Source organism: Vigna radiata, chromosome 11 (assembly GCF_000741045.1).
Source record: "Vigna radiata var. radiata cultivar VC1973A chromosome 11, Vradiata_ver6, whole genome shotgun sequence".
NCBI lineage: Eukaryota > Viridiplantae > Streptophyta > Magnoliopsida > Fabales > Fabaceae > Vigna > Vigna radiata.
In genome coordinates this window covers 15,897,160-15,969,248 of record NC_028361.1, presented here as the reverse complement: position 1 = coordinate 15,969,248, position 72,089 = coordinate 15,897,160, and the positions used below count along the sequence as shown (strand labels likewise).

General features: G+C 33.6%; 6 protein-coding genes and 1 non-coding gene across 8 annotated transcripts; 4 read left to right on the top strand and 3 right to left on the bottom strand.

The window, feature by feature from the left end:
- The first annotated feature begins 3,164 nt into the window (after positions 1–3,164).
- Positions 3,165–5,829, top strand: LOC106776815 (probable L-cysteine desulfhydrase, chloroplastic). Its single transcript, XM_014664282.1, has 3 exons — positions 3,165–3,238; positions 3,742–3,943; positions 5,242–5,829. Exons 1-3 carry the CDS (start codon positions 3,165–3,167, stop codon positions 5,827–5,829), a joined length of 864 nt encoding a protein of 287 aa, XP_014519768.1.
- A 1,454-nt stretch (positions 5,830–7,283) lies between these two features.
- LOC106777053 (LRR receptor-like serine/threonine-protein kinase FLS2) lies at positions 7,284–9,853 on the bottom strand. The gene has a single exon (XM_014664560.2). The coding sequence runs from the start codon at positions 9,446–9,448 to the stop codon at positions 7,517–7,519; it is 1,932 nt and encodes a 643-aa protein (XP_014520046.1). The 5' UTR covers positions 9,449–9,853; the 3' UTR covers positions 7,284–7,516.
- A 6,953-nt stretch (positions 9,854–16,806) lies between these two features.
- Positions 16,807–22,827, bottom strand: LOC106776814 (exocyst complex component EXO84A). Its single transcript, XM_014664281.2, has 7 exons — positions 22,657–22,827; positions 21,750–21,847; positions 19,894–20,941; positions 19,211–19,690; positions 18,514–18,702; positions 17,559–17,695; positions 16,807–17,321 (listed from the first exon to the last, which is right to left on the bottom strand). Exons 1-7 carry the CDS (start codon positions 22,825–22,827, stop codon positions 17,195–17,197), a joined length of 2,250 nt encoding a protein of 749 aa, XP_014519767.1. The 3' UTR covers positions 16,807–17,194.
- Positions 22,828–40,526: 17,699 nt separating this feature from the next.
- Positions 40,527–45,432, top strand: LOC106776463 (hydroxyproline O-galactosyltransferase GALT6). 2 transcript variants are annotated; one of them, XM_014663928.2, is made up of 8 exons: positions 40,527–40,632; positions 40,783–41,707; positions 42,583–42,815; positions 42,897–43,187; positions 43,287–43,415; positions 43,529–43,702; positions 44,548–44,655; positions 44,855–45,432. In XM_014663928.2, the coding sequence occupies exons 2-8, from the start codon at positions 40,921–40,923 to the stop codon at positions 45,062–45,064; spliced, it is 1,932 nt and encodes a 643-aa protein (XP_014519414.1). In that variant the 5' UTR covers positions 40,527–40,632; positions 40,783–40,920; the 3' UTR covers positions 45,065–45,432. The 2 variants fall into 2 exon arrangements, with proteins under 2 accessions (XP_014519414.1, XP_014519412.1); XM_014663926.2 differs by lacking the exon at positions 40,527–40,632 and having other exon boundaries at positions 40,670–41,707.
- Positions 45,433–46,612: 1,180 nt separating this feature from the next.
- On the bottom strand, positions 46,613–48,022 carry LOC106777232 (wall-associated receptor kinase-like 20). The gene is made up of 2 exons (XM_014664790.2): positions 46,982–48,022; positions 46,613–46,893 (listed from the first exon to the last, which is right to left on the bottom strand). Exons 1-2 carry the CDS (start codon positions 47,865–47,867, stop codon positions 46,838–46,840), a joined length of 942 nt encoding a protein of 313 aa, XP_014520276.1. The 5' UTR covers positions 47,868–48,022; the 3' UTR covers positions 46,613–46,837.
- A 1,914-nt stretch (positions 48,023–49,936) lies between these two features.
- Positions 49,937–50,007, top strand: TRNAG-GCC. The gene has a single exon. It is a non-coding gene; the product is annotated as a tRNA-Gly (tRNA).
- An 8,110-nt stretch (positions 50,008–58,117) lies between these two features.
- Positions 58,118–59,327, top strand: LOC106777047 (glutathione S-transferase U17). The gene is made up of 2 exons (XM_014664553.2): positions 58,118–58,518; positions 58,660–59,327. Exons 1-2 carry the CDS (start codon positions 58,201–58,203, stop codon positions 59,038–59,040), a joined length of 699 nt encoding a protein of 232 aa, XP_014520039.1. The 5' UTR covers positions 58,118–58,200; the 3' UTR covers positions 59,041–59,327.
- Positions 59,328–72,089: the final 12,762 nt, after the last annotated feature.

The window sequence follows — 72,089 nt, the reverse complement described above, 5'->3', positions numbered from 1 at the left end:
GACCTATGTTAGAGGTTTATCAATCATAATACATCCTCACAATCTTTGTTCTTATCGTGGTGTTGCGCTTATTAGGCTATGCATGTGTCTGATATTCATGAGTGCTCTTGAGATCATGTCAATATCTCATGCAAGCGACCCTACTTGACACTCATATAGGTGATTTCATCAAATGTATGCTAGAAATCATACATCACCCATAAGAGATATGAAAATCATTAAAAACTTTGTTTAAACTAAAATTCTTACATTATATATAATTTTAATTACAAAGTTTAACCTCCCATAATGTTGTCTCTAACACTTTACACACACCATAGGAATGAACATAATTGATTGAAATCAATTATGTGCTATCATAATTACAAAGATTAACATGTTGTCTACATACAAACATATAATGACACAACCACCATTTTTAGATTTAGAGTACACACATTTATCAATATCATTAGTGAAAAACCTTAACAAAACAACACATTATTAAGTTTGTCATGCCAATGTTTTGGTGCTTGTTTCAATCCATACAAAGATTTTAAAAGTTTCCATACTTTATTCTCTTGACCAAGTACAACAACCCTTCAGGTTGAGTCATATAGATTTCCTCCTCCAAATCACCATTCAAAAAGGAAATTTTAACATCCATTTGGTGTATCACTAGCTTATGGATAACTGTTAAGGCTAATAACACTTGAATATAGAAAATCCTAGTCACAAGGGCAAAGGTATCAAAATATTCTATGTTGGGTTTTTAAGTAAAGCCTTTTGCTACAAATCTTGCCTTATACTTCTCTATACATCCATCACGGTGATACTTTTTCTTAAAGATCCACCTACAACCAATGAGTTTTGGATTGAATCAATTTCAGTCCTAATGGTCTTATCCCATTGTTTTGCATCAGAAGTACTAGTAGTGTTTACTAAGCTAGTTGGATCATTATTAACGAGATAAGTATAAAAATCATTAGCACATGAAGTTTCCCTCCTATGTCTTCTCAAACCCTCACACAAGGCATCATTATTATTATTATCAACAGGTTCAGACATCTCATTAACCTTTAATGGAAAAACATGTTAAAAAAACTCAGCATTTTTCCACTTTAGAATTACACTACAGTACATCACTTTTAAGAACAATAAACCTATTGGCAGTACTATGTTCAAATTACCCTGAGAACATGTAATAAGAGGTTTTAGAGCATATTTTCCTTTTCTTAGGATCGAGTAACATCACCTTACTTAGGAACCCCCACACTCTTAAATATTTAAAGTTAGGTTCATAACCTCGCCACAACTCATAAAGAGTTTTACTAGTTTTATTATGAGGTATCCTATTTTCTAAAAAAAACATGTAGAGAGAAGGGTTTCTCTCCAAAGGTTATCAGGGGCACTAGAATAATAAACATGACATTCATAATTTCCTTAAGAGTTTTTATTTTTTCTCTCGGTTACTCCATTAGACTCAGGTAAATATGGTGATGTTAGTTCATAGACAATACATTCTCTAACACAGAGCATATTCACCATCTCTATCTGATCTAATCCTCTTAATTTTCTTACTCAATTGATTTTTTACTTCTGCTTTATAAGTTTAAAACACATCAAAAGTTTCATTTTTATGTTTGCTTAAGTACACTTTGATGTAAATAAAATAATCATCTATAAAATATATTTTACCACCTCTTTAGACATGGTTTGTCTTAAATAAGCTAGACCAATCTGAATTAACCTTAACAATTCATTTTGACGATTTACAAGATAACATGTTTTCTTTGTTATTTTAGATTCTACACATATATCACATTTACTACTTTGTTTATCATGCGTATTAATTAATCCAAGTCATTGTAATTTTATAACATATGAAGAATTCACATGCCTCTCAATCTAGCATGCCACATATCATATGAATAAACATTATATGTAGAATAATAAGATTCATTAATATTTTCAGAAATATTGAGTATATAGAGAGACCTTGATCACAATATCCCTTCCCCAGAAAACATTATTTTTTGTCACTATGATATTGTCAGACTTCAATGAAATTTTAACCCCTCACTTTTTCAGTAGTGCTACAGAGATTAAATCAACTTTGATTGATGACATGTGTAGTACATCACTTAAAGGCAGAGTCTTTTTAGATGTGATCTTAAGAAGAACTTTCCATTTTCTCAAAATAGAAGTTATCCTAGAATTATCGAGGTAAACATGTTCTTTTCCATCCCCTACACTAGTGTAGTAGGTAAAGGCACTTTTGTTTGCACAGATTTGCCTAGTAGCACCAAAATCTACCACCCACTTGCTTACATTGGTCATCAAATTTACTTGTGAAACGACCGCAACAATAATATCATCTCTTTCGACTATATTTTACCTAAGAGGATTATCGTTTCTTGCTCTATGCCTGCATTGTGGTGTATCATGGTCTGACTTTTCACATACGAAAAATCTCCTTTCTTCTTAAAGCTGGGGTTAGATCCATTGGGACGAGAGTTTCAAAAATTATTTTTCTTTTTATGATCAGGTTTGTGTTCGTACCTTTTTGGAATAGGTTTGACTACTACCAATTTGCTTTTACAGACAAAGCTTTAGCCCTTGTAGTAGCACACTCTTTCTTGTTGGTATCTTCAATAATTATGTGTGTGATGAGATTTGGAAGTGACATCTGCTTGCGTCTGTGTTTCAACTGTTATTTGTAATTAGTCAAGGATGGCGACAATGTGTTTCAACTCATCGGGTAGAAGAATGTTCTCCGCTTTGATATCTTAAAACAGCTTGTGGTGATCATTGATTTGAGCTTTTATGTCCTTCTCTTCAATCATCTCCTAGCGGTAGTAGTTCCCTGTGATGAAACTTTGTTTAACAACATCTTCAATAATGTATTTGAGAATCAACCAATCAAATCCAAAATGTCTTTCGCTTCCTTATAGGAATAATACACATTGAACAAATCATTAAAAAATGCACTAAGTAAATTATGTCGGCATACCTTGCATGAATTCAATTTTCAACTTGTTTTGAATTTGAAGGGAAACTAGGGTCGAGTTTTGGAGATGAAAATGTAGTAGCAACTTTATACATGTTTAAGAGGGTAGACACATGTTCTTGCTAGTGCTGAAAGTTCTGACCAAAGAAGACCTCTATTTTTGACACATCCAGGAATGGTTTTGCGAAACAATGTTTTAATTCTTCGAGATTGGGTTGTTGATGTCAGCCATAAGTCTTTAAGATTGTTGTAAGATACTGATAATAATCACGAACAATAATTTCTTAAGGCATGTAGATCTATTGTCCTTAAAAACTTATCCCAGTGTGTTGTAGAAGTCTTCTAAGATATAACAGGAACTTCCCGAAAAATCTGAGAATAACAAGATTAGCAAGTAAAACTCCTTCTGAAACACTAAAAGTACCTAGAATATTATAAAAAAGGTTTAATGTCTCAATAGGTCCCTATTTTCGTCCAGAATCTCAAATAGGTCCTTGGCTTTTTTAGCGTCTCAATTGGGTTCTTATTTTTTTAAATTGATGCAAATAAATCCTTTCCGTCAAATTCATCAAACGGTGTTAATGAGTGTGTCACGTGACATGGTGACAACCTAATTTTAATACACGTGTCATTAAAAACATGTATCAATTTTATTTTTTTAAATTTTGAATTAAAAAATGAAGTAAACAGAGTGAAAATATAATTAAAGAAAGGGCAAAGTTGGAAAATCGTATTTGAGTTTCAACTGAAAGGCCATCTCTACAATTGCGATATGGAATTGAAATTGGGGAAATTAGAGTTTTAGGGTTCGACAACATTGCCTCCATCATCGCGGCGCAGCACCGCTGGCAGCTCCGATTCTTCCGCCAGCCCGACCACTTCTACTTCAATGACCTCAAAACCGGCATCCTCCAATCGCGAACCCTAATCAAGGACCTCGTCAACACCGACCACGTCGATTGATAACGGTTGATTTCACGTGTTTTTATGTATATATTTTGGTGAATAAATCAAATCCTTCATAGTTTTTACCTTCTTTTATCCTCAAGTTTAGTGTGTTTTCTAGTTTTCTTGTATTTTATCTAGTATATATTTGTTTTTACCTCTAACCTCTTTGTTTGAGTTGTGAAATAAATGAATAGGAAGCACTTCTAGCAGAAGAAAACAAGCAAGAATTCAAGGGAACATGTTTTGGGACAATAAAAGATCAATTTGAAGCAAATACCCATGTTGGATGCATTTGGAATCGCACAAGAGCTTGAATTTTAGAATGCTGTCAAAATTGTTGTCGCTGAGCTACTGCTGGGCTATGGCTTGAGCGCTCTACTCACTGGAATGTTGTCGCTGGGCCACCGCTTCAGCGGTTGCTCTCTGGAATGCTACCACTAGGCTGCCACTGGGATACCGCTTGAGCGGTGACGACGCTGATTTGGCAAAATGAGTTATTTAAACATGGGTCTCGCGACTTTTTGGGCATTCTTCTCCTCCTACACTTCATTCTTCACCTAGAGAGATTGGGAGAGGCCCTTGGAGGCTGTTTGGGGTGCTGGGAAGTTCTCCCACTCCTCCTTGGGTCTTCAAGCTTCATCAATGGTGATTTTGCACCTTTTGGGTTGAGGAAGAAGATGAATCACGAATTGAAGATGGAATTGCGAAGGGGAGGCACACATGGAGCATGGAGCAGCTGCCAAGAACCTTGGGAAAGGCTTTGCATCTCCTCTTTGGTTCCAATTTCTTCCCTATCTCTTTAATTTTGTGAACCCTAAGTTCTCCACCATGGAAGGTTTTTCCTATTTGTTGAGATTAGTTGTAAAACATGGAATTCTTATGTATTTTGTGATGTTAANGATATATGCTTTTCCAATTCATGTTAGTATTCAATTTCTATGCTTAATGCTTGCTTTGGATTGATCACCCATGCATGAATTTTGGTTCTTGATGTATTGAGAAATATGATTGAACCTAGAAGTGAAATTGAATACCTATTGGATGGAATTGAGATGTTTGTGAATGCATGAGAATGAAATGGATGAATTCTAGTCTTGACAAATTGTAAATACATTATGTTAACTTCCTTGCACACCAACTGTTTGATAAAAATACTAAAAAGAGTTTCTTGTGTTTTTGTTCACTTTGATGTCTAATTGAGTTATGAAAGTAAGATTTGTCATGTGTTGCACAAGTCCCTTGGGAGAAAACGATATTTATCACTTGCTACGCTGCGACCGGTGCACTTGCCGTTGGTTTTGCAGCCAACAAGTTTTTGTGTCATCGATGAGATCTCCGTTGTCGACAATGCCACCACCAATGCCGCCATCATCCTCCAGCACACCGCATGGAACTTCTGCGAAGGAAGATTCCAGAAAGGTGATATCGTCCTCATGCTTCACTACGCTTACGGTGCCGTCAAGAAATCCATGGAAGCGTACGTCAATCGCGCTAGAGGCAATGTTGTCGAGGTTCCCCTCCCTTTCCTTGTTAACTCCAACAACGAGATCGTTTCTGAGTTTAGGAAGGCCTTGGAGAGAGGAAAAAGTAACGGAAATAGGGTTAGATTAGCGGTGATTGATCACGTGACTTCCATGCTGTGTTTGGTTATTCCTATCAAGGATTTGATTCAAATTTGCAGGGAGGAGGGGGTGGACCAGGTTTTTGTTGACGCTGCTCATTCCATTGGATGCACTGATGTTGACATGAAGGAAATTGATGCTAATTTTTACACTAGCAATTTGCATAAGTGGTTCTTTTGTCCACCTTCAATTGCGTTTTTGTATACTCGTAGGAACCCTAAGGGTTCTAGTTCTGATTTGCATCACCCTGTGGTGTCTCATGAGGGATGAATCCTAAAACTCAAATTCTCCTAATTTCATTTCGATTTCGCAATTACAGAGAGAATGGAGGCTTTCAACAGAAAGTAGAATACGATTTTCCAACTTTGCCTTTTCTTTAATTATATTTTCAATATGTTTACTTAATTTTTTAATTCAAAATTTAAAAAAATAGAATTTGGACACGTTTTTAATGACACATATATTAAAATTATACTGTCACCATGCAACGTGGCACACTCATTAACACCGTTGATGAATTTGATGGAAAGGATTTATTTGCATCAATTTAACGAAAATAAGGATTCAATTGAAATGTCAAAAAAACCAAGGACCTATTTGAGAGTTTAGACGGATATAGAGACCTGTTGAGATATTAAACTTAAAAAAAATATAAGATAGTTAAAAGACTGATAAAAAAAATATAATATGAAAATATATTTTCAAAAGTGAGCCTAAACCTCTATTTGTAGACGGTGAAAAACGGATTAAAGACCCGTTGAGAAAAACAAATCATATGAATCCTGTGACTTGCGAAGGTGAATGTCGTGCGCTGGATGCGGATCTTGCTTTTAAAGCCTCCAACTAACGTGCAAAAAAAAGAATGTGGCTTCCTAAACTCAATCTCACTAGAACGAAGACCGAGATCTTCAACAACCATATCTAAAGTTGAAGAGAAAAGGAACCAATCCTCTAGGGTTTTTTATTAAAGGAAGGAATCACAAGTATCTTTTGTGATACTCTCTATTCCAACAGTGTTTAATTTTGCAAGAAATATTTTAAATTTATAAAACGAAAAGTAAAGATAAAAAGTTTTAATTATATATTAATGTTAATTATTTTTTAATAACAATTATTAAAAGTGTGAAACAATGGTTTAATTATTTTAAATATTAACGAGTTTAAATAAAATTAACAGAATTAAAACTTTTGTACTACTTATATTTTTTTATATGAATTATTACTCTTCTCAAATGTAATCTTTTAATTTTAATATTTTACACTTAATGTAAAAATTAAAAAATAGCAAACTGACATGGACTAAAACAAATTAGGTGAAAATGTCAATCCTGCCAAATTATATTGAACTAGCGTACAAGTCCATTGAGCCCAATTTAGTGTCATTCCTACTTAAAATTGTTCATGTAATTTTAATTTGAAATTTAAGAAATCATTAAATAACTCTTGTTAAATAAGGATGCCACTTACTTCAACTTTTGCTGCCAATTCAACCAAATTAATGCAACCGTGGAATCTAATAGAGTTTGTTAAATATTGTTTTAGCATTGTTAAGTTGAAACTTGACAGAAAAATTGAATGGAACAAGAATGTCAGTTATTTTTAATTTTGATGATTCAAGATTGTCATTTAGTTAATAGAAAATTTGGGAACTTTCTATTATATGGCTTCTAAGCACCCAATGATTATAGAGAATCTAAATTTTGTTCACAGTAGCTTCACAAGGAAAATGCAACATTTGCAACATGTTTCTGCTATAAGAGGGATACAAGAATGTTAAGGAACACCAGAGATTCTCTATTTTTTTCAGAAGTGAAATGAAACAAGTGAATCTCTGTGTTTTTACACCCAAAAGAAGAAGCAAACATTTTCACAATGAAATGTAGCCAAGACGACTTGGTCTTGAGCAAATCTTACAACTCAATTGATTTCACGAGTTTCCATTCATATCTTACAATTGTCAAAGTTTACAGGGACTGAGAGGCTTTCCACACAAACCTTTATTTCCAGAATAAGTACTCCCAGGAAAATCAATTAGAGGCTTACCCTTTGGAATTTCCCCTTCAAGTACATTATCTGATAAGTCCAATTCCTTCAGCTTTCTCAGCTTGAGAAATCCATTGGGTATGTTTCCACTGAAATGATTACTTTGCAGCTTCAGACTCTCCAACAAGGTCAACTTTGCCAGGACTTCAGGTAAGTTGGAAGCTAATTCATTGAAGCTCAAATCCAAACTGTGAATGGAGTTCAGCCTCCCAAGGGAACCTGGCAATGTGCCCTTCAGAAGGTTATGAGACAAATTAAGATGTTGAATGTTTAACTGTTCTCCCACACCAATTGCCTCAACTCCACTTGAGAAGTTGTTATCAGAAAGATCAATGTATGTTAGTGATCCCCCAGAAGTACCTTGTTGAGCAGTGTTAAATACTCCAGTTATGGAGCCTGTTAACTTGTTTGAGTGAAGATCAAGAACACCAAGATCAGGCAAGTTTGTGAGGGAATCAGGTATGTGTAACTCAAGTGAATTACTTGAGAGGTTTAGCAGGTAGAGCTGACTGAAGGATCCTAACCATGATGGTATTGGTCCACTGAGAAGGTTCCCTGATAAATCCAGTTCCTGTATTGGACTCTGTGTTGTTTGCAGTGAGTCTGGAATTTGGCCTTTGATGCCACAGGCTGCCAGGTAAAGACGGGAAAGAGAAGACATACTTGTAAGCCATGGTGGAATGGAAGAGAGGTTCAAAGGGTTGAAAGATAGATCAAGTGTCTGAAGGTTTTGAAGGGAAGACATCTCCTGAGGCAATGGCCATTGAATCAAATTGTTGGAAATGTTCAACATAATGAGCTGAGAGAGCTGGCCTATTGATTTTGGTATCTGGCCAGAGAAGGAGTTGTCACTGAGGTATAGCTCTGTCAAAGAATGCAAATTGCCCAAACTAGAAGGCAATGCTCCTTCAAGTTTGTTGTTTGATAATGAAACTCTTTGAAGAGAAACCAGGTAGCCAAAACTGGGAGATATGTTTCCACTAAGGTGGTTATTGTGGAGTCTTAGGAAGCTCAGTGAAGGCATTTCACCAGGTCTTGAGGGAAAGGGGATGGTTCCCTCAAGATAGTTGGTGTCAAAATACAAAACTGAAATGGCAGTTAAATTGGTTATTGAAGAAGGTATGCTTCCACTTAACATATTGCTTGAAAGATCAAGCTTCTCTAAAGACAGCATCTGACCAATGCTGTTGGGTATATGACCCATAAGAGCATTGTCATGAACATCCAGTTCTACCAAATTGGTCAAACTCCCAAGTGAGAAGGGTATTGTACCTGAAATTTGGTTTGAGTAAAGCAGCAGCCTTTTGAGTTTTCTTAAACTTCCAAGGCTAGAAGGGATTGACCCAGATATCCTATTTTCATGCAGTGCCAGTTCCTGGAGGTTTGGAAAATCACCAATGCTTTCTGGTACTGGGCCAGTTAAATTGTTACCATAAAGGTAAAGCTTTTGGAGCTTTGGCATTTGCAACCCAATTGTTTGGGGAATTGCTCCACTGAGGCCTACTAAGCCACCGAGATCAAGGATTTCAAGAGAGGTGAGGAGTGTCATGGAAGGAGAAAGCTGGCCCACCATCTGTGTTTGAACAAAATCCTTTTCATTGAGGCCTGGGAGAAGGATCTGTGTCACTCTGGTGGTTGCATTGTCACAGACAACACCTTCCCATTCACAGCAGTTCCTACCAACCCACTTTGCCAACCGGCCAGATGTATCCATCTGAATGCCATTCTTGAATGCCATCAAACCTTCCAAATCATCTGAACTGCATTCTCCTATTACTTTCCTTAATGCTCCTCCAAATGCCATCACTGTCAGCAGTGTAACTATCTGAACCAGCTGATAGCCCATGTTGCTCAACCCAATGGAAGTGGCTCTTACTTATCTCAAGCAATTTTTTCTTGCAACTGAAAAAGCCCTTCAAAATTTTGGCTAAGATATTTGGGCAAATAGTCCAGTCTTCACGGGATGCAGATACAAACAAGTAGCATTACTTTCCAGATCTATCTTTTTTCTTTCCTTTAGGCCACTTTTCCCTTTTAAATTGCAAAGCTGGAAAGCACATTTCTCTGAATCATGATTTCCTTAATAGTACTCAGAGAGTGATAGATTATATAGACAGACCCATTTGATTTTCTGGATTAGTGCCATAATTCTCGGAGGCGTAAACTATAATGGATTAAACCAAACCTTCGTGACAGATTCCTGTATGATTTTTAACTAAATATAGGAGTTCTCTATTTCGAAGTTCCAACTGTGATGTTGTGATGTAATAGTTAAAAATCAAACTTCTATGTTTGAATCATGACAGATAGCCAAGCACATGGTAAGTTTTAGCATTATAATGTTGAGAGTTTGGTGTTTGGAAGTTTCTTCTTTGGGAGTTTGTCAAATTCCATTTTCTGACTAAACTCTTCCTTTATGATTTACATGTTGAGAAATCGAGGAGATGCTTTTGTTATTGTTATTTTTTCTATCACTTCAAGGAATAATCTGTGTCATGATTTGAAATTTCAAGTGAAAATCACCATTGCACACTTCATTATTTTAATGGTGTGATTATCCCAATTTCTAGTATCAATAATTTATCATAGGCAGTAGCAGTCAGAAAGCAACACTTTTGCGAAAAGAACATAAATCTATACCGTACAGAAGTCTTAGTTTTTCAAAAAAGAAAAATAAGATCAAATTAGGTGCTTCTTTTGAAGATTGATAGAACACCCATATGTTTCAAACATGTCTTTCAAGAGATTCTAAACTCTCCCAACCTTTTTCCTCCTAAATTCTAGAAAACTGAAGCTAACAACAACCTACACACAGACTACTTATAATAGTCTGTTTTACAAGGTTATAAACTTAGGAGGTTATGCTTTCTGATCAGCTCGACATTCCAGTTCGGCAACCCAACTTGGCAGTCGAGTTCGACAACATGGTTTGGAAACACGGCTTGGCAACAGAGCTCAACAACACACCGATAAAATATTAATACCTCGTCCTTGAAGTTTCACCTTGTTCTCAAGGTGAAAGCTTGGAAATTCTATTGTGATGACGTCTGCAGATTCCCAACTATTTTCACTCTCGGGAAGTTGTTTCCATTTTAGTAAGACTTCCATTTCGCTCGTTGCATTCTGACAGATATCCAACAACTTTTCTAGAGTAACTTCTACCATATATTTTGCAAACATGTGAAAATATATAGCATAGGGGGTACAAGTTGAGGGGATGGCACCAAACTCATGGCTGGTTTGAGTAAAGACATGTGAAAGATAAGGTGGATGCATGTGTGTTTTGGTAGGAGCAATTTGTAACCAACCTTCCCAACTCGTTCCATCACTTGATAAGGGCCACAATAGCGTGGACTTAATTTTTCATTTGGATTTTGTGATAAGGATTCAAGTCTGTATGGTTGAATCCTCAAAACAACCCAATCACCTTCATTATAAACCACCTCCATTGCTGAATAAGGACGAGATAAAGCAAAAATATAGCATACTTCATGAGTCTGTCCACGACCACAAAATAGCTTCCATTTATGCATTTCCTGCACAACGACCATTAATTTCCTTTCAAAAATTGATTTGTTTTGGGCTATTTTGACAAAGCTTGACTCTAAAAGGCTAAGAGCAAACTGTCTTGAAGAAGAATTACAATCAATCCCTTGCTTGAGGCATTTGTCTCAAACATAAAGGGCTTGGAAAAATATGGAATAACCAAGGTAGGTAAACATGACAATGCCTTCTTTAAGATAGTAAAAGCTTGTTGATTCTCCTTAGTCCACTGAAATGCATCCTTCCTCAATAATTGTGTCAAAGGTTTGACAATTTTCCTATAACCTTGCATAATCCGTCTAAAATAACCCATGAGGCCTAAAAATCCACGAAAGACAGTCACATCTTTTGGAGTTGGCCACTTCAACATGGCTTCTATCTTCTTAGGATCAGCTAACACCCCTGCACCCAAAATCACACGGTCCAAATATACAATGGCATCTTTGGCAAAGCTACACTTCTTTTTATTCACCTTCAAATGATGCTCATGTAGCTACTATAAAGTTGAAGGTTCAGTTCCAATGACAAACTATAGATCAAAATTTCATTAAGTATACCAGAACAATTTTTTGTAGAAAAGGCTTTATAACATCATTCATTAAAGATTGAAAAGTACTTAGAGCATTTGTCAACCTAAAAGGCATGACAAGAGCTAATAATGACATTCATGGAAAGTACTTAGAGCATTTAATCAACTAGTGTTGTACACGAAGAAAGAGAAGACATAACATTCAAAACTAAAAGCTCGGTCTTACAAAATATTTCTCCAAGAGCTTTTAAATAGAAGAACTCTCAAAGGAAGAATCAAGAGGATAACATACTGTTGGAAAACAGGTAGGCTTCTTTTTACACCAAGAGGGGGGTGTATTGGTGATGTTTTAAAAACAAGTTCTTTTCGCAATCTTGAAAACAAAGTATAAAGTTTTTTGAACTTTCTTGAAATGCAAACAATCAGAAATTGTATGCAGCGGAAAAAACGTAGTTGACTGCGTAAAAAATAGAGTCGACTGGAATGTAAAAGATAAGGGATAGAGAAAATCAAATACAGGTTTTTATACTGGTTCGGCCAACAATGCCTACATCCAGTGTCCTTCCACCCGGAAGCAAATGCACTATAATGGTTGCGGTTTTTACAACAAGGAATTTATAGAAGACCTCCACGTCAAAAATATAAATCTCCTCTCTAACCCAAAACCAAAATATAGTTGAAGAACAAAACCAGAATTGCAGCAAGAATCCCCTCTTCTGCAATCTGCAACACCACTTTTAACAATCCTCAAAGTGAATTATCCCCCTGTATCACAACAGGTACAATTCCAGCAGTCTTCACAGGATGCCAAGCCTTCAACACAATTCAGCAGTCTTCACAGGATGTCAAGCTTTCAACACGATCACACAGAAGCACCTTTCTTGTGCAGATAATGATCAGCAAATGTAAGCGCAAAAAGTCTCCTCTATGAATCTCGTTCAAGAAAGATCACCACTGTCTTCTTGGAGCTAAGAAAAATTTGAAACAGAAATGAAAATTATCAGTTCATCAAAAGTCTTCTGAACAAACCTGTGTTCAGCCTATTTATAGATTTCTATTATACAGTCAGATTCTTAGTCGAATACGCTACTAATTCAGTCGACAGTATTATGACAGTTATAACAATTCAGTCAATATAGTAGCTTACGGTCAACAAACTGTTGAGATTGTTAACAACACAAACTCTATATCAATCTAGTTTTTTATGATGACAACACGATGCTTAATAATAGTACACATGTTGCTGCATTACATGTTCTTATTCTAAATTGATTGTCATATCTGTTGAACATGTTTTGATGTACTGTAATGTATGTTCCTATGTTAATTGTGTGATATATTTGTGGAACATGCTTGTATCATAATGTGCAGTAAAATAGCTTTGATAATAGTACATATTTTATGGCACATTTTGGAAAGAGAAAAATCACAAGCACGTTTACAAACTTATAATTGTGTAACAAAGTTCTAGTCCAGTCGAATACACTTGTAATGGATTTGACTATTCTAAAACCTTTGTACATATTTTGAGAACCAGTGCTCTGTGATGTTTTGGATTGAAAAGAATTTCAAAATATTTTTACATGTGTCAGTTGACTTTGTCCAGTGTACATTCGACTGTATTATTGATCTGTTTTGGAATTCTATTATGCTTACATGCTTCAACGACTATATTTTTAAAAGTTAGTTAAGCATTAATGACTTGGTTAATTGTATTGAATGTGTGTTGATTTTCGTTGACTGAGAGCCTCTATGTTGACTGTCTGTTATAACTGTATTAATATAGTCGATTGGATTAGTAGGCTATTCGACTGAGAAACAATTTGTCTAACAGAAAACTATAAATTGGCTGAACACAAGTTGCTCAAAGACTTTTGTGAATCTAACATTTTCATTTCTTGTTTCAGATTGAATTCTCTGTTTTAACAGCTCAAAGAATTCTCCAAGAAGACGGTGGTGATCTATCTTGAGAGAGATTCAAAGGGAGAAGGCTTATGCGCTGACTGTGTGATCAGAATTGCACGAAGAAGGTGCTTCTTGATTGATCTTTGAAGGCTTGGCATCCTGTGAAGACTGCTGCATTGTTTGAAGGCTTGGCATCCTGTGAAGACTGATGTGTTAAGGCTTGGCATCCTGTGAAGAGTGCTAGAATTTACACGTTAAGGATTGTTCGACGTGTGCTCAGATTGCAGAAGAGGGGATTCTTGCTACAAGTCTAGTTTTGGTTATTGCAACTATATTTTGGTTTTGGGTTAGAGAGGAGATTTATATTTTTGACGTGAGGTCTTCTATAAATTCCTTGTTGTAAAAACCGCAACCATAATAATGCATTTGCTTCCTGGGTTGGAAGGACACTGGATGTAGGCATTGTTGGCTGAACCAGTATAAAAGCTAGTGTTTGATTTTCTCTATCCCTGCATTCTTTATTTTAGTCGGCTATACTTGTTAAGCAGTCAACTACACTTTTCCATTGCATAGAAATTTTCATTACTTGCATTTCAAGAAAGATCAAAAACTTTATACTTTGGTATAAAGATTGCGAAAAGATTTTGTTTTTGAAACAACACCAATTCACCCCCCTTCCCCTCTTGGTGTAAAGAAGCCCACCTGTTTTCTCAACAATTGGCACCAGAGCTGGTTTTCATAAGATATTTGAAAATTTAGTCGACTCTGTTTTTATCTTATTCGACTATAAAACCTGGGGATGACTTCCTATTTTCAAACTTTTGGTGAAGGTGCTTCAACAAACAGACCACCTCTGTTTGCTGGTGAAAATTACCCTTTTTGGAAAATTTGAATGCAAATCTTTCTTGAATCGCAAGATAAGGGAATTTTGGATGCCACTTTGAATGGTCCATATGTGCCTACAAAAACTGTTGATAAAGAAACTGTTTTAAAACCTTTTACTGAGTAGACTGCTGATGAAAATAGAAAAGCTCAGTATGATGTTAAAGCTAGAAATATAGTTGCCTCTGCACTGACAATTGATGAATTTTTCAGGATATCTCAATGCAAATTTGCGAAGGAAATGTGGGATGTCTTAGAGGTAACTCATGAAGGCACGGACAAGGTTAAGAGAGCCAAAAAGAACTCATTGATACAAGAGTATGAATTGTTCAGAATGAAGGCTGGAGAAAACATCTATGATGTGCATAAACGATTCACTCACATTGTAAATCATCTAATGGCTCTTGGCAAGGTGTTTGATAAAGAGGAGATCAACATCAAGATTTTGAAAAGTATGAACAAGAATTGGCAATTGAAAGTCACAGCAATCTCTGAATCCAAAGATCTTACAACGATGAACATGGCAACCTTGTTTAACAAGTTACGGGATCATGAGTTGGAACTTGGTAGATTGAAGGATGAAGAGGAGATTTTAGAAAAGAAGTTCATTGCTCTGAAAGCCTCAAGCAAGAATAGCTCAGAAACAGAGATAGACGAAAAAGAATTGATGACCTTGATGGTAAGAAAGTTTAGTCGACTTATGCAAAATGATAGTCAACTGTCTAACCATGCAAGTCAAAGCAAAAAGAAGAGCTTCAATACAATGTTGTTTAGTGCTATGAATGTGGAAAAGAAGGTCACATCAAGCCTGATTGTCTTGACTTACAGCCGAAGCAAAAAGGAAAGAAAAGATTCCCTCACGGCAGAAATATGAAAAGAAAAGGAGCCTACATTGCTTGGGAGAACTCAGATTCTGAGAAATCAAGTGATGAAGATTCTCTGGCCCAGAAGTGATTGAAGAAGGTGAAGCATACAATGGCGAGGATGATTTCACGGAGGCCAAGCACTTACAAGAGGTTGGATTGCAGGAGCCAGGTGCCAAAGTCGACAAACGGCTCTATGGTGGTAGCATGGAGGAAAGCGACGAAGCGGAGGAGTGCAGGGCTATGGACATGGGAGAAGAGTTTCTCGACGTCGTGAAAGTTAAGATCAGCAGTGGCGGCTGGGCGGAGCACGGCAGAGGTCGGGGGTGGGAGGCAGGGAGAAGGAGAGAGAGTCGGGGAGAGAGGAGACATAAATTGCAAAGAAAGGGCTGCACTTAATTTTATTTGTTTATCTCACTTTGCCCTTAATTAAATTTGATTTTTCCTCTTTGCACTTCATTTTTAATACAAAATACATTTCACACACGTTTTTAATGACACATCATATTAAACAATACCCTTAGCATGCCATGTAATGCCATTTTAAACGTCATTTGTCCAATTTGACGGAATGCCTCTAATTGTTTCAATTTTACAAAAATAAGGACCCAATTGAGACACCAAACAAGAACGAGACCTATTTGAGATTCTGGACGAAAATAGAGACCTAAAGAGACATTAAACCAATAATATGTAAAAGAGAAACTGAAAAGTGTTATAAAAATATTGAAAAAGTTTTTTTAACAACTTTTTTTTGACAACTTTTTTACAACGCATACGTGGTGATTTGCGATTAGTCCGTTTCAAATATATTTTTGAAAATAAATTCAAGTAGACCAATAAAGTGATGACATGTGTCTTATTGTCAAAAAGTCTTTAAAAAAGTTGTTAGAGTGTTTTACAATTTTGTCAAAAAAAAATTGAATGAAAAAGATTTAGAATTTTATCCACACAAAATTGTATAAGAAGAGTTTGCACTTTTATCCTAAAAAATTGTACCAGAAGGATTTATAATTTTGTCTTAAATTATACGAAAAGAATGTGTAGCTTTGTCCAAAAATTAATTATATGATATAAGAAAAAATTGTACGATGTATGAAAGTTTGAAGTTTTTGCTAAGAAATTAAATACTTGCTTTCAAGATATCCATGGGAAAAAGTTACTAATGTAATATTATTTATTATTGACCTTTGATACATTTTATACAAACCTGTTTTTGGTTTGTGATTTTCTCCTAGTAAAAAAGGTTAAACCTATTAATTTGAATGGGATTATAATTTATTGAATAATAAAACTAATGTATTAATTTAATGCAGAATGAGTCTATAAAAAGAACAGGCATAATGCTTAATATAACAGATGAAATTTGGATAGGGACAAAATACACACACAAGGAATCATGGTTTGTGTTCCCTTTTTAACGACAAGATAAGTGATAAAAGTAAATTATTAAAGAGAAAAGCAATTACCAGAATTCTTAAGACTAATCAATTGGCTATAAAGAGTAATGTACAAATAGTTACAATGAATCCAAAACCTGAAGGCCTATAGCATTTTTGGGTTCTAGAAATTGTCGTGATTTATCAACCAAAGTTCACAAAATGGTGGCCGAACTTAACATTAGATCTTGATCTCCTCCTTCATCTTTTAGCATTACTGCAATGTATGACAAATGTAGATGTAATGCAATTCACCCTTTGAAGTGAGACACATTCCTTGAACACTCAAAAGCCTCATTTATATCAGTAATGTGTTCATGTAGAGGTATACTTCAATGTCTTATTTCCCTTCTGTTCTCTACAGTGTACCATGATTGAGAAGTGGATGACCTATTATCATTTCCATGGGAATATAGTGTTGGTGAAATTGACTATGTTTGAACGGATGAAGTGGGGCTAGGAATATCTTCCTCTACACTATCAAAGGCAGCTCTACCAGTTAACATCTTTATAGCAATTTCACTCACTTCAACAAACCATTCATCCTCAGGCAAGACACTGTCATTCAAAGGTTATTGATTAGTATAAAGCAGTGTATAACAAAAATGGTTGATTCCATCATAAGTGTACTTAAATGATGCAGACATATTTTCCATTTATCTGCATTTTTCCTTTGATAATTTTTTTAATACACTTTGCATGTTATTTTTCAGTAAAAGCTTTATTCTTTTACTTCTTTAACCGATGTCCTAATGACACTATTAAGCTAAATGCAAAATAACCAAATAGATGTACCTGTTGGGATCTAGACCTGTAGCAGCAAGAGCATTAATAGCCCTTTCAATAATGTTTTTAATAGCTTGATGCAGATGACGAGATAAGTAACGACCTTGGGATGAAAATATCATCACAAATTGCATATCCAAATACAGCTGCATGAATGATCCAACAATTAGTCTCATATTAATTTTGGTATGTGATCCTAAATCCTCAGCATTAAATTAATGGTAAGTGATCCTACTTCCTGAGCATTAAATATTATTTTGGTTAAAATCATTTAGACGTCCCTATTTTCGTAAGGTATTTCCAATTTAGTCCTCTTCTTTTAAACCTTCCCAATTGAGTCTTTATAAGTGTTAATTTGAAAGAAATTAGCCACTGCTGTTAAAAATTGTTAACCGTGTTAAAATTGTGCAGAGGTGAGTAGATGACATGGTTAAAATTCTCCTTTTGAAGTGTTAAAATTGTGCAGAGGAGAATGGGAAAAATTTGAACACATCTGCACAATTTTAACACCTATGCACAATTTTAACACTTCAAAAGGAGAATTTTAACCACGTCATCTACCCACCTCTGCAAAATTTTAACACCGTTGACGATTTTTAACGGCAAGGGCTAATTTGTTTGAAATTAGCACTTATAAGGACTCAATTGGAAAGATTTAAAAGAAGGAGACCAAATTGGAAATATCTTATAAAAATAGAGACGCCTAAATAGTTTTAACCTATTATTTTTCACAAACTACCTTCCAGGACCAGGTTTCAAAAGCAACTTTTTTAAAGTTTGTGGCAGACAGGTTTTCACAGGTTTTATGATAATATTAATTAATTTTTGACAGCCTTAATATATTTTAAAATTGAATCATTACTATAAATATAGAAAAAACAAATGTTATTATATTGTAGCAGCTTTCTATGTTTAAGTTGAAGTGACCCTTCAGAAATAACTACATCTATGTTTGAGTGACTACCTGTTGAAGGCCTATGGGACCCAAAGGTGTTGATCCTGTCTCAACCTCTTCCCAGAAGGCTTGGTCATCAGAAAGCCACAGCACCACTGTTTCTGCTAGTCTCATCAATAAAACAGTCACAAATCTTTCCCTTCCTACAAACATTTCTGCTGCAAGGCTTGCCACTTCGGTAAGCTTAGCAAAAATTTCCTGAACAATAATGTACTAAATGACAAACCTTATAATTAAACAAAAATACTGTTACTATGTTTCTATTGTGAATGTATCTGAATACTAAAGAGAAAGCATGCTATGATAAAATCTTGCATGTGGAAGAAGGTATATGACATAACTGAAAAGCAGAATCAGACTGAATCAAAAAGGATACATAAAATGATAATGCGTTTCAGACTCTGCATACCGCTCACAACTCTAGACTTAACTTTCACATGGTAAGAAAAGGAGAACAAAGGAAATGTACAACAGAAATCAACAACCTTAGACAAAGGGATAGCAAAACTTCTTTATATACTTCAGTGTTGCATTGCATTAATTGTAAAGTGATAGAACTAAGCAAAAAGAAAACAAGCATTAATTACCCCAGGAGCTGCAACTTTTACTGAATAAGAATCCTTAACCTAAAACTATAAGCAATCTGAGTCTAATCACACCGTTAATGCTAAAGATAAACAATTTAATACTCCAACACACATGTTACCTGAAAGATTGGAGAAGGAAACCATTCAGGCTGCTCTACGTTACCATCCATTCCCAAATATATTAATGCATTTAGACGAGCTTCTCCTTCTTCTGTGAATATAAGTTCAAGAGCATGTTGCCGGCAAAAGCTGTCACGCAGGCGATCAACTTCACGTTGGAGCCTTTTCTTGAGTTCACGCTGTTTGTCTGATCCTTTTTTCTGAGATTCATCACCTCTGGTGCTATTAGAAAGCTTGACAACAGCACGTGGAAGCAGTTCATCTGCCAGTAATATTGCATTTGCCATCAATGCTATCTGCTGTGCTTCAGTCTCAGCAAGCTTAACAATTCTGTGTCCTTCAATGTTCTCAGTTACCACTGATCCTGGCAACGCATTTATCAGCAAGTGGACATAGAAGTTGAACACTTGTATAAGGCCTTCAACTGCAAGAACATCCAATTGCAGTATTTCAAGAGGTCCAACATCTTCAAATAGTTCCTATTCAGATAACAGAAAACTTTATTAAGCATCTAAAGCAATGAGACATAAAGGAAGGAGTGAAACAAAGAAGCTTCATGATAATATTATACTTTCTCGGTCAATTTCCTAGTATCATATCCATACTTTCAAAATAGGATACTGAGCACTGGTTTTCTGAGGAAAAAATATTCAAAATGGAAGCAATTCTGAATTTTTGTTACCTGAACCATTGAGTTGAATTTGTGAGCACTGCCTGAAAGCTTTGGTTGGAGCAAACCTAAGTTACTGTGAGAAGATGGAGGTTGGCCAGAAGCCCTGTTACTGGTTGGTGCATAAGCAAGTACCCAATCCTCTGCAGCAGCCAGTGCAGAACTACTTTGTTCAATTCTTTTCAAATTTGTTTTCAGTGCTTGCTCAACAAACGGCCTAAAAAATTTTATTAGGACAGGGGAAAGGGCTAGCCCAGTAGTCTCTAGCAGATAGCAGTGACTCATGCAAACATGAACACATTCAGATGCAACTCTCAAACCTCCTGCTGCAGCTGTAGAGGCAAGAATGCATTTCTTAAGGAGAGCAGAATATTTCGCAGCCTCTGCAACTGCCCAAGTTACTAACTCAGACGTATATGCAGGTTCTTCAGAAAACACTGAGAGAGAATCTGATGCTGCTTGTGAAATGGTGGAAAAAACAAGCTGTGAAAGGGCAGCAGTAAATGGCCCAACCCCACCATAATTGCTGGATTGAAGGATTTTCATGGTACGTTGTAATGTTCCTTGGCGAGAACTTAGTAGTAATGTGTGAGCACGAGGACCATCCCCAAGTTTTTTCAATGACAACGCTGTTGATCGAATCTCTGCACTGCTAGTTGATGGCTGGCAGATAGTATCTGCTAGTTGATCTGCTAGTTTTTGTCTGTGTTCAGCAATAGCATCTTGCAATGCCTCAAATAAATTTGGACTTAAAGTTCCCACTTCAGTAATTTCTTGTACCATTTTTTCTCCTTCTTCCAAAGCAGCCATTGCTTCATCCACTCTTTTCTCCGCTAATAGAACCTCAAGGGTTTCTAAATATCCTATTAGCCATTTTTCTGTCTTGGATAGTTCTGTTTTTTCATCTAGTATGTCATCCATGTCTGAATCTTCATTTCCACTAATCATGGGACTAAGCTCACACCCATCTGCTAAACCATGAACCAAAGCAGCCTGGGTGGATAGAAGATTTCTCATGGAAACCAACTCTCCCTCAAGATCAGATATCTCTTTGGACGTACTGCATAAAATGTTGCAGAGATAGTAAACAGCACCATAATAATCATACTTACAGATAAAAGATATCCTTTTTTTTTCAGGCAACCATGTATTTGTCAAATTCTGTTAAAATCACAAACCATCTTGTCCCCTTCATAAAATATTTGAATGTCTTAAATGGATCCTTGAATCAAGTTTAGATATTGCTACAAGAAGTCTAAAGTTTAAACATTGACTTCCACAGTATAATGAATGGATTGGACCCTTACCTAAAAGCTGAAGTTACAATGCTTATACCAAAAAAACACACAGCAGAAATATTAGAAATTTTGTCTTTCAAAACTAACAGAAGAATGAAAACTAAACATACCATATTATGTCCTCACAGAATCATGCTGCAATTTTACACTCACCAATCCAACAGAATCCGTTTTCCTTTTTCCTTTTTTCACTCTATTAACTTCCCCATCTCATTTTTAGTGACAGAACAAAAAACATTTATTTAGTAAAAGAATCGAAAGTCAAATGAACTTTTTACTTCCTCTTATCCATGTACGAAAACTTTAATGGGGACAAGACTTTTGGAATAAACAGTTGTTGCAAAATTTCATACAACCACTTTGACATTTTAATAAATGTAATCTGTAAACAAAGGAACTTCTGAAAGGAAGGCACTGAAACAGGTCTCGTCATAATGAAAAATTCATGAAAGTAATGCTTAAATCCCTTCACAAGTTCAGATATGGTGCATAAGAATTCGAAAGTATAGCCCAAAATATTCTTCAACAAATATATGCAACTAGTTAACAAATTTTAGGATGTGTAATCACCGTATGAAGGCTGAGTAGTTAGCAAGAACACTTTTACGCATTTCTTCTGCTGAAGCCTTCTTCAGGTCAATAAGATAAGAGCACAAGTGTCTTATCTCCTGCAAAACAGTACAAAAACCTTCATTAAATTTGAAGACAGAAGCATCCTCTATCATATGGATAAAAAAGCAGTGTGATTTTATTTTCCCATATCCCAACTTCATTCACCTAGAACCATTTTCTTTCCTGGCATACAAAATATAATTATAATCACATTATAAAAACCTTGCTGATTCTAATTGAGGATTACTGAACCAACCTGTTATTAAACCTTTTCCTATGAATAGAATGAATTTTACATCATAAAATTGTAAAGGCAATAGTCTAAAAAGTAGAAGTTGCAAGTTGCAACATGAATTCCTAATAAATGGGAAAATTAGTATTACCTCTGATAGAAAATCTAACATGGTACAGACATGAAACCTCCTTTCTTCTTGCCTAAATGCAGTATACTACTTGTAAGCAAAATTCAAGCTACTAAAAACTCAGCTTTTATACACTTTCTGACATATTCTTTTTTAGCCAACTATATACTACTAATTAAAATTATTAGAAACTACAAAATCACACGACAAGTTAAAGGAGTAAGACCTACAAAATGTTATAGTTTCAAACAAATTTCAATGAATAACAAAGGTGTATTTAAAAGAGTGGTTCCCTACATATACTAATGTGTGTGTGTGTGTATAGAGGCACACTTTTGACATGCACCTAGGGAACTGGTGGCTATTGTGTTTGATACACTTACCCTAAAGGTATAATTTTTGGTTCATTGCAGGCATGATCACTCATCAGCAAACAGACCCATTAAGCAATTTGACAATGAAAAGTGGTTTAACATGAAATCTATGCGAGAGAGAGAGAAAACCTTTTCGTTCATGGTGCGGGATTTGGAGGCGACATAGTTATTGGGATCAAAGGAGGAGCTTTTGAAAACCTTGAGCCTATCACTGAGTGAGAGATTGGCCTCAAGCTCTGAAGCGTCTCCAATGCTGGATGACAAAGATCCTCTCGGAGTCGTGAATGGTGACTGATCCATTGTAAGTTGTTGTTGTGTTTATCTACGTTGCATGCATGCAATTCCGGAGCAGAAGGTTGAATCGAAATGGCAATGGAGATTTAAGAAATGAAAGTGCAGAAAATGTAATCAGATTGATACATGTGATGTAACGAACGAAGATGCATGCGAGAGAAGAGAGCCTCGGCAAACATGCACTGCATCCATTCCAAACACGGATTGAAATGTGTTTTTCAAGGAAAAACATACTATTTTCACATCTTAAAAAAAACATGTTACATTTAATATGAAATATTAAGGTAAGATATTTTATTAAAACATATATTATATTATTTATGAAAAAAATATAAAATAATATGATGATATCAGTTCTTTTTAGCAAATAAGATGATAACTTAACCTGAAAAAAAATTAGTCCAAGATATAATCATCAATTAAATCTTTTTAATGGTGAGTGATAAATTTAGGTTTAATTACTCATTCGATATTTTTTTGATATAAAATTTATTTTTAAACAAATATTTATTAGGTTTAAATTAGTTATTTCGTTGATTAAAGTAGTTCAAATATATAAAAAATATAGACAAATAAAAGTTTACATATATAACTATTAATTAAACAACTTTAGGTAAATAATTGTTTTTGTAAAAATGTTAGAGTTTGTTTAAATATAATTCAAGAATTATTTAAAAAAGATAATAATTTTTTATAAAAGTATGAGCATAAAATTTATATAAAAAAATTGTCATAATTTGAAAAAAGACATCATTTTATTTTAATAAAAATTAAATTAAATTGAATAAAAAAAACAAATATAAAATTGAGACTTTTCCACATGTGACACAATTTGATCTTACACTTAATTATTTTTCCAAAAAAATAAAAAATAAAAATAAATTCAAAAATAAATAAAAAATAAAAAACTATGAATTGACATGTGATACTATTTTTAAAATCATTTGTATAATACTAATGGAAATGACTAAATTGTATCAATTTTTTTACAAATTAGAACTAAATTAAGAAAAATAAATAAACAACTTGATATTTTTGGACCAGAAACCAAATAACTACATATTATTTCTACAACTTATAATTAAGTAAAAAGACATAAATTTATTAGTCAAAGTATTACATGAATTCTATAAAGTGAAGCAATTTTACAAATGATTCACCATAATTAATAGATGGTTAGATTAATTTGAGGACATGTTACATCTAATTTTTTTTTTTTGAAAAATATTATTTCACACTCTCATTCTTTAGTCTTCCATTTTTCTCCTTTTAATAATAAAATATGATAATTAATTAATAAAAAATTTAGAATAAAATAATACTTTTTAAAAGTGTCAAATGAAATTATTAAAAAAAAAATAGTGTTAATACTTTTTTCTTTTAGTTTCACTTATCACTAGTGCAGTAATGAAATAAGATTATGATTATCTTTTACGTTAACTTACAATTAATAAAGTATAAAAAAAATAACTATAGCTTAAAATGCAATTAAAAGTATAATTATAGCTTAAAATGCAATTAAAAGTATAAAAAAACCAAAAGGGATACTACAAGCTTAAGGAGAAAAAAGAAACTAAGTATATGCTACGGTTTAAATTGTAGCTTATACTAGACTATAGGCTACGAATTTGGATAGTTTTGATTATGATAGGCTACAATTTTATTTTATTTTGTTTGTTTTGGGTTTCTATTTACATAATTTTGAAACCTAGACAATAATAGTTACACAAAATAAAGTCAAAATCCGTAACATAATAGATAACAATTATAATTGAGCAAATACTTTAAAATACAAAGTATTTTACATATAATGTTTACAAAATATACTAGCTATTAAAACTATTGTATTGAATTATACATTTGATACAATTTTTCCTTACATATGTTATTGAATCTGGAATCAATGGTTAATGATTGTTGAAATGTTAGACAATATAATTTCAATTAGTTCAACATTTTCAAGTATTTTGAATAAAATAAATTATTACCATAGTTTCCAATCGAATTGTCTATTACACTACAAATATATCAATATAATTATAAGTAATTAAGGAATAAAAAAAACGATTATAATTTGACCAAAATAACTATTCTTGAATGACATTCATGTCAACTTTTTTTTTTTATTAGCATTTGATTTATCTTTGACCATATTATGTCTAAGAAATGCACTATAAAAAAAGGCATTACTTGCATACACTTACATAAAAAAAAAGTTCATAAAATTGAATATCTTACCAATATATTACTTGTTTTATATGTGTAGAAAAAGATTTGTGTAATAAGCAAAATCATACAACAATGTCAACAATATATCTGAATTGAAAATATAATTATTGTTAAAAATGAAAATGATGGATTATAATTAATACAACAAAGTAAACTTACTCATTATTATAAAGGAAGAAATATATTTGTTTCACCTGTCCCGAATAATTAGTGATGTATGTTGGATAACACTTATTTAATATAAATAATTAAAAATAAAGAAAGGGTTAGAGATTTACATATTCCAAAACTCAATAATTGTAATATTTAGATATTGGTCGTCTTTCATGAGTTATAACACATCTTTCATGTATAAGTACGGTGAGATCTCTCTATTTCTCCAAAATACAAGAGAATATTGCAACACCACCGTTGGATCTTCATGTATAATGTTAACAAATTCTTCTAACGCATTGATATATAATCATCTATTAATAAAGAATGCTTATTTGTGGATATAGGATTACTAGATTATAGGATACAGTTTAATCTGAACTGTAATTTATACATTTTCATTAATTTAAAACATACTACCGGATTTTTATAAATTACTATTAAAATTTGTTATTTGCACTAATGAATTCCTTAGATTTAATTTTATTTCTTAAATACTTATACTCATCCATTTTATTATTAACTTGTTTCTTTTATCTCTACGAGTTTATGATAATATCTTTCTACATCTTTACATTACTCTAAAATATAAATTTCACAATTTTTCGTTTAGTTATAAATTATGTAGTGTAGAGAAAAACACGCTAATAAACTTTTAATAATTTATAAATTATTTATTGATTCAGAACACCCAACATAAGAAACAGTATAAAAACCTTCATTCCTCCAAACTCTTTCTTTCTTATATGCCTTCTCCTTTTGCACCTTACTCAAATTTTGTTTGCTTTGTTTTGTATCGAATACTAATAATAACTTTGAAATACGGATTTAGTTGGTTAGTTTAGAATATTGACTTGAATATTAGTTCACAATTAGTTTGATTAGCATGAAATTATTATTATCTTGAATTAGTTTGAAAATCGTTAAGTTTTCTTACTCATTTTTTGGAATTATTATTAGCTTAAAATATTAACAATCGGGGTTTGGTTAGTTTGATGCTTAAAAGTGTTAACCTTTTTTGGTTAAGAAAAAAAAGGTTAAACCATTTTAGGGACAGGTAATATTAAAAAAAATTCATCAAATAGTAATATTAAACATACCATATGTAAAAAACCTATGGTGCATATGCATTTTAAGTTGCACAAGTAGGCAACAAAACAAAAATTATCTCTCATGGTAATATGATATTTGGTCACCTAAAGGCTATAGTTTTAGTAATCATATATATGAATTGATATTGAAATATTGTGTTTCACAAGTTAAAAATTCTCAAAAATATGAAAACAAGAACAAACTTGATTATGTTGTAATTTTTTGTTTTTCAAGATTTAGTTTTCAGTTGTGTATACATGTGACAAAATATTCAAAGAATGTATCAATATTGGGATTTAGACCCATTTTAGACATTAAAATTTATTATATATTCTGAAAATTATTTTACTATATTTATGTGTATAGTTCCTTTATATTGAATTTATGAGTAAACTTTAGTTTTCCACTTAAGATTTAATAATAATTAATCTTAAATTTGTTAAATTTTGAATTATAGTTTAAAAATATTCATGTGTAATTTACTTCCTTAAAATGCATATTAAGTCTCATTTTCAATTTTGACCAAATTTTGGTATAGCTAACCACTCTCATGTTATGAAAAATAAAAAGATTTAATAAAGTTCTTACTCTACTAAATTTGAAATTTTCAATTAAGTTTTTTTAATAAATCTTTATAATACATTAATTACTAAAAAAATTATTTTTAATTATTCTTTTGTTGATTAATTTTTCTATTCTAAATAGTTTGTTACGATTAACGGGTATAATTTTATAATAATCTAATAAATTATAAAATTTTAAGATTTACTAAAACAAGACTAAGGATATTACATTTTATAAGATTTAGTATTTAAAATTTGACGATTATATACAAAAAAATAAATAAATAAATAAATAAATAAATAAATATATATATATATATATATTAAAAAATAAGTAGCTTTTTAAGATGCAAAATATTGAAATTTCTTATTCAAACATCTATTTTAACTTTAGACAATATAGCGATTAGATAGGATTTCCTTCTACACAATTTATATTTGGGTTAAATATGCTTTTAGTACCTTTAGTGATTTTTGGTTTTAGTCCCTACTCAAAACATTGATGGCATTTAATTCTCTTAGTATTAAAACATGTAAAATTAGTCCTTAAAAATGGACGGCATCAAGTTTTGGTTGATCTGACTGACGGTCCTGTCACGTCTTGTGCCAGTTTGACTGTTCTCTATCTGCCACGTTGCTTCATTCCAATAACCATGGCCAAGGCTTCAAAGAAACAGATATACTAAAACTCGTGGACCTATGATAAAAAAAAAACACTTTCTCCTCCATTACATTCATCCATAACTCTCACACTACTCCTCTGGATTCACTCCTCTCACTCAATAGAGACTCCCCTTTTGCTCTGAACTTTCTCTGCTCCTCTCACCCGTGACCACCCCAACCACATTTCCCTTTCACTCACAATTCTTCACCTCCAACAGATCCATGATAAACCTGACCATTCTCCATTGCCTCCAACACCCATATCTTCATCCCTTTCTTCTTAATTTTTTAGTTCAACACCGTAACATAGCCTCAGACTACCTTCTTCACCCAATCAAAGCAACCATAATTCTTCCTAAACACCTGACCCTTCATCCTCCATCATCCCCGTTCATCCACACCATTTTAAGAATAAGAAACAAAACAGTGAGCAAGTGAGCGCACATCACACTACACCCCACACCACGAAACATACTATCACCACTTTTCTTCCAAGCACCGATCCATCACCAAAACCATACAAAATCAAATTCAAAAACCAATAAGGAAACTAAGATCGAAAGGGGAAATGAAGCAATAGACTTAGCGACTTTATCAACAGTGGTTCCTAGTGATGTTTCCAGTTACAGACTTGGTGGTGGCCATGGGTGGCGACTAGGGGCACCAACGGAGGCGCTGACAGAAACTCTGGCAGCAGCGTCGGCGGTGGCTGAACGACGGGAGAAGAGGAAACTCCACGCGCTCCAGTAGAGGGGAAGACATCGGCGGCGGCGCGATGGTGTTGGAGAGAACTCGACGGAGGGCGACAACCTTGACTTGGTGGCAGCGGCATCGTCACGACGACGAACGACCGACGTCGTTCACAAACAAGAGGGTTTCCCTCGCGCGAATAAAAGGAGAAGAGGATTATTACGGTGGCTGGTGATGGGTCTGACGACGGGCGGTAGCGCAGGTGATACCTTTGGCTGATCGGCAACTCGCGGTGGCTGGCTCGTGGCGAAGGGGAGATCACGCACACCTGAGAGGAAACTGTTGCCCCTTTGTTTCAGTTTGTGCAAGTGAGAAGCTTCTCTAGATTGGGTGGAGTTGCAAAAACCAACGTGGCAGAGAGAGAACAATGAAGCTGACAGAAGACGTGGCAGGGCTGTTAGCCAGATCGACCAAAACTTGACGCCGTCCATTTTTAAAGACTAACTTTACATGTTTTAATACTAAGAGGATTAAATGTCATCAATGTTTTGAGTAGGCACTAAAACAAAAAATCACTAATATTTGAGGGACTAAAAACATATTTAACCCTTTATATTTCGATTTTGTCTTTTGTAATGTAATTATTATTAACTGATTTTTTAAGAGTAATTATGATTTTGAAATTTTTTTGATAGAATTGGCACATATTTTATTTTTTCTCTCTTTTGTTTCTTCGACGTATTTGTAGTTTCTACAACTAACGATGAGATGTTTATTACTACTACTTCCAATTCAACGTCTTTTTCTTCTTTTATTTTATAGGGATATTCTTTACTACTTTAAGCGTTGAGATTTTATTCTTAACATTAAATTATTCATGTTCGGAGATTTTTGAGAATTTGATTGGCTTACGTCAATAAATAATTAATGGTTACATCTTAAACTTGTTCATGTTGTATTCTTCAACATCTTCCACTTTTGAGCATCATAAATCTAACAACAAATTCAAACCTCATCATTAAAAAATGAACATTTAAAATAGAACAATGAGATGCAGAATAAGAGTACTATGTTGTTGAGAATGCTTTGGTCACTGTTTGTGACGAAGTCAAGAACGTAAAACAGAGTTGGCAAAGACTCAACTCTTATATTGACCCAAATTCTCTTTTTGCGTCCATCACTCCGACAAATCAAAGTTTTTTACTGTCTTCAAAAAAGAAATAAAAAAACAAACTTTATCACAAAAGTCTATAGAATAATTTATCTTTATTTATTTTTTTCCATTATACCAAACAAAATCTCTATATTTTTATTTATTTCTTTCCAGGGGAAACAACAAAATTCATTATCAATTCACACATGCTATAACAAGTATTTGTATACTTGTGGCATAAATAAGTCATAATATTAAATTTTTATTTGTAGATTTTTTAAACTCAACAAATTATGGATTATGTATTCTAAAAAAATTAAGAAGTCTTCTAGAAAGGTAAATTGTGATTTTTATTTATATATCTACTTCCACTAAATTGCTACATATTATTTCTTTTATTTGCATATATTTTAACAAAAAGTATATACTTCTTATAAATGACAGCAAGCTGCAATACATACTGAAAATTAATACTTATTTAATTTGCCAATTAAAGAAAATTTTAATGATATAAATTTATGATGCTTTCAGTTACTACTTATATATATATATATATATATATATATATATATATATATATATATATATATATATATATATATATATATATAACTTTGTTAACAAATAAAAATTTATTTTACATATCACCTCAATCAATTTACAAATTGTAATAAGTTACGTTTTAATATAAATACTTAAAAAATTGAACATGTAAATGCTACAACACCTGTATTTTTGTTAGTAACAGTAAAGTATATATCAACAATTACATCAAGAAACTTTTATATACATTTTTAAATATGTACATAACATTACTTAAACTATACATATATGCATATTGAGGAAAAATATAGTAAAGTCAAAGTGTTATAGTAAAATTATATATGTACTCAAAATTATAGAGAGATGATGATGTGTACTTTAATTTTTATTAATTTTCATTTAAAGAAAGATATTTTTTACGTATGTAAAAGCAAATAATAAGTTCACAACTAAGAAAATAATTTAGTCTTTACATAACGTACTAGAATACAATTTTAATTTCAATTTCTATATTGGATGTTGACTATGTTGCATGTTGGTGAGAACTTAGGAAATAGTCTAAATGCTATATTGTTTTAATAATAAAAAGTTTAGACTATAAATAAATTGTTTATTAATAAAATTTTATTTTATAAAAATTATTATTTTTTAGACTTTTTTTTTTCTTTCTAAACTTCTCCTTTATTTTCTCTTTAGGTTCTTTTATCTTAATCTTTGTCATTTTAAAGATCAAAGATGGTAGTGTTCTTGATGAAAAACTCTAGACATTCACCCAATCAAAATGCATAACAGAGTAAGTTTCATTTTTATTTTTTGAGGTATTTGTTCTTTTGATTGCATGTAGGTCTATATGGTTATGTATGTGATTTAAAGGTACTATACTGAATATTTGTTGTTCTATTATTATGGTGGTTATGTTTAGATTTCTAATTGAAGTCTTTTTTGTCTAGTTAGATCATTTTATGTTAGATTTTTAAGGAGCACATGTGAAAAAAATATTAGTTTAACCAAGATTAGAGGAACTAATCATAATCTTTGCATGTTTGATTTTTATTGTATGAATAAATGAATTTGAACTATGTTATGATCTTTTTTTTTAAATGTTGAGTTATTTGATTTTGTTTTGAATGAAGTTATTTGTTTGATGTTTTACTTATGTGACTGATTTGATTATGTTAGAATCATCCAATTTATCCTATCTAAGGTCTATTTTGAACTAAAGAATGAATTTTCCACTAAAGAGAAGCTAAAATGACCTAGATTGGAATATTGGGTGTCCTGACGCAATTGAATTAAGGTAGTTCGCTAATACAATGTCAAGCGACACCATAGGACCTTCGAGTGCCATTTGTGGATTAACAAACGCTTTCAAGTTAGTGAGCTTTAGGGGGTTTTAGTGTTGTGTACCACTTTCCAACGTTAGACACCATCCTACTTTTCTTGTCCAAGTCATTTAAAAAAGTTAGGCTTCGTGATGGAGGACCATCTAAGATTCACATAGGTCCTCTTACGAGAGCCATGTTAAAGAAGATTCAAGAAGAAGAAGGATTACCCCATACTTTACTTCTGTGAAAGATTACTTACTAAAATCCTTCTTCTCTTTTTTCTAAACATTTGTATTATCATTTGATATGGTCTAATAAAGGTTGGAGATCATAGAGGAATAACCCAAGAAGCTTGATAAGCCAAGGGAAGCAAAGGAGCCAAAAGAAGGAAGAAAAAGAAGGCTTTTCGGAATATGAAGATTACCTTCCGGATTGGAGCTTTGAAGGAAATTACCTTTCGGATTGGAAAAAACGCCCAACCAATTATCTCCGCTATTGAGTTTTGGCACGTTTTGCATATGTTCTTGGGTGGAAAGCATGACCCAACTACCTAGCTTCTCCAGCACGAATTGTTTTTGAAGTTTGGAGGGAGAACAAGTCGGATTAGAAGGTCCCTCTCCACCTATAAATAAGAGGGCCTCCCCTTTGTAAAATTCACCTTTGAAGTATATTGAAATGTTGCTGAATTGTTTCCAGCCTTTATACTCTTGGGTCAGACCTTGTGTCACTCTTCATTTACTCTCATCTAGCTTCCTTCCCTGATAGGAAAGCCCACTAAGCTTAGAAATTCCAAACACTCACCATTTCACTCATTCAAGCATTCATCACAAACTTTCAATGCACCTTCATCCAACTCTCTTAACTTCATTCTATTGCTGCTTGTTTTTTAAAGGATTTGCTTTAGCATGAAGCTGGAACGTGCTTCCATCACTTCGTCAACCATTGGATCAAGTTGAAATTTTGATAGTTGGTCCTAGACACGTGAGTCTTCATTTTGACCATTTAGATTGTAAGTTAGAGGTATATGGTTAAAGAAAAATATTTCACCGTTTTGTTATACTTAGTGAAAATATTGTAATAGAATGTTATGTTAAAACAATAGAAAATAAATGATGAATTATTAACATGAAATTTGGAATAAATAATAAGTGACTTATGTTATGAGATGAGTATGGATTTAGGTAAAATACATGTGTATGACTTGGTGTGATGACTTAAGATTTTACAAGAAGGTGATAAATGAGTTATGTATGATATGTTGTTCTTTGATTATTTTCTTGTGATGGTGTTTAACCATTAGGTATTGTTTTTTGAGAATTAAGATGAATGTAGTTTCCATGATGGTGTAAAGAAATGTATTGGAATAATTGGTGCTAAGAGATGTGTTCTATGGAACTGTGATGTTGTTATAAGTATGAAAGTGGAGAAATGGAATGGAAAGATGGAAATCATTGAATTGTATATTTGTACGAGGTTTATGTTTCTAAAGAAGAAGTGCAAGTCCTTGTTAGTTTAGTGTTATACATTGACTAGGGATACGTGTTGGACAAAAGTCATAATGTATTATTCTAGACTTATAAACTCACATAAAGTGTCGTAACTTAGGTTGTGATAGTTGAAGGAGGTTCTTATGGTGGGATTAAAGGTGAGACTCCTCATCTGCCAATGCCATAAGTAACTTACCATATCCGAAGAATACATAAATTCAGATATTGAGTCTAGAATATTACATCATGTATCTGACTGATTTGTTCTCGAGAAGAATGCACGGTTTTGTGTTGCAAGTAATAAGGACTCCTTTTTTCTTTTGTAAATTTTGAATATGTGTATGTCAAAAATTATAATTAGCTTACCCTTCTTTGCTTTGTTGGTATGTTTTCTTGTGTTTCTCGTTTTGCAATAAAATTACAATATTGGTGTGATGTTAACCCCTAGTCAAAGATGTAAATTATCTAGCAAGTGCACTAGTTCAATTGTAGTACAACATGGTCGTATCCATAAAGATTTTGTTTGATAAAATAATAATATATAATCTATTTAAGTTTGTAGTAACACAATGATAAAGGTTTGACAATTTTGAATATAAGATTGAGTAAAGATAAAGATAAGTGATGTTGGGATTGAACTTGACTTCTTTCACTCACCTGCACAACCCTTGATTCTCTATAAATTATGTCTTTTATTTTAGTGTTCTTAGAAGTACTTTTAAATGTAATTCTAACCTCATTCATGTAGTATTGGAGCCTAAGGTTATTAGACCCAATGTGATTCCTCAATGATTGGTTGAATGACTCCTTGCATTAATGAACAAGACTCATTAAACCAACTAAAGTCATAGATACATCCTTGATATCTATCAAGCATTAAGAAATTTGATTGGATCTAATAAATATTGAATCAAGTGCAGTATAAAGAGTTTAGAGAAGTGACATTCAATCCCAATTAGAAAAAAGTGGGGTTGACTGCAAACCACCAAGTGCACCGGTAGCAGCGTAGCAAGTGATAAATATCGTTCTCTCCCATGGGACTTGTGCAACACATGAAAATTCTTCCTTTTAGAACTCAATTAGACATCAAAATACACAAAACAACATAAGAAACTCTTTTTGGTATTTTATCAAACATTTGGTGTACCAGGATTTTATATTTAAAAAAAGAAATTTCTTTGGAATTGGGTTTCATAAATCACATGAATATAAAACTTTGGTCAATATTTCATTATTTCATTCAAACATTCACATCAAGGCATACTAGTCCTAATCCCTTAGCAACTAGTTCTAAATTAATATATTAAATTGCTAATCCCTTAGTCAATTTAACATACAATTTGCATTAAGTCCGATGCTAAGAATGACCAAGTTATTGAGTCTATCCCTAGATCCCAAATCACTTAGGTGCTCTATCTATGTTCATGTTCAAAATAACTTTCTAATAATCAGAGACATTCAAATAACCTTATATTTTCATACAATGATAGTAAATTCAAGAAAGAGCATATGAACGAACAACGATGTATTGAATAGGAAAATTACATCACAGTGAGTTCATTACATCCAATTCCAACGAAGGAAAAACTACTCCTAGTCATCTAAACGTACACATTTGAAGCAATCCCTTGCAAAAATGGTGTCTTGATGCCTTGAAGTAGTCTCCTGAAGTTCCTGAGATGTTTTCGTTTCCTTCCTTTGTCCGGAACTTCCGTCAGGAGTCACTATCTTTCTATCTATTTCCCACTTTAAAAGCCAAAGAAAATAACTAATTCGCTAAGCGCATAAATCTCATGCGCTAAGCGAATATTCAACTGCAATTCTTTAAGTGGCTTTTATTTGCTTAGTGAATTATTTTGATGCACTGAGCGAATAAAACTCTTTTTATCTGAGCGATTTAATTTTGGCTTAGTGAGAAACATCTGATAGCACTCCACTAATATATAAGTTCCTGTACAATTGCCTAAACAATTTTCCTACTTCCTATTACAACTTTTCAATGAGGAAAACACATTATTTCATGAATAAATACAAATTTGAGCTAATTAATAAGTCTGAAAACATGTATTTTTTCATACTTATCAAGTGGATAGCCCATATTGATCTTAGAAGCAAATATATGGAGTAGCTTTCCTCCTCCCATAGTTCTCTAAATATGTTACAACACATGTCTAAGAACTTTAAAATGTTTCTCTCTCAAAGTGGTGCACAACATATGCATGCATATAATAAAGATATGCTCTATTTTTATAGAAAAACTAAGTGTTGTTCCACCTTCAATCACGATGGTTAGCCATAAGCTTTCCTCCTTAGGATGCTTGAGTTTCTAACTCAATGTTTCAACAATAGAACTTTCTTTTCCAAGTGAGTTTTCTATTGAGGCTCAGTTTTCATTTTAGAGTTTGAGATTTTATTTCAGCTAAGATGTCAACACCAAATTTTTATAAGTAATAATAAAGAAAGATGTAAAGTAGAATTAACTTGAAAATAAATGACATACAAAATAAAAAAAATGTTTATTAATTTGAGAAAGAAAATATATATTTTTTATTATTATTTTATTTTACTTTATTTTATTGTCCTTTTTTATTTTTCTTTCACCAAATTTAATAACAAAGTAAAATGAAACATAAAAGCAAAGGTAATTAAAAATTATGAAAGGAAAATATATGTTAACTCAATCTTTTGGCAACATTTTGACACAACACATGTCATTTTATTAGCGATTTTTATATCATATTATATCACAACAAAAACTGGTTGGATTGAGTTACATTTTGAAAATAAAAAATCATAAATAGTACTTTCATCGGATCCGTTTTATACAAAATAAATAAAGCACACCAAACAATACCATGTGTGATACATAAATTGAAAGTAGCACACCAACAACTAGTGAACAACACACAAATTTTTAAACTTAATCACTAGTGCAAAATAAGGCTTCAACGTCTCCCGCTCAGCATTAGAATACGAAAAAGTCGACGTTAAAAATGACCTTTGACATCTTTGTAAATAAATGTTCAATTTAGACATTGAAATTTATACTTTTCTGATGTCATATGCTTATCAGACGTCGTAATTCTCAATTTTTGATGTCATATTGGGTAAATTTCATGAAAATGTTTGGCGTGAAGGTGAAAATGCACTCATATATGTCGTTGAATGCCCTAGTTTTAGATGTCAAGGAGCTACAAGACGTCAAAATATCACTTTTCAGACGTTTTAAGTTAGTGAATTCATTAAAAATTTGGACGGAGGGTGGAAATTTATTCACTTTATCTTTGTGCGAGACCTTTTTCTCTACTTAAACCCTTTTCGGACAAAGCTTTCAGCAACCAACACATGTAATATTTCTTTCATTTTACATAATGCATGTTGGTTAACTACTTTAGGTATGATTTTCTTTTGTTTTGACCAATTGATTTCGTGCACAAGTACTCTTTGAAACATATGTGTGTTCTCCTTTCTCCCTCACTGGAGGCAACACTTTATTTTGACAGTGAACCTACCTTCAAGAAGGTTAGTTTCGTTTTGGGTTTTTGATCAACTTTCATTTTCATTAGCTATAAATTGGTTGAGCTGGTTAATATTGTTGATATTGGTATTATTGAACTTGTTTGTTGTTCATACACCATACACATCCAAACTTAGGGTAAAATTGAAAGTATATTCAAAAGAATTCAAAATGAACTAAAAAGTTGCTCAAAGCACCAAAAATCATAAGAAGCCCCCACAAAAAAATTTAGATCAAAATTCAAAGTCTAAGTATGTGCAATATTTTTTGTGAAGTTTGAAAAACACAAAATAAATTGATGAAAAATAGAAAACAATTTTTTTTTTGAAAATATAGAAGGAATATTTGGTTGTCACAACCTTAGATATTTTTTTCTATCCCAAATCGATATATAATAATGCCAAATCAGTCAACCAGAGCAAAAGTTATGATTGTTTAAGGATTTTTAAAAACTGACTCCTCAAATAATTTTAAAACTTCATATGAACCCAAAATAAGGGCTTTTGTTGTGTTTCTTTTCTTTAAATATGGGTTCTTGGAGTGGTAAAGAAATTCAATAGAAAATAATAACTATAGTTATCAAAATAAAAAATCAAAAGTAAATTGTCAGTATACACTACTCACTATAACACCATTCACTACTATTATTGTAACACCTACTAACATATATAGTAAAGATTGACATAATGATAACTCTTTCTTCATTTTGTAGTTGATGGTGCATACAAATTGTGTTAGCCACATTCTCATGGTTTTTCAGGTTTTTACTTGTGATAGCTTTAATTTATAGTTGATGTACGTTTGACAAGTGTACCAATCGTTATTGTAGTAATAAAATATTGTCCACAGGGATTGAATGAGTTGAGTACTAGATTACTAATTTACGTAATTTTGAACAACAAAAAATATCAAGTAGAATGATGAACATAAACAAGTAATGGAAATTCAAATAGTATAAACAACATTAGAGAATTGATTTCATACCTTTTCATATAAATTCCTACCTTTACCCTTTCCAATTGATGTGTGAATTATAATTATCCACTTGAGTTTATTAAGAGTTTGTTTACCCCTAATTCCTTAGACAAGCAAACGTATCCATTGAATTCTAACCCCTAATCCCTTAGGTCAGTTACAAAATTCAATAAAATCATGAAGAACAATTATTATCTCAATTGTAAACTAATTAGTTGTGCCCAATTTCCCAATTGTGACAACATCTAATCTGTTTTATTTATAATTGCAAACAATCCCCGATCTCCCAATTATGAAACTGCTTATAGAATAGACATGAAAACATAAATAAAACACTGGGATAATTAAAATTAACTAAACATGAATTGAAAAGGTTCTGAAATTATAATCCAAAGTACTACATCAATCTTCTAACAAAAGGAAATTTAGTTCTGCATAATGTAAAAATTAAAAGCAAACCAAAAGAAGAAGTGATGAAGTCGTGAATGTTGATGTCCTGGTGCGTTCCTCATACCTCCCTCTTCCTTCACCTTTTTAATTATATATATCACCCCCCAATTTACGTTTTCAAATCCTCTCCTATAAATCCTCCTATAATTTTGCATCAATTCCCCTTTTTTAGGAAAGTTCTAAGTAACTTCCCTCCATTTCCATTTAATTTTAATCTCTTTAAATCCATGTCATAAAAGAGATTAATAACTGCTCTGGAAAATTTCACAGCTCATGGAAAAATCCATGTGCTCTTCTATGCTTTAAATTCTGTAATTCCTGACATAAATCAATAGGTAGGTTGGGGTAAAAACCACAACTCACTTGTGAAACTCTCTGTTTTGCATTCTGTTTTCTCGAGCTAAATCCACAAGTTGTAGAAACTTTCAAAGCCCAGTTATAGAATTCTTTGTTTTGCATCTGCATTTTGGAGCAAAATCCACAAGTCGTGGAATTGTCCACAGCTAGGTCGTAGAACTCTTTGGTTTCATCTCTTTATCTTATACATCAATTCTTCCCAAATTGTGATTTTGGCATTTAGAATCATTAATCTACAAGAAAAAACACAAAATCCCAATGTATGATCCAAAACAAGGATAATGCTTGACTAAACCATTCAATTAATGCAATTATGTATGCAAATGGCCTAAACTAAGATATGAATGCAATTACATTTTATTCACACATCAATAGTTTTGATTAGTTCATACAAATTTAAAAATGAGTTCTGGATATATGAAATGCCAAAATTAGGCTACATTTGTTGGTTCTATGCTTTTCAGGTTTGGTAAAAGTGTAGAATTGAATCATTTATTAAAAAAAACAAAGAAGAAACGTCTCGAAATAGATTTTTGGATATCATTTGACTCATTTGACATCAGAATTGATCGTTTCTAACATCATTTGATGTATGAAAATGTCAACTTTTGACATTAATTAACATTTAAAAAAGCTAATTTTTAACGTCAATTAACGTCTAAAAATATTAATTTTCCAAATGTTAATCAACATGTTTTTTTTCAATATCAATCAATATCTCCCGCTAATATTTTGATAAATATTAAAAATAAAAATAACAAGTCAAAATTTTTTAAACTAGTAAATTTTATCCAACCAATTTTCTCTATATTTAAAATAATTTAATATTTTTAATTTTTCGCTAGGGTACCTTTTGTTATATCAACGTTATTGTAATTTTTTCATTTTTAACAATACAAAAAATAACATTTATTATTTTTAAAAAAATAGAAATTATGTTTAGTAAAAAGTAAATAAAAAAGCATTAAATGATTACTATAAATATGAGGAAAAAAAATATTATTAAGTCAAATATTAAATATATCATTAATAGTATTGTTGAAATCTTTAACCAATCTTTAATCAAGTTAATTGTTTTCTTGAAACTATGTAGTATTCAACATCGTGTATACTATGAAAACTCTACAAGTAAACATTTCCTTTTTTACATGAGAACCAAGCCATGTAACAATCCAATGCAAATCAAACAAAAGCATCCACGCCACCTCTCCTTTCAAACCAAACCTATTAATTAATTATTCCATCTTTCATTTTCTTTTCTTCTACGTAAAATATTGAAAGGTATCGATATTAAATATATGTGTAATTAAAGTATGAGAGTCTCATAGTTACTCTTCTCCAACGGGTGAGAAAGTCTTATATATCATATAATAAAAGAGTTATGAATGGATATAGTAAGATCGTAAATAGAAATTCAAGTATATTCATGTTTTTAGTAAGAGTTTCTTTAGAATATATATATTTTTTTTATTTGTTAAAAAATATTATATTTTATATGAAGGAAAGAGGCAATATTCCGTGAGAAAGACGAAAAGTTGACCACCGACCCAAGTGTTGGCAATCGGAGAATGCGGTGTGTGGTTCATCACCACATGTCTTCTTTCCTTTGCGGCTATTTCATGAAAGCAAAGTTTCAGGTCTCAGTTTAAGGAATTTTGTATTTCAAACAATGTTATGTTTTCGAACACAATTTGTTAAGTTTTTTGTTTTTGTTTTTTTTAACATTCAAATTCAAAGTGTTGTTTTATATTTATTTTCCTCTCTCTGTCTATATATATATTTACAACAATTCATCATATTTTTAAGAACTCATATGAATTGAATATAATTTTCTTTTTCAAATTTTGTATACTTTTTAGTTATGTGTTTCGAGTTTGATGTTGTTAATTAAAATGATCCAGTTATTTCCTTACATTATTATATTACTTACGTATATGTATATAAAAATAAAAGATTTATATTTTTTAATTAATTTTCAACCAAGTTATAAAATGATTATTTGATTTTACAATATCAAATATAATAAATCATCATACTATAATGAAATTTAAAATTTTAATTATTCTTATCAAATATCACATCTAAAACTTTAATTATCCTTTTCAAGTTACATTATTTATTTTGCATTCACATAGTTGATTTGACTTTTATTTTAATATTTAATTTTAAAAATAAAATAATATCACTTTTTATAAAAATAATTATGATTTTAAACCCGTTTTATTATTGATTAAATTCATGATGTTGTGTTTAGTCACATCATTTCACTTAACAACAAAGTTGAGAGTATTTTATAAAATAAATAGCTTTAGCAATGAAATATTTTATGGAAGAGATTTAAATTTAATTAGGTGTTTCTTATGAGTTATTACATTAAAGTATTTAATTAATCATTTTCAGCTTTTCACCTTATGAGAGATGTAGAAAATCAAATACAATTAATTTTAATTTACTACAATGGGTACAAAAGATTCTGATTATGAAATGTGCATTCCATGTCCGCATTGCTGTGTAGTGTGGCCCCACTTTTCCTTCTGACGATGTCGTTTTCAGCTTCCAAACTGAACTAATGAACAAGGCCAACCTCCACCAGCACGCTGCCATACGAGCCACTGTGATCTCCTTCACCTTTACTTTCTATGCCATAAACATAATATTATCGTTATTATTATTATTATTATTATCTTTAATAATTAAAAACTTTACACAACATAACTAAAGCTTTTCACTGATTCATTTATTCATTCATTTCCCCTGTTTTCAGCATTTACACTCATGTGATTGATACAAGGCGAAGGCTTTTCCACTTTCTTCCCTCTCCAGCTTCCGTTCTCTCTTCCTTAGGGTTTACTAGCTTTAACAAAGGGAACTCCATTGATTCTGTTCTTCTGGGTCCAAAAAAATGAAGAGGGGCAGTAAAGTAGACCTTTTTGTGCTACCCAACAGGCTCACACTGCTTCAGATTTTCATGGTGGTGATGCTCTTTTACTTGCTCTTCATGAGCTTCGAAATCCCTCTCGCTTTCAGAGCCGGGTTGGCTTCCGATAATGACGCTGTTTTTCTCACCGACGCATTGCCCATGTCCATGCCGCTCTTGCTTGAAGAACCGAACCATGGGGTACAAATTCGAGGGCCCAGGGGGTTGAAGTTGGAGAAAGTTTCCTCCTTGAGGTTCAACGGGAGCTTCTCGGAGGGTTCGGAGCTGCACAAGGTGGCGCGGCACGCATGGGTCGCTGGGGAGAAGCTCTGGGGGGATGTGGTCAGTGGGAAAGTGAAGAGTTTTGCAAAGGTGACGGTTGAAAACGGGTCAGACTCGTGCCCGAATTCGGTTTCGGTTTCCGGGGCGGGGTTTCGGGGGAAAGGGGTGATGGTGCTGCCGTGCGGACTGACGCTCTGGTCGCACGTGACGGTGGTGGGGACGCCACGGTGGGCGCATGCGGAGAGGGACCCTAAGATAGCGGTTGTGAGGGACGGGGATGAGGCGGTGATGGTGTCGCAGTTCATGATGGAGTTGCAGGGATTGAAGGCTGTGGACAAAGAGGAACCGCCGAGGATTCTGCATTTCAATCCGAGGCTGAGAGGGGATTGGAGTGGGAAGCCTGTGATTGAGCAGAATACTTGCTACAGGATGCAGTGGGGTTCTGCTCTCAGGTGTGAGGGGTGGAAGTCTCGAGCGGATGAGGAAACTGGTGAGTGATGTTCTAAGGCTTTTTAAACGCTTTCTTATTTTATTATCATCATTCATCTGTTAATTGAATTGAATTTATAGGACAGGAGAAAAGTTAGGTGTAGTGTTGTTGTTCATGCTTTGGGTGTTGATCTCTGATCATAATTGAAGTTCCACTCTGATAATGTGCGTGTTGGGATGCGGAGTTTGCCGAATTTGGGGTTTAGGAAGTGAATTTTGGGGGTTTTCATTGTAATGACAATGGGGGCACTCTCTGGTTCCTGAATTGGTTATAAAATGGGGTCTGTTTGTTGTGTCAGATGGAAAAAAGAAACCAGCTTTAGATGTGATCCTATCTTTTGACATTATTTGAGCATTGTGTTTTGCTATATTATTGAAGGTTGCCTATCCTGACTTGGTTTTTAACTGAGACAAATGGCATTGGGGAATCCATGTAGCCCACCTCACATGGTGGGATGGCTTGTGTTTTTGACAATGGAGACACTCTTGTTCGTTGGAGTTGATTTTGGAGTGGGGACTGTCTGTGCTTTGAGTTGGGAATAACAAAAAGACTTTAGTTTTGATCCCATCTGTTCTTTGTTAAACTATTAAGCCAAATTATGTCAGTTTGACTATTTTGACCTGGTTTTGAAATGAACAGAATGATAAAATGTAGCTAACTTTCCATAGTAAACTAAGACGGTAGTTGCTGTTGTCTTTGAAGACTGAGGAAAGCCTGACTTGAATTTAAATTTTGAAAGAGAAGAACTAGAATATTTTCATGTGTTAATGTGGACAGCTTGCATGCATGCATGCTTGCTTTTTCTTTTTTACTGCGGTAGTCTTGTTCCCAGGGACATTGTTTGTCTTTGCTGAAAATTTCTTATTTTTGTGAAGTTGATGGACATGTAAAATGTGAAAAGTGGATTCGGGATGACAACAATCGTTCTGAAGAGTGGAAGGCAACATGGTGGCTAAACAGATTGATAGGACGAAAGAAGAAGGTGACAATTGACTGGCCATATCCTTTTGCAGAGGGTAAGTTATTTGTTCTCACCATAAGTGCTGGCTTGGAAGGTTACCATGTTAGTGTGGATGGAAGGCATGTCACATCCTTTCCCTATCGGACGGTGGGTACACAATCTTATCTCCTTCTGTATGTATGAATGCATGGATATGTTACATGTTTGTGTTATATTCACATTTCACAGGGATTTGCTCTTGAGGATGCTACTGGACTATCCATAAATGGGGATGTTGATGTGCACTCTATATTTGCTGCTTCCTTGCCTACATCACATCCTAGCTTTGCTCCACAGATGCATCTTGAATTGCTTCCTCAGTGGAAAGCTCCTCCACTTCACAATGTGAATGTGGATCTTTTCATTGGTATTCTTTCTGCTGGAAATCATTTTGCTGAACGGATGGCTGTGAGGAAGTCCTGGATGCAGCACAAACTAATAAAATCTTCACATGTTGTGGCTCGATTTTTTGTAGCCTTGGTAAAGTCCACTGCATCATCTACACCCAAATAATGATAAAAATACTATAATCACATTGTGTTTTTTTATCTTACTTTTTTTCGGTGTTTCATATGATAGCATGCAAGGAAGGATATAAATGTGGACATAAAGAAAGAAGCAGAGTATTTCAATGATATTATTATAGTCCCATACATGGATCATTATGACCTTGTTGTGTTGAAGACCATAGCTATCTGTGAATACGGGGTGAGTGATGATGGGAGAGGAGTTGAATATTGCTTATTTATATACACATTTTAATATTTTATCCTCCTTTAGCTTGCATAATCATTTACTGTTATTGAATATGCTTCTTGCAGATTAATACAGTGGCTGCAAAGTATATCATGAAGTGTGATGATGACACATTTGTCAGAGTGGATTCTATAGTAAATGATGTAAGACAAGCTCAAACTGATAGAAGTCTCTACATGGGAAATATGAATTACCACCACAGGCCTCTTCGCTACGGAAAATGGGCTGTAACTTATGAGGTACAATTTTCATATAAATTGCCTTTGAAGTCTGCATCCTTATTTCGAAATCTGTTTATAAATAAAACTATCAAATGCAGTTCGCCTTTTTTACTGTGTGTTTGTTCTGTAATTATCATGAAATGTTGCAGCGTGGTCTGAGTGTAGCAGAATTTGAACTTTTCATTACTGGTTGTAGGTTTACTGTTTTTTTAATAAAAAAATCTATCTCTTTATTTGAGTGTATTAATACCGGTTCTCATTTTTCCCCTTTTAGCTAAAATCAGTTTATTAGTGGCATATTTATCTATAGCACACTATTCTATAGCAGGATTGGAGTTTCCATGGACTGACTCCAAAGTTTGAGTAAATATCTATTTTCTAATAGCAGCCATAGCAGCACTAGAGTAAACTTTCAAAAATCCAGTTTTTTTCTTAAACAGCATGATTTTGGGAGACTGTTAGTGGCAAAGTTGAGATCTCTCTCCCTTTTTAGAATCTAAGAAAAACTTGTAAGTACCCTTTGCTTCTTTTAACTGTTCAACAGCAAGACTGTGTAGCCGTTCCCCCTTACCATCCTAGTCTGAATTATCAGCCTTATGTGTTCTTTTTTCTGCAACATCCTCTTTCTCTTTTTATTATATGTTTATTTGAAATATGAATGTCTTTTGAATTTGGTTTGTTTCCTTGACTTCTTTGCTGTCTCCTGGTGTATTTTTGCTTAAAACCTTCGACATTTTATTGTTTCCTTGACTTCCTTTCTGTCTCCTGGTGTATTTTTGCTTAAAAACATATCACAAATTTTGAGTATTTTTTAAAATTGTGGAGGCACTTCTGACCTTTTTATCTTTGTCCTTTACTTTCAGGAATGGGTAGAGGAAGAGTATCCTATATATGCCAATGGTCCAGGTTACATAGTCTCAGCTGACATTGCACAATTCATTGTATCTGAATTCGAGAAGCGCAAATTAAAAGTATGCAATGGTTACAAACCATATTTTCTTGACCATCTATTCCTGATTTCTACCTGCCACTCTCTGCCTTCTGCATTGGTGTATTTGTGCATGCATGCATATGTATTTGTTAACATCTCAGTTTCTACTGATTCTGACATACACCGAAGGAAGTTGTTGGCTGTTGGTGATACAATTAACCAATTTGAAAATGGTGCAGTTATTTAAAATGGAGGATGTGAGCATGGGAATGTGGGTGGAGCAGTTCAACAGCACAAGAGCAGTAGAATATGTGCACAACTTGAAGTTCTGTCAATTTGGGTGTGTTGAAGAGTACTACACTGCACATTACCAATCACCAAGACAAATGACATGCATGTGGGAAAAATTGCAACATCAAGGAAAACCACTATGTTGCAACATGAGATGACAAATGTGGTAGGTATAGGTGATGTGTACAACAAGATCAAAATGAAAGAAAAATGCACAGCTAGCTAGGCATCCATGATTATAACATATCTCTGTATATAAGCACTTTTTTTTCTGAAGAGGGGTGTTTGGGGGGGTTTTGCTTGAAAATGGTGAGGATACTTGTGCTTGAGGTTTCCCCCTATTTTGATCCATACCCCTTCACCTGAAAGAATAGATGGTCTAGGTATATCATGGTATAATCTTACATAGAGTTAACGTTTGATGTTACTGGATTCTGGTAAAGGAACAAACCAAGGGTTTGTAAATTTGTAACATGGAACAGAATGGCGTAGATGCAGAATAAATTATTTTTCTGCTTTCACTTCATTTTCCTATGTTCTTTCATGCATTAAACAAGTTGCTATCTTTCACCTTCAAGAGTTAGAGAAAGATTACATTACAAAAAATGCACTTACAATTCATGTAGATTTGATATAAAAAAACCTTCCATTGCATTTTCGTTTTGTCAACTCTGACAAACCAAGTTGACTCAAAAAAGATATTTATATAATTTTTAAAATATAAATGTTACCAAACATTTAATTCTAATTTTTATGTACTTTTTAAATTTTTATCTTGTAAAATGAATCAATCTATACATATATATTATTAATTTATTTTTAAATTTAATTACTCTAATATTAATATAAAAGCTATATTAAAATCAAACTAAATTATTAATTTAACTTACTTTTATAAAAATGAAAAACTTAAATTTCTCTTGTTGAATTTAGTAGAAGCTTTGTCAATCCATTCCTAAATGTTTTAGACTTTGATTACAAAAAAGTTAATTTTCATCATGCTCAGGACCATTCATTTATATGAAGACATTCAATGCACTCTCTAAATTTAAAAATTATATCTTAAAATATTGGGTGAAGGTGTTATGTCATGACAGTGCCCTATTGCTGTAAGAATAAATATGTAGGCTTAAAGCTTGGTGCTCCTTCACAAATGATAAAGAGATAAAGCAGAAAAAAAGGGCTCTTCACAAAGTTAGAGATTCTTTGTTAGTGGGAATCTCATTCCATATCCCTTCTTCATCATTTACCAACCCACAGTTACAAAATTTCTACAGGTTCACACTTTTATGGGTTATATTCTTTATGACAAAAGAAGAAAGAGGTGCAATAAATTCTTATATATGCTCAAAGACCTTACCTAATTTTTGTGAGAGATATCATAATATCACACATCTTAAGTTTGTGAGATAGGTTTTTTATAGAAGTTTTTTTCATGGACATTCCTAAGAATAGCATTTGTGAACATGCTTGACAATGGTTGTATTACTATATAGATGTTACTCATACATTCTCCAACACATATTTTGAATCAGAAAATTACAACTTTTTATAAATTTATTCTTTTATTCAATAAGCATTTTTTTACTGATATTAAAAATTATGCAGTATATCACTCCTCTGTTAATATTGACATTCCTTGTTCATACTGAGGAATCAAACCCTTTACTACTTGAACTAAGGTAATTGACATGCAGACAATAATCTATTTTAAATTCCATAAATAAAATATTTGGCATTCACCAAATTCTGATCACATAAATGAACTGAGAGGGTTCAAATTACAAGCTGCATGTGCACACATCTGTCACCAAAGGACACAAGAAATGAATGTCCAAATTCATTTAACCAGAAAGTCATACCCTAAAACCATCAAAGTTCCCAACCCTTGAGAAATATTGTGCTAAGTTACACGTTATGTTAAGATAAACCTACAAGAAGAACCAAACAAGAGACCATACCGCAGGATAGATCAACCAAGCAAACCCTGAAAACAGAAGGGTCAAAACAAAGCAATTTCAGCATATGAACAATAAGTTGTAGGTAGATAAATGGTCAAAAGACAAATTGCTTACCATTTCTAAAACCACTGTTAAAAGATGATATGAAGTAACAGTCAGTTGTGGTGTTAATCCCATTAGGACAATTGCAGATAAATGAGTTAAAGGCAACATTATATCCACACACTCCATGGCTCCTTTCACAAGCATCACATGAACCAGGATAGTCATTTGTTACACTGAACTTGTACTTGAGAGCTATTCCATAGTTCCACTTTTCAGGATCCGATTGCTGATCATTGAAATTGTAAAACCCCGTGTAGGAAGGACATTGCAGCTTCTGCAGATCCATTTCAAACGATGGTCCAAGATTAACAGGTGTGTAAACACAGCATGTTGAGATTGGGAGGTTGATGGTGCTAATAGGTCTGCATGAATATAGAAGACTGCAAATGGGTGTCCCTTGGTCACATAGAAGCTTAGAGCTGCTTCCGTCATCGTAGCCATTTTGGCATATGGATGATGAGTTCGTTGCACAGTCTACTAGAGCAAAGATGGTTCTATCAGCAAAAGTGAAAGGGGCGTCCCAGTTTAAGCCAAAGCCTTTGCTAGGGACAGTGCAAGAGCATGTTGACATGGTGGGATCTGAGATGTATATGACCTCGTTGGCATAGTCAATAGAGGTAACAGGGTAGGAACCAGTGTGAGTGGTGAAGGTGAGTTTTTGTTGGCTGCATGTGACATGTGGTTGGAAGCGAGGATCACCACAACCAGGGCCACTACCAAAAGGGTACTTGAGAGTTTCTTTGCCACAGTTTTTCTGGCAGATTTGAGATGAGATCAGACAAGGGAATAGGAAAAGGAAAAGGCAGAGAAGAAAAGCTGAAGGGTGGCTGAAATCCATTGTTGTTGAGATGTTGAGGGAGAATAAGAACTGCAGAAAATGGTGGAACAAGAACATGTTTGATGCTGCTGATATACTATTTATTAGAATTCGGATCAGGTTTCTGCCTTAAGCTATTTCATGTATTAGAAAGTATTTTAAACCTAATTCACTCTCAAAAACTGTTTGTATCCACTTATGTGTTATAATTTGGTTTTACGTGAAACTTTTGACATACCTCCTTCACGTCAAAGTATAGACATATTGAACGTAAGAATAGAATTAATAAGTAGTCAGATAGTGATCGGACAACAGATTAAACATGTCTACATAGATCTCGTTAGAAGAGTCAATGTGAGACTTTCAACGTCATATTTAATTTAAAAATTGAAATAAAAGAAATTAACATGTTAGACACATTAATTGTTTCAAATCTGTAACTGTGAGAAATCACATGACCATGTGCCAAACCTGTTACTAGGAGCAGCAACACAAGTCACAGGCAACTGTATTTGGAGTCTAAAACCTTTGACTTTCATTATTCTATGTCTAAATAACCCTTCATTTAGAAAGATTAAGATTAAGAAAAACTTAAAATGCAATTTTTTTTTTATTTGGTTCATTACATTTTAAATCTTGAGTTAAATTATCAACCTTCAATATCTACAATTTGTTATTCATTTTTTTTTCATATTTTGATATTTCATAGTTTTCATATTTCTATATATTAATTCATTAATTAAACTCACCAACCCACACGTATAAAAGTACACTAAAGGCAAACTAGTGCTTCATGATTAACTCAACACAATCTTTTTAAACATTGTCAAGTGTAGAAATATATTAATATGGAAGAGTAAAAAAATCTTACAAGTTAAAAAATGTTTATATATATATTATACTTTCTTCACTCTTCAGTCCCCAAAACAAGGGTGGCCAAACATTTGTGCTTTAGAAGATTTATATTAAAATATACAAGTAGAATATTACAGTAATGATTACATTCGTATTTTTCATCAGCTTTTCTCCAATCCCAACAATTCTTTTCATGTATAATTATCCAATTATCATCCACTAATCAATTACTAATTAGTGCCTTCAGCCATTTGAAGAAAAGTTGGTGGAAGGAGGAATATTTAAAACGCAAATACCTTTAGACGAGAATATATTCATCTTTAACTATATTTTTTTTATCTCATCTATGATCATACCTTTCACTTTTTTTTGTTTACCTCATTCTTTTTTTCCATCACATTCAATTCAACCTAAAATCTTAACTATATGAACATTTATTATGTAAATGGTTTTGAGCTCGTTATATACAATATTTCCACCATGTCATTATTGTCGACTTCACATGCACGTTTATTCTTTCTTGGCACTAATTATTGATGAATATTTTTCTAAATATGATAACTTTTGTTTAACAATTTACATTAATTGCTAACAACAACAAAATGTGCTTCAATGAAACAAAATAAAGGAAATAAACTACACTCCTCTCTTTTAAGATGCTTGAATTATTCTCTTATTCTCTCTTATGTTTCTTTTCCAAAACATTGCAATTTTAAAACTTGAAACATCTAGTAGTGGTAAATTACCCAAATCCATCACCGACATAGGAGAATATACGCTTTCTATATATAATAAATTACGAAACTTCTTGGTTGTAGTGAAAAAATATCAAAGTGTCTCCCAATAATATATCAATTTCTCTAGTAACTAGTTTTGAATATTTTATTATTATCTTTTATATTTATGAAGGAAAAATAAAATTTCAAATGCACGTATTACATACATTAAAGTCATTTGACACCTTTATTTTATCTTCAATTTAAGATATTCAAACGCAATATCACTTAAGCGAATCTAATGTATTAATATTTGTTAACTAACTAGTAGTCATGTTGATAGGAAAAAAAAATCTAAAATGTACTATTTACATTAAAATATATTATTTGAAAAATCAATATGTTTGCCTATTGAAACCACTTAAAAAAAAATTGTCATACTTGAAAATTCAAAAATGGAAGTGGGTGAGAAAAGAAAGAGTCCATAATATAGATTGAAAGTGACTGAAGAAAAAATATTTAATCAACATTATTATTAATTATTTATACTTTTAGTTGATATAGTAAAGCAAAAATGCACCAGTGGTCTAGTGGTAGAATAGTACCCTGCCACGGTACAGACCCGGGTTCGATTCCCGGCTGGTGCAGATTTGCTTTTAGCATTTTATTTTTCAGAAAGATTATTTTAAAACACAAAATAAAATCTAATATATAATTATAATGTATTAATTTCTAATTTGTATAATATAAGAGAAATATCTCGAAGTGAAGAAATCTAAATTGTATTATCTAAATTGAAACTTAAACTCAATGATTATACAATTTGTAACTTTAATTGAAATTTAGGATATGATTTTCAAAGAATTAGTTGAAAAATATTATAACGAAGCTTACATAACAAACGAGATAAAGAAAATGTCATTATTTGTACTAAAGATATGACAATGACTTATTATTATGTTGTGATGGATAAAGCAAATTATAAAAGGAAGAAAAATATATCTTGTTAAGTTGCGAAAGAGGTAGAAAATATATATATGCATTATATATCAAACAAAATTTATAACTTATTGTAACGGCAAGAAGAAAATGTAATTATCGATTTAAATTGTATAATAAACGAATGAGTAATTGTAAAAGATAGATTGGGATGAGTTGGTTGATATATTAGTAAGTCATTCTTGGTAAATTAAAAACTAATATACAATTCATGTTTGTTGACATTATTAGAAGTTTAATGAAGTCGATAATCATTTTATTGATTTTGAGGAATATCAAGAAAAAGTCACTATAAAACAAATTTGTAAGAAGATCATAGAAACCACCAAGAACATAAATACAATAGTTAATGATATTTTAAAGCCTAACGTGTATATTTACTAGAATAGATTTTATGAGATCTTAGAAGTTGTTATTAATGAAAAAAGTGCATTATCAAAAATAACACAACCATCTTTTATTTTGAAGATCACCCTACCAATAAAAAAATATAATGAATTATGTGAACATTTTTACATAATTTAGACTTTTGTAAGACTTAAATGGTTTTTTTTTTTTTTTTAAATGTTCTGTCCACGTCCTTCTCACTTATAGAGATCTTGATTTATTCCAACCTTTAATGTTAGTTTCCCACAAATGAAACAAATAAGTTTAAACAACACATGTTCTTCTAGATTATGTTGAGGGCTTCACCACATAATATTTTTTTAGCAATAGTAAGATTTTGATAGAACACTAAAATCCAAACCTTCACTTGTGTGGTGAATATAAGAATGGGGTCATTAAAACGACATATGAATGAAAACAAAAATATAAATGTATTTTTCTGTGGCAAATAAAAAAATGGGACAGTATCGTTTGGTTCCAAAGCGTAAAATAAAAACATCTAAATTTAAATAAGTTATATGTTTTTACTATATTTTATTTGTATATAAATTTATTAAATAAAAATTATTATAATTCATTAAAGTATGGAAATTCATTTTTTCTGTGTAAAATAAAACAAGTTAATGCCTTAATAATAAGTCCAAACAATTTGTTACTCCTATTTGATTAATTTAACATAACTAACCGTCATCTGAAGAATGTCAACGGTTCCTATGAGAATTTCTGATTTATTGATATATAGTATTTAAACAATATTTTATACTTATAAAAATGTGGGTATGTTTGTGATGTGTGTGATTCTTGAAATCACATATAGAGTAATTAGGGATCACAATAGATCATCTCAGATCGGGTATAAATAATGTTTAATCACAATTTGATTCGTAAAATCAAAATCTGACACATAATCCATTTGTTACTCGTATGTATACTCACCTAAAAAATATCTCTAGTTATTTTAAAATCTGCGAGTACTTGTGACACTACAAGAAAAGGGTTAATTTCTGAAGGAATAATACCGACGACCTTTGGGCCTTCGGTAAAGTTGATTTATCGAAGGATGTACCAACAGTCATGTAAGTGGTTGATTATCGAAGACTTTTGACCGTCAGTAATGGTGCATTGAGTTTACCGAAGGTTTACGACTGTCGGTATAAGCATCAACTTAATGAAATGAGAATTTGGGATTTCCCTTCTGCATTCTCCAAATTTTTGTTTTTGCACAAGCATTCCCCTAATTCTTCCTTTCTCACTTCAGAACCCCCACATTGCATCTTCCTCTCTCGTTTAGAACCTCGAAGCTTAATCCCTTTTTTCTTCAGTCTTTGTGTCGACGATAGGATAGTGTCGATGAGGAGGGTGGTAGTTGACGGATTACATTGTTGCGAGGGGGTTGTTCGAAGGTGTTTGTTGATGAGGTTGTTGTCGTGGCGTGACGACAATGTTGTGGCAACCTGACGACGGTGCTGTGGCGGTGTGACGACAATGTTGTGTCGCCGTGACTACGATGCTGTGGTGGCGTGACGACAATGTTGTGGCGGTGTGACCAGGGCTTCCACTATCGTAGGGCGAGGCCAATGTAGGGGTCTATGACGAGGTCAGGTCCTTCTGTGTGAATGAACTATGTGCAAATGTATAATGAAAACCCCTAATTCACTTCCATTCCAAAAAACATAAGGTTAGGTTGAGAAGGAATTGGAATTACAACAGGAAATGGAGGAATAGAGTCTTGGGAGCAGACGTGACCAGGCAAGGAAGCCCAAGGTATGGGTTGGTGCTGCAAAGTCGTGGTGAATTTGATGTGCTCTGTCATTTTATTTTGTTGCAAAGGCTACATTGAATTTGCATGATGTGATGTGCTCTGTCATTTTATTTTGATTCTTGTTTCTTGAATTTGATGTTGTTCTAAAATGTTGTGAATGTTCATTTTGAGTTTGAGGTTTTGTTAATTGGAGTTTTATCATTTTGTATAATGTGAGGTTGACAAACTTGATTATGATTGGTTTGAAACAGATTGTGATAAATGAAAGAGGTGTGCTCTGAACTTGAAACTCACTGAAACAAAGATTAACAAAAGTAATGAATTAGGCATTGGTGTAACCGCATTGTGGTTGGTGTTGTGACTGCCTTAAGCATTGGTATATATATTGCTCATATGATGTTCTTAGAAACTTTACTGACTCTTGTAGATGTAGGTCTAAAAGTAAAAAAAGAAAAACAAAAGCTTAACAAATTTCATCCGTCACAACATTACTCGGGTCATTGCTTGTTTATATTGCCCTATTCCTTTTTTCCATGCCTTAGTTATGTTCAGTCAGGTTTCAAGAGTACTTCTATCATATGATTGTTCCTGTTATGGATATATTATAACGTGGAGATTTCTCTCATGTTGAATTATCAACATTATAATAATTAGAATAACTTAATCAATCTTGTACAACATTATTAATGACTGTAAACAAAATTTAGTATCAAACATAATAACATAAAATAATATCATGTAGAATTTGGAAACATTAGAACTATATAGTTTGTGAATGTTTTATCTATATTCTATAAATTGGACTCACCAAGTGTACTCATTCTATTGGATAATGATAGACTTGAAATGGGAGAAAGGTAGGTGTAAGATACTTGAATTGTTGTTTCTAATAGTTTTGATATTGTGAGAGCTTTATGAGGCTGACTTGGCCTATTTCCTTTGGTAAATTGAGAGGTAGAATTTAGTTTTTAGTCTAACAATTTTGTTGAATGTTATTTGTGCAGAATTAAGAATTTTCCTGATCAAGGAATTACAAATTGTGAATGTTTAAGTTGGAGTGAAATCTAGAAAGAAAGCTGCTCCCACATTCATTGTAAGCTTTAAATTGATTACTGCAATCCTGTTTCCAAATCTTGGGTTAAGTCAATTTGCAAATTCTGTTTCTGAATGCATTAGTATCATTGAATGCTTGCTTATTCTTGAATGCCACCTACCCGATTCATTGTAAACTAGGTATGTGTGTGTGTGTGTGTGTATATATATATATATATATATATATATATATATATATTGTGGTGGTATAATTGTGCATGAGGTGATTTGTCTCAAGTAATTAGGCTTGTGGATGAGTAGGACAAGTTTTGGATTCAATATGATGTATGATGCAACAATTTGATAAATAAACATGCTGGACCCTCCTTTTTATAAATAAAATTCTGTTTGCCTTTTATCTCTCTTTCTCTTTTACCTCTCTAGTATTTTCTCTTGTCTTCTCTATGCTGCATATTCTTCTTATATAAAACCTCCAAACCTTGCTCCCCACCCTTCCATCGAGATGTCTTCTTGGAAGAAGACCATGACAACACCCTTAAAAATATCAAAGTACACCTTCATTACTAAAATGAGTAATTATAAGGATGAAGTAGAGTACAAGGACGAACCAACATGCATATATGTTGGTTATATACTATCTTGAATCCCCCAAGTTACCAAACTAGAAGGAGGAACCAAAGTTATAGTTGTTTTATAGTTTATATATTGACTATAAAACTGAAAATTCCTCACTAAGGCTAGACCATCTCTTAGGTTAAACTTTATTAACTTTGCTCCAACTGGTAGTGGTTAAGGGCACTCCAATGGTTAATTTGGCCTTCAACATGTTAAAAGATGTCTTTCTTAGAGTCTCCAACAACCTCGACATGAATTTGGACTTCAATTGTGAAAGTCAACTCTAAAGTCAAAGTTCAGCATATGAAAGCTTGAAATTGTTTTTCAGATTGTGCACTTGCTGTGATTTGTGATTGCTCTTCCTTTAATCAACATTTAACCACTGGATTTCTTTGCTTTTGATCAGCCCTCAAATAACTCCATTTAATTGTCCTTGCTTTATCTAAAACTAAAGATATGACAACTTAGAACCTAAAGTAGTAAGTAGAATAGGCTAAAAGTGATAAGAATGAAAATTTTATTAAAGTACTAATTGAAATTGTAAAATAACTATCTAAACAACTTTTAAAACATAAAGAAAGATAAAAAGTAAGTTACGATTCGAAAATAAGAAGAAAATCAAAATTGGAGTACTTGAAACCTTAAATTACACTAGAATTGGTGAACTAGATAAGGATGAAGATGTCAATTCTGTTTTAGAGACAAAACTATCTACACCAATTCTAATGGACAAGAAGTGACAAAGAATTGAGTGAAGTTTTGATTCGGAAGACAACTTCGAAAAATCACTAGTTAAACCTCAAAATTTGCTAGCAAAAGAAAAGGAACAATTTGGTGAAAGCTATTGTGTGAAGAATTCTGTTTTGATGACTTTGATAAACTGAAATCTTCACCAAGTTGTATGCAATTATTTTACATTCACTTTAATTTGTACTGATCCTTCCTTAGTATTTTCTATCCAAAGTATGTACTTAGAGTGCCTGCTACACTACCTACCACTAATGCCAATCAGTCCATCATCTGTGAGGCCTCCTCCTACCCATATAGTACACCCTCCTCCCACCCCTGTAGTACACCCTCCTCCTACCCTTATAGCAGACCCTCTTCCTCCTCGTATGATTATTACCCCCACTCCTCCCCTATGCTTATTACCCTCACTCCTTCCCCTGACCCTACTTTTATACCTTCCTCATCTTGTATACCGCCTTCTGAGACTGCCACACCATCTGCTGATCCCGATTCAGCTGGTGATGGTAAATGTGTTGACCCGCCCCTCCATGATCGACAATGGATTGAGCCATATGTAAAGGGTAAGACTTTAATCCTTTTTTTTAACCATTTTGATGTTTAAACATTGCCTTATTTCAAATGACTTTTATTTCTTTATATGCAAGTTTATTCCATTTAGGGTTGCTTCCCAGGCCATCACACAATCAATTAAGCAACAGTATTTGAGTCCATAACCTACTTGGGGAGTAATACCTGAAGAGGATAGAAAGTCATTTTGGTAGCGTTTTAAGGTCGACAACCCATTAAACTAATTTTCATTCTTATTTTAGTATGTTCATTAACCAGTGTTTGTTTTGTTTATTGTTACAAATGAAGGTGCAACGGAAACCTGAACATGAAACACAAATACAAAGAAATTTCCACATGAAAGCATCTCATCGGCTGTTAAAGATGTTTAGGGATGCCCGCAATGCAGGGGAGCACCCTTACTGGTTAGACGAGCAAATTTGGAACTCTTTACTCGCTCATTGAAATTCAACAGAGTTTCGCAACAAGTGTGCTACAGTCCAGAGGAACAGAGCTTCTGAAAAGGGTGGCACCCTGCATACTGGTGGGTCGATCACAGTTCATGAGCATGTCATTCGTATGGTAAACTTTCTTTACTTTTTTGTTTCTTTCATATATAACTTATGTATTTTCTATTTCATGTACACTTCTAACTCCAAATTATGTTACAAGCACAAGCTCTGGAGCAGGTGGTCCATGTTGATGAGTCTTTGCACAGACCCATGTTCGGAAGGGCCCTAATTAATTCGTTGATGAAAGATCTCGGAAGACTCATGTAAGCAAATAACATTGCTACTATTAGTAATCTTTCATTATGTTATTGTATCATTCCCTAACATTGTTTTTAATGTTTGAACCGGAAGAATTTTCTATGAGAGTTTCACAGGCTAGATCCGAACATGGGTCAGCTCCTACACCAAATGATGCGAGTAATGAGAACGACAACATCCGTAGGACACAATGATGGGTCAATGTCTTTGGTGGGAAGAAAAAGGGACCAGTGTATGGTGCATAACAACTTACTGCAAACTATACAACATCAATATGAGGTACTCTGAAGCACCAACCTTCTTTTTCCACCACTAGTGTTGATGAGGCCATCAAGCGCTTGACATAGCTACTACAACAACGTGACCAGGAAAATCCTGATTTGAGAGAAGAATATAGTGACTTGAGAAACAAGTTTACAAACTTCAAGTCCCTGGTCATGAGAGCGCTGCCTGATGCTTCGGACATTCATTTCACCGTCCCTTTGAACCAACCACGATCCTCCCCGTCACCTACCGTTCCTCAACAGCCCACATCAATGCAACCCACATCAGTCCAACCCACATCAGTCCAGCCCACACCAGTCCAGCCATCTACAGAGCACCGGGATGATGAAGATCATTCTGATGATGACTATGTAGATTTTTAGTTTTATTTTGTTATTGAACATAGTTGTTAGAATATTTATGTTAGAACATTATGATTTTGCTACATTATATTTGCCCATGTGTAGATGATATTGTTTTATGTTTCATTTATAAATACAAGTTCTTAGCTTTGAACAATACAAATGATGTTATATTGTTGTTTTTGTCATCAATGATTGGATGATTTTGAGATGCATATTATGGAGGTCTTTTTGTGGTTTGAAAATGAGATGTAGGTTTGTCTGTGCTGTGAACATTTTATGCAGGTTTGTTTGGTAAGATAAGAAATACAAATATGACTAAGTTTTGCCTTGATCCTACTAAAAGCCTTTGGCCTTCCGTAATTACCGAAAGCCTTGGTCCTTTGGTAATTATCAAAAACTTCAGTCCTTCGATAATTACCGAAAGCTTCCGCCCTTTGATAATTATTGAAGGTTTCTGCCATTCGGTAAGCCGTTGGTAAGTGTTAGCGACAAAGAATTTAATACTAGAAAAAATTAAAAGAAAAATATATTTTATATATTTAAAAAAAAGTTATAAAAAAATATGTATAATATAATATAAATTAAATTAAATACAAATTAAAATTTAATTTTAATTAAATTTAATCTAATAAAATATAAATTAATTTTATATGAATTAAATTTAATTTTTAAAAATATAATTTAAATTATTATTACTATTATTTTTTAACATACCCATAAGTTGGATAATATAATATTTGCACACGACGTGTTTTGATATTAAAAATATCTACTATCCGAGTAATTAATATCTGCATAATAATAATTATCTACCACAAATTTGATCGAGAAATATCTGTTAGATGTTTTTTACCATCCTAATGCACTTCAAACATCCTTACGTCAGGTAAAAACATTTTGTTTATAGAATAAAAGGAAAATGTGAAATCTCAAACGCTAAACGAAGTGGAATTTGCAATTTTTATAACAAAATTTTACATTAAAAGATATTTATATATTCTTGAATAAATGGAGGTAATTCACTATGATATAAACAATAATATTTGGACACATATATTATAAAAATTGGATTTATCTGAACGTGAAGAACGCAAGCACGTTATACAATATAATAATAATTCTATGATTTCTAAAACCAAAAGAGCAGTCAACTTCTTCGGCTTTCTCATTGAATTTCTCATTGAATTATAATACAAAAGTTTTTCACCCATTGCTTACCTAACACCATTATGTATCACCTCTCAACCTATTAATTGCTTGCTGCATCTGAAAGTTATGTTTTCTAACACTTAACTCTATCAAATAAACACATTCCACTGCTGCATAGTGATGGCTAAAAACGATTTGAAGCTTTTGGGTGGGTGGTTCAGCCCTTTTGCCCTAAGGGTGCAGATTGCCCTTAACCTGAAGGGTGTAGATTACGAGGTTATTGAAGAGACCTTGAATCCCAAAAGTGAACTTCTTCTTAAGTCCAATCCTGTGCACAAGAAAATCCCAGTTCTCCTTCATCAAGATAAAGTCATATGTGAATCTGCAATCATAGTCGAATACATCGATGAAGTTTGGACCCATGCTCCCTCCATCCTTCCACAAAATGCCTATGATCGAGCTAATGCCAGATTTTGGGTTGCTTACATCGATGACAAGGTATTCATATATATATGTTTGTGTGTGTGTGTTAGCCTTTTTTTTTCCTTTAAGTTGTATGAAAACTTAGTCATCATCATAAGCTCTAAGGTTTCATGTGATTGTCATTGAATGAGTACTAACTGTTTGAACTGGGAGTAGTGGTTTTCGGCCTTGAAAAGTATTCTAAATGCTGAAGAGAATGATGAAGCAAAGGAGGCACAGTTTGAGCAAGCAGAAGAAGTGTTTGAGAGGATGGAAGAAGTGATGAACAAGGGCAGTGAAGGAAAGGCCTTTTTCGGAGGAGACACCATTGGATTCATTGATATTGGTTTTGGAAGCTTTCTGAGTTGGATCAGAGTGGTGGAAAAGATGAATGCAAGAAAATTGATTGATGAAATCAAGCACCCTGGCTTGTTCCAATGGACTGAAAATTTTGCTGCTCATCCTGCTGTCAATGGCCTTATACCAGACACTGACAAACTTATTGAAGTTGCCAAGGCTTTTAAGCAAATATTAAGGGCTCGTGCAGCTGCAAACTAAATGGAAATTTAGAAATTTTAGTTGTTTTTGGTTCTAACTTTATTGGCATGAACTTAGTTTTAAATAAAACTAAAAAAAAAGGGTTTAAAAACAAATGAGGTTACTGGGAATTTCTTTGTTCTTGAGTTTAAGGATGTCTTCCATCAGAGAGTTCCAATCTCACTTTGAGATTAGAAATGTAGGCTTTGGAAGGAAATTATGTGGAATCTATTTGTGTTGTTTTCTTAGGTTGTAGTAGTATAAAATAATGAAAAAATAACAGTTGTCTTCCTGGAACCTTCTTTCAATTTCAATGCTATTATTCTCTTGAAATTAGTTAAATTATATTTTTTATTGCTTGGAGCTTTTCATTATTAAATTGTAACGCTGTATGCACTATCAACTTTATACTACTAAAAAACTTCACGCGTTTTTTTTTTCTTTTTATATTACCACACACTTATATTTCCTCACTAAAACATACAAGTATTATATTATATATCTCTCCTATTATGTTAGAATATAATATTAATTACATTTCTTTTCTTTTTTCAGATATGCAATTTTATTTTCTCTTACACCAATATATAGAATATGCACTATTAGGTTTTTAGTTATACCTTAATTTAATGGATGATGATACATTAACAATTTTTTTTAACAACTTTTTAACAATAAACTATACTGTCACTATTTTATTGGTCGGTATATTTGAAACGGACAAATCACGAACTACCACATAAGCACACTAGTGCATAATTAACTTTTACTGTCACCCATTAGACGTTAGTTAGAGGGGCCACGACGTAAATTATCGACCGGTGGTAGTTTTGTAAATAAGTCAAGTCTCTAGACGTCGGTTAGAAGGGACACCGACGTCTATAATATTATAGACATCAGAGCCCCTCCTAACGGACATCTAGAGGCTTGACAAGTAGGTGAAAAGTCATTTCTTTCCGCCATCTAGACGTCAGATCCCTCCAATTCGACGTCTATATGCGACTATAGACGTTAGTGCCCTTCCTAACTGACGTCTATAGTCTGACAGTAGGTGAAAAGTCATTTCTTTCTGCCATTTAGACGTTAGATCCCCCAACTCTGATGTCTATATGCGACTATAGACGTTAGTGTCCCTCTTAACTAACGTTTATAGTCTGACAGGTAGGTGAAAAGTTAATTTTTTTTCGCCATGTAGACGTCTAATCCCGCCAACCGATGTCTATATGCGACTATAGTCATTGATTCCCAAGCATCCGATGTCTGCATTTACCACGAATATTAATTTTGAAATTGAATGGACGTCATATTAGTAAGGTCACCGACGTATATTCGATTATAGACGTCGGGTTCTATGGCAACTGATATCTCATTTCGCACACTTCATCGTCTTCCTTCGCTTTTTTTCTCCTCTGCATTGCCTTTTAGGTGCATTTGAACTCTTTTGAACCTTTTAAACTTCGCTTTTACTCCGATTAAACTTGCTTTTGAACCGTTTGATCTCATTTGAACCGATTAAAATGAGTTTTTGTTGTGTTTTGGTACAGTTTTTCTCGTGTCTTTGTGTAGCGTAATGCACCTTCTCCCTTTGCTAGTTTCCTCATAAGAAAAACTTGCGTGTTTTGGATCTCTTATGGCATTTCAACCTGAAGCCGAACTTGGGTTGTTGCCTACTTCCATTCCTACCGCAAAGGAAAAGAAAACGGTGTCACCATATTCTTTTTCTATGGCGAAGAAAAAGAATACAATGGTATTCTTTTTCTCTGACGGTTGGAATGGAACAAGGCAACAACCCATGTTCGGTTTTGGGTTGAAATGCCATAAGAGATGCAAAAAGACACAATTTTTTCTTACGAAGAAACTAGCAAAGGAAGGAGGTGCTACTACGGTACCCAAAGACACGAGCAAAACTGCACTAAAACACAACGAACACTTTGTAGACGTCGGTTAATGTCATGTCCGACGTCTATAGTGCCCTTAGACGTCGGTTTTTGCCATGTCCAACATCTATATAATGCCTTGAGACATCCGTTTGTGCCATGCCTGTCATCTTTATAGTGCTCGTAGACATTGATTTGTGCCATGTTTGACGTTTATACAAACGTCGGTCATTGAGATTAACCGACGTCTATAACGACGTCGAAACTGCAGAATCTAACGTCCCATTAACGTCACCCATATAGACGTCGGTTCGGGATATGACGTTAAAAACCCAAAATAACATACGTCTAAAGCTCTTTCTGCACTAGTGGCAGTTGTAAAAAATTTGTCAAAATAAGTTACTAAAAAAATATTTTCCTAATTTAATATATATCTTTCACTCACTTATTGCTTTTTAAGTAGAAATACTTCGTTTAAAATAATTTATTAAAATATAAATTGTGAAATATTATATATATATATATATATATATATATATATATATATATATATTTTGTTTGAATGTGTTAAGATCATTATCTTGTTATTTAAAATTATAATATGGTTTGTAAATATTATGTTTATGACTGATAACACAACTATCATTCTTGTGTAGATATTTTATAATATTATTTTGATTTTACGAGGGGTTGAATTAGAATTATTAAAATATAGAATGTGATTAATAAAAAATATAAAATGGATATGTTGATGAGAATGTAACATTATATACTGAATTAAGGTTTAGTTTTTTCTTCATCCCATCAATAAAGATAAACAAAAATAATGTATAAAATCCTTTACATTTAGAAGATCACATATCACCACTTAATTTCATTATCAATGTCATTTCCATGACAAACTTAAATACACTTTTGTCTTTTTTTCCAATATGAATATAATTTGAATTATATTATGGATTTGTTAAATATTAGTATGTGATTGTAATATACATTTCAAATCTATATGGATAAAAACATGAGATGATACACAATTAGTTTATTTTTAAAATTTCATTATGTTAGTATAATAGCAACCCCATACACTATTCATGTGGGTTTTCCAAAAAATTTGAAATTTTGGTTTTGTTAATGTAAGAATCCAAAAAATGGAATATTAGAGTATATAGGTGTTTTAAAATTTTGAGAACGATTATTTTATTTTAAAAATAAGTCGATACTATAGATAAAATTTCATACAGTCGTCTCATTATTTAAAAACACTTTATCTCTTTAGAACTCATTCTTTAAACTCTCTCTTCCTTCTCTCTACACTTTCTTACTCTTTGATCATCCGTTTGACATCAAGAAGTTCCTACGTGATCACCGGTAAGTTGTCTTCATTTATCCATCAATCAATTTTAGTTATAGAGCAAGTTTCTACCCCTTTTTCTCCTTCTATTTTCGGTCTTTGATCTTACATGTAAATTTGTTTTTGCATGTAAAAGAGGGTTTTTTCCTAAAATTCTAAGTCAATTTGAGATTCCAAGGTCCCTTTCCAATCATTAATTGGTGATGTGTAGGTATTTTTAGAATTTTCCTTGCGGCGGGAGCGACAATCGGGTGTTAGAGAGCCGGGGTAATTCTAACTAAGGTAAGGGAAGTTAGACCATATTTAGTTGTGTTGGTATTTTTATGAGTTATAAATGATTTTGAGAAATATGTATGATTAGATGTATAATGTGTATGTTAATTTGTGATTTTGATAGTATGATGTGTGTATGATTGGAATGGTGTGAAATTGATGTTCTATGCCGTTACGATTTTGTTTGATAATGTTGGTTTGATATTTGAAAATTTAACTCAAGTGATTGGAGTGAGAGTTGGTCAAATTATTGAGTTTTAAGCCTAAAAATTGGGGGTTTTCATATGTGAGTTTGAGAATTTGGGGTTAATGTGAGAAAACTATTTTTGAGGTGCTGTCATGAGGTAAATTAAGACTTGTTAGAGGTATAAGGTGATTAAAATCTGATATGTAATGAAAAGGCAGTGTATAGTCGAAGTTTAGAGTGTTTTTAGTATAAAAATGGGGTTTTGAGTAGTGAGATTTTGAAGTAAGGGGTTTAATTTGTTTTGGAGAGTTTGGAACAAGTTATGAGACTAATTAGGACTTGGATAGAGGTTGAAACCAGTGAAAATCTATCATGAAGGTGAAAGTTGCATTTTAGGTTGGTTTTTTGGGGGTTTTGAGTTGTTGAGTTGGTTTGATACATCTAATTCCTATCCAAATAACCAATGCAATACATTAATATCATCTATAAACATGTTTTCATATCAATATTAGTATTACATATTCTAATTGATCAATTGGATACGTCTAAATGCACAAAAAAAAAAATCAGGTTGTTGTCAAAAGCTGACAAAAATAATCGATTATCTCACTAGATAATCGATTATTCTAGCTAGAGGGTCATATTTTCTTCAATGCCCTCGTCAATAATCGATTATCATATGTGATAATCGATTACTGTCGTACTAGACGCCACTACACCAATTTTGGGTGGTTTTCAAGGTTTCTGAATATATATGTTTTGGACGTTCTTTAGGTCGTTTTAAGAGGTTTTTGACCCTTCCGGAACTGTTGGTGAGGGTTTCAAATCTGTTTTCCTTGCCTAAGTGTGAGTATCAAGTTGCTATAAAGAAAATTGTGTTATTATGTGACTCATAATGACTTGTAATGGTGTTTTGGGTTGTTTAATGTATGATCAGTAGTTTTATGTATTAATATGCAATGTAAAAGTAAAGAGATGTATGTACATGGGTTCAAAGTGTTTCAAAGTTGTGAAAGTGAATTCCAAGGTGGAATTCTTGGTCTAATTTCAAGTATCTTTAGTCTGAATGTAGGGAGCTCAGTCTTGGGGGTTATTCTAACACTCTAATGATAATTCATTCTTACATAGAGAGGATTGACACATGTGGTGAGAGTAGTAGGATGTCTTAGTCTTGGGTACTTCCAGTATGATCCAAGGTGTGGAACATACTAACCTTGTGGTTGTGGTAGGATGAAACCCATTGGCAATGGCATTGCAAAGCAGTATAAGCCACCACAAGTGCACAATCCGTCATAGTTCGACATTCATTCTATGTTCGGACAATCCATTCATAATAAATGTCATGCATAAAGTGTTTGATAACTGTGTAGTGATATGTTTGTTATATGTAACATGTTTAAATGAGTTTATAAATAAATATATATATATATATATATATATATATATATATATATATATATATGTATGTATGTATATATATATTCTTTAATTGTAAACTAGCGCACCCTCTTATTTATGCTTGTGGTTGTATGTTGTTGTGTTCTTTTCTTTGCTAGGATCATCCTGTGGGTGTAAGCAGAGGGTGATGAGGTTCCTCTAGAGCAGGTACTTGATGAAGGAGATGTTGTTGTATAGTTTTCTTTAGATTAGATTTGTAAATAGTTTTGGTTAACCCAGTTACATATAAAGTTTGATTTTATAGTTAGTTTTGGATGACTGTAATTTCCACTTTATAATATTGTTCGCAACTAATCTATCTTACTAAATATGTGATGACTATTATATAGTTAAATGTTATATTTTGGGATATTACATTTTTGGTATTATAGCAGTTCTTTCCTTAGGAATCTTGTAGGTTACGAGTGTGTTATGCTTGTGTTGTGTACTCATAGTTAAGTCTAGGTTGTAGTCATGTTTCACTAGTACAAAAATCATATTTTATGACGTACAAAAACGAGTTATGACGTACATAGTTTTATACGTTATAATAGATCTACATATTTTATGATGTAGCAAAAATTTACAACCCTTCTAGGATCAAATTATCCTACAACATAAAATTAGAACTGTGATATTATGCAGAGAATTAAACACCAGTAGTATACAAACTGCATGACCAGTACTTACCAACAATGACATAATGAAGGAAATTTTGCATGACACCTCTTGTTCATCTTTAAACCTTTTTGTGTCACCAACATCGGCTATGAGCATTACCAATTTTGTTGCAACATTAGCTTCGTCTGGCTTTAGCATTGAGTTCATCCCTCTTGGTCAACAGAAGTGGATGATCACATATTTTCTTTAGAATATGATCCGTTTGAATATTTTCAAAAGACAACAGTAGTACTATATAAAAAGGAAAAAAAGAACATAATATAATAGCATAACAAGAATGAGAGTAGCTCAAACAACACGACAAAAATTACCATAAGGGCAACCAGTGGTGAGCTATCAAATGCTGAGAGAACAATCTCACTCTTCAAAAATGCTTCATAAAGATATCGCTACATGAAATAAAAATTAAATTGTAATAAAAATTTGTTAGATTAACCTCAGAATATAAAATGAAAAAGTAACAGTAGTACAAAAATCATATTTTATGACGTACAAAAACAAGCTATGACGTACAAAAACAAGTTATGACGTACATAGTTTTGTACGTTATAATAGGTCTACATATTTTATGACGTAGCAAAAATTTACGTCATCTAAACATATTATGACAGTTTTTAAAATCAGTCCATTTTTTTATATGAATATTGGAGAAAATTGTTTCGAATTGATATTGAGGAAAATTATCTATGTTCACATTCATTAGAGTTATTTCTTTTTTTTTTATCATAATTTGTTAGATTTTGCTGTCGTTTTTTATAAATCTCAACTTATAATTTGTGCTGGCTCCGAAGAAGAAAGAATTTCAAGAAGTCTATAAAAAAAGAAATAACTCTAATGAATGTGAACATANATAATTTTACTCAATATCAATTCGAAACAATTTTCTCCAATATTCATATAAAAACATGGACTGATTTTAGAAACTGTATCATAATATGTTCAGGCTATCATGACGTAAATTTTTGCTACGTCATAAAATGTGTAGACCTATTATAACGTACAAAACTATGTACATCATAACTCAATTTTGTACGTCATAAAATATGATTTTTGTACTAGTGTTTCTTTGAGTTGGTGTTAAGACTCCGACAAGTGTACCAAATCGTATCAAGTAATATAAATGGTAAGACTAAGTATCGTTTTCCCTAGAGACTCATTGACCTAGATAGTCATGTGATTTGTTGATTATTTAAGACTTGAGAACGACAATTAGGTTTAGAATGAAAAACAGAAAATAAACATGAATGCAGTTGTTGATCAATTAACCAAAAGAATACGCAGGTGAATGATATATGGATGAATTATGTTGTTGGGGTTTCCGACTTTATCCTATCCGTTCTCATGTATTTATGAATTTTCAACTCCTTCATTAATGTCAATGCCACTTTCTAATTTACCCTAAACCTGATGTCTCGGTGGAAAGAGCCTACTCTTAACTACTAGTTTACAATGTCTTGAAGCTTAAAGGCAATTGGTCCTCCTATCCCTATGTCTAGGTAATATTGCCCCCAAGAGAATTTCCCCAAGTTTAGATTTCCCCATATGTGTTCTAATCGACAAAATCAATGATCATGCAATTGAATGAGTTAAAAAAAGCATACATAGAGCATAGACAAAAAACCCTAACAATTAATGAAAAAAAGCATATATTATAAAGAATCAATTCAGTACATGAGAGTTTAAACCGATTACATCGTTTCCCCAACAATAATGGAGGTTTTAGTTCACCATAGACATGGTGAAACTAGATGAAAATAATGAAAATAATGAAAGATAGAACCCTAAAAGTTGTAGATTGGACCTTCTGCATCCAAAATCTGCCTTCAAGGGGTGAAAAAAGTGTTTTTGCACCTCCTTCTTCCAAAAGATAGACCCTCTAGGTCGACTAAATCCTTATATAGCTCATAAAAATAACAGGAAACTGGCCTAGGCCCATGTTGACAATGCTCAGCGCTGGAATTGCCGCTCAGCGGTAGATGTAGTACTCAAAATTACGCTCAACATTGATGCCCAGGTGAGAAACAGTGGACTCTACTGAAGACTCAAGCGCTCAGCGGTAAAAGTGGCGCTCAATGTAACGCCCCTACCCCCACACATCAACACGAGGGTTTCTAGTGTGCTTTGTCCTCACTCACACACTTTCCAAGAAAACTTCCTGGAAGGTCACCCATCCCATAATTACTCTAGGCTAAGCACGCTTAACCATGGAGTTCTTATGAGTTAGGCTACCGAAAAGCAAATCCATTTGTTGATATGAGTAGCCAAATCAATTCCTTTAAGCTATCCTTCAATTGTATAGTCCCATACCTATAAAGTCTCTAGATCCCTCTCATTCCGGTGTATGTTCGATTCGTCCACGTGCCCCTTCCACTGGAAGCCTGCCAGGAGCCGTTCCTTGTCCATGCCTCTTGCACCGGCGATCACTCTCCGCCTTCGTCAGTGCCCGGGTGTCACACTCAACGGTAGCTGCGACACTTGTATTCCCCCTCAGCGTTGGCGCTCAAGCGTCAGACAGTGAACTCTATAACGAGGTTGGCGCTCAGCTATAGAAATTGCGCTCAGCACCATCTGCAATTCTTCTTTTATGCATTTTTCCTGCTTCTCTCAAGTCCAACTCCTTACTTCTTCAACTTCCTTCATCCAATTCATGTTAATTCCTGCCAAAACAACAAAACCAAGCATAATACCAATAATACTACCATCAACTCTCTTATTCTCTAACTTAAGCTAAAAACATGATTTCAAGCTAGTTTCTAAGTCATAAAGGGTATGTTTAGTGTCAAATTTAAGTATAAAAATAGCGGTATTTCAACCGTTATCAGTTGGACTCATGGCTTTTCTTTTTGTGTAAGCAGAAGATGGCATCTAGGCCTCCCCCTCCTCTATCTAGTAATCCCAATGCGCTTGATCTTATGAGGATGATGGAATTAGTGACAACTGCAACGCAATAGCAGAAAATCGCTTTAGTCTAGCATAATATTGTGGCTTGGCAGTAGTTCGAAGCTGCTAGGGTGTCAACTAAGACATCCCAGAGGCATTATGTTGAGCTTATGAGTAGTGGTAGAGCTACAATAGGGCCTTCTTCTTCTTCTTCCACTTAGCCTCACGAGTGGAGTCTTGAGAGCTTTCTACAGTATCACCCTACCAAGTTTAATGACAAAGTTAGTTCGGATGAGGCAGACATTGGTTTAGAGACATGGAGCGGATTTATAATGTTAAGAGATGTCCTAAGGAGAACATGTTGGCTTTCACTAAGTACTTATTGAAAGGCTAGCCATTGGTGAAGTAATATGAGGACGCTTCTGGAGGGGAGTGCTACACCTATCACATGGGATTTTTTCAAGAAGTTTTATACTTACTATACTTCCCCTGATAGTGTGAGATTTACTAAGGAGATTGAGCTCCTACAGTTGGTGCAGGGTAGTCAGCTGAGACATCCTAGAGGCAGTATGTTGAGCTTATGAGTAGTGACAGAGTTACAACAAGGCCTTCTTTTTCTTCTTCCACTTAGCCTCAAGAGTAGAGTCTTAAGAGCTTTCTACGGTATTACCCTACCAAGTTTAATGGCGAAGTTAGTTCGGATGAGACAAACATTGGTTTAGAGAAATGGAGCGGACCTATAATGTTAAGAGATGTCCTGAGGAGAACAAGTTGGCTTCCACTGAGTACTTATTGACTAGTGAGGCTAGCCATTGGTGGAGCAATATGAGGATGCTTTTAGAGGGGAGTGGTACACCTATCACATGGGATTTGTTCAAGAAGAATTTTTATACTGACTACTTCTCTGACATTGTGAGATTTCCGAAGGAGATTGAGCTCCTACAGTTGGTGCAGGGTAGTATGTCAGTTTCTGAGTATGCAGACCAGTTTAAACATTTGATTCGGTTCCGCACTTTGACCATGGATGAGGAATGGCAATGTCGAAATTTTGAGAATGGTTTGAGGGGTGATATCAAGCTTTTAGTGATTGGGTTGTGCATTAAGGAGTTTCCTACATTAGTTGAGAGACCAAGAGTCCTTGAGAAGATCAAGAGAGAGGTGAAGGGACAAGAGATCAATAGTTGAGGGTTGGTGGACCATTTGGGTCCAAGAGCAGTTTCAGTTCTAGGAGGACATCTTACTCTAGGCCTCCTTCTCATGGGTCTAGGGGTTCCCCCTCTTAGTCATCCGTACAGTCAGGTCAACCTAGTCAGTCTAGGACTGTGACATGCTACATTTGTGGAGGATCGCATCCATAGTTAGTTTGTTCGCAGATGTAGGGGTTCCGGAGGTGCAACATTTGCAGGACTAAGGGTCACTACACCAAAGATTGTCCTACAATTAGGAGGACAGGTTCACAGTCACACCAGGCGGGTAGGTCTCATCAGAGGGCAGGTGCCAGAACTCAGGCATAAGGACGTGTTTATGGATTGTCGAGATCAAAGGCAACCAGTTCAGGTATTCTCATCATCAGTTGTTGTTTGTTGTTTAGTAGACTGTGTTTTGGGTTGTTTGATTTGGGGGCGACACATTCCTTTGTGTCTGAGGCTTGTGTTGAGGAGTTGGGGTCGTTTGTGAGAGAGCTACATTTTGATCTGGTAGTATATACTCCCACTTCTGGGTTGGTCAGGACATCCACAATGTGTGCTAGATATCTAGTGGTGGTAGAAGGGCGTCAATTCAAGGTGAATGTCATTTGTTTACCTCTACAAGGTTTTGAGGTAATCTTAGAGATGGATTGGTTATCTACCAATCACATTCTTATAGACTGTAGTGAGAAGAAGTTGTTGTTTCCTGAGATAGAGTAGTTAATGTTGTTGTCTTCGGGTCAGGTGCGACAAGAGCTGATATAAGGATCTTGTTGTTTTCTAGTGTTGTCTCATATGGAGGTTGATCAGAGTGGGCAGAGTTTAGATCACTCGGTTGTGAGTGATTTCTTGAACGTGTTTCTAGAGGAAGTGTCGGGGTTGCCTCCTTAGAGGGAGGTTGATTTTTCTATTTATCTGGTGTCAGGTGCAGGGCTAGTATCCATAGCGCCTTATAGGATGGCTTCAGCTGAGTTGGTGGAGTTAAATAAGCAGATTGAAGAGTTACTTGAGAAACAGTTCATTCGACCTAGTGTCTCGCCGTGGGGTGCGCCAGCGTTGTTAGTAAAGAAGAAGGATGATTGATGAAGGTTGAAAAACAGTTATTTTCATATGTCAATTGGGACTAAATTACACCCTTTACTACTCGGAATGAGCCTAGAATCAAGCAAAACTCAATAAATGAGTCTGAAGAGAGTCAAAAGCTGTTTTTAGCGATTTTATGCTTGTTTTGCATTGTTTTGTAGCTAATTTGAGAAAAGTAAAGAATGGAGTTGAAGATACAGGTCGTTGACTCAAGAAAAGAGAAGAAAAATGAAGATTTGAAGAGTCGACGCACCGCCCAACGACACACTTAAACCGTCGGGCAGTCCAGGACGAGGAGAAGGCATGGCGATTAACGCTGGGCGGACCTAAGGGAAACCGCCTGGCGGTGGCGATTGCCTTCGGGCGGTTTGGAGGACTTTGGGAAACCGCCGGGCGGCACACTTAAACCGCCCGACGGTGGCTCGCTGGACTTGGGCCTGTTTTCTGATGCGCTCTTCACCTATATATACCCCTATTGCGAGTTCATAATTATTCTTTTGACAGGGGAGAACGACCATACCTAATTTTGCTCTCTGGAGAGGATCTCTTGGATGCTTAGGCTCCTTTTCATCTTTTCTAGGGTTTGCTCTTCCATTCTTCCATTTTTCATCTAGTTTCACCATGTCTATGGTGAACTAAACCCTATTGTTGTTGGGGGAAACAATGTAATCTTTTGATACTCTCTCTCATTGAAACTCTTGATTATTTATATGGTCTCCATATGTTTTGATTGTTAATTGTTGGGTTATTATCTGTGCTTAAGGCCTTTATCGTTTAACTCATTCGGTAACTGATGTTTGTTTTTATTGATATGGGGACGTACAGTAATGACATGAACTGGTGAGTAATTTCTTGATTTTGCAATACCACCTAGGGATAGGGATAGGACGATCAATTGCGCTAACTTCTGTTTATAATGCGGTATTAATTACTAGGGGAGGCTAGGGATAGCAAGCCAGTAGTTAATATTAGGCCCTTTTCGCCGAGGGATCGGGTTAAGGGGAGGCTAAGAAAGTCGCATAACAATTGAATCAATCAAACTAATATTTGAGGGTAGTAGGTAAGAGAGAGCGGATTAGATGAAATTGTATAACCCCAACAACATTCATTCATCCATTGTTTTCTTTTGTCAATTGGATCAACTTTATTTTGCATGTTAATATTTTTGTTCTCAAATCCAATTTATTAATTTTTATTTTCAAGTCTTATTATTTTAATTCACGCGAAAGAGAAAGCCATTCGAGTCTCTTTGGAAAACGATACTTGGTCTTACCATTTATATTACTTGTACGATTTGGTACACTTGTCAATTTGTCAATGATAGCTCTAGGTTATGTGTGGACTAGAGGCAATTGAATAAGTTGACCATAAAAAACGAGTATCCTTTGCCTAGAATAGATGACTTGATGGATCACCTACATGGAGCTACTGTGTTCTCTAAGATAGATCTGAGGTCGGGCTACCATCAGATTCTAGTTAAGGAAGGTGGTGCGTAGAAGACTGCCTTCAAGTCTAAATATGGTCATTATGAGTATGTGGTCATGCCTTTCGGTGTCACTAACGCTTCAGCCATATTCATGGACTATATGAACAAAATCTTCAGACCATTCTTAGATAAGTTTGTTGTAGTCTTCATAGACGACATTCTTATCTATTCCAAGACTCGTGAGGAGCATGTTGATCACCTTAGGACAATGCTTAGGGTATTGAGGGAGAAGAAATTGCATGCCAAGCTGTCCAAGTGCGAATTTTGGATGGAGGAAGTCCAGTTTTTGGGGCATGTGATATAAGCTACTCCTTTACGTCCACTTCCTCGGCTTCCCTTATACGCCACCATCGCCGCCGTCAACCATGCATCTCGTCATCTTGATCACTGTTAAGACTTTGGCAAGTGTACCGAATCGTATCGAGTAATATAAATGGTAAGACTAAGTATTGTTTTCCCATGAGACTCACGGCAGTAAACAGTTGTGCTTTTGCTTAACCAATTAACATTATAAGAACAATATTTTAGGGCTTTTGAATGCAAAGTGCAGAAAAATAAACATGAATGCAATTTGATCAATTGAGACTAAATACTAGAATGAATGGATAATGTTGATAATATTGGATGA

Excerpts from the sequence above, each read along its gene's own strand:
- LOC106776815 (XM_014664282.1), top strand. The coding sequence starts at position 3,165 with ATGGTTTTGCGAAACAATGTTTTAATTCTTCGAGATTGGGTTGTTGAT. Across the intron at positions 3,239-3,741 it reads CATAAGTCTTTAAGATTGTT|GCCATCTCTACAATTGCGAT; the intron begins GTAAGATACTGA and ends TTCAACTGAAAG. Across the intron at positions 3,944-5,241 it reads ACCTCGTCAACACCGACCAC|CCAACAAGTTTTTGTGTCAT; the intron begins GTCGATTGATAA and ends TTGGTTTTGCAG.
- LOC106777053 (XM_014664560.2), bottom strand. The coding sequence starts at position 9,448 with ATGGGCTATCAGCTGGTTCAGATAGTTACACTGCTGACAGTGATGGCA.
- LOC106776814 (XM_014664281.2), bottom strand. The coding sequence starts at position 22,827 with ATGGATCAGTCACCATTCACGACTCCGAGAGGATCTTTGTCATCCAGC. Across the intron at positions 21,848-22,656 it reads CCCGCACCATGAACGAAAAG|GAGATAAGACACTTGTGCTC; the intron begins GTTTTCTCTCTC and ends ACTGTTTTGCAG. Across the intron at positions 19,691-19,893 it reads AATTCAACTCAATGGTTCAG|GAACTATTTGAAGATGTTGG; the intron begins GTAACAAAAATT and ends TTATCTGAATAG.
- LOC106776463 (XM_014663928.2), top strand. The coding sequence starts at position 40,921 with ATGAAGAGGGGCAGTAAAGTAGACCTTTTTGTGCTACCCAACAGGCTC. Across the intron at positions 43,188-43,286 it reads CTCGATTTTTTGTAGCCTTG|CATGCAAGGAAGGATATAAA; the intron begins GTAAAGTCCACT and ends TTCATATGATAG. Across the intron at positions 43,416-43,528 it reads TAGCTATCTGTGAATACGGG|ATTAATACAGTGGCTGCAAA; the intron begins GTGAGTGATGAT and ends TGCTTCTTGCAG.
- LOC106777232 (XM_014664790.2), bottom strand. The coding sequence starts at position 47,867 with ATGTTCTTGTTCCACCATTTTCTGCAGTTCTTATTCTCCCTCAACATC. Across the intron at positions 46,894-46,981 it reads TAACAGTGGTTTTAGAAATG|GGTTTGCTTGGTTGATCTAT; the intron begins GTAAGCAATTTG and ends TTCTGTTTTCAG.
- LOC106777047 (XM_014664553.2), top strand. The coding sequence starts at position 58,201 with ATGGCTAAAAACGATTTGAAGCTTTTGGGTGGGTGGTTCAGCCCTTTT. Across the intron at positions 58,519-58,659 it reads TTGCTTACATCGATGACAAG|TGGTTTTCGGCCTTGAAAAG; the intron begins GTATTCATATAT and ends AACTGGGAGTAG.